General features: G+C 42.2%; 4 non-coding genes across 4 annotated transcripts; 3 read left to right on the top strand and 1 right to left on the bottom strand.

Moving 5' to 3' along the window:
- Positions 1-22,691: 22,691 nt before the first annotated feature.
- Trnat-ugu (transfer RNA threonine (anticodon UGU)) lies at positions 22,692-22,766 on the bottom strand. The gene has a single exon. It is a non-coding gene; the product is annotated as a tRNA-Thr (tRNA).
- A 357-nt stretch (positions 22,767-23,123) lies between these two features.
- On the top strand, positions 23,124-23,198 carry Trnat-ugu (transfer RNA threonine (anticodon UGU)). The gene has a single exon. It is a non-coding gene; the product is annotated as a tRNA-Thr (tRNA).
- Positions 23,199-23,566: 368 nt separating this feature from the next.
- On the top strand, positions 23,567-23,641 carry Trnat-ugu (transfer RNA threonine (anticodon UGU)). The gene has a single exon. It is a non-coding gene; the product is annotated as a tRNA-Thr (tRNA).
- Positions 23,642-24,009: 368 nt separating this feature from the next.
- Trnat-ugu (transfer RNA threonine (anticodon UGU)) lies at positions 24,010-24,084 on the top strand. Its single transcript has one exon. It is a non-coding gene; the product is annotated as a tRNA-Thr (tRNA).
- The last annotated feature ends 48,005 nt before the right edge of the window (positions 24,085-72,089 follow it).

Here is a 72,089-nt window from a genome sequence, read left to right on the forward strand (position 1 = left end):
GTATGGAAGTTGCAAAACTCGTGATAATAAGCGGTTAGCAATTACACTTTGTTATATCGCATTGTACCTGCCTGAAGCGATGCAAAAATTATTAGCAGAAAATAAAAAAAAGGTATGAGCGTATAGGAAATTAAATTTCAAATAGAATTTCTTTTTCATGAAACTCGATCAAAGATGGCAAACATAGCCAAAAAATACACATCGTTGCAAGAATAAGTAAAAAAAACTAAAGCTCTGAGAGAAAATTATTGAAAGAGGAAGTTGTTGGTCGCAAAAATATCTACCGTCGGCTGTTTTACAAGTACGGATTTCTTTGTTATGTTTCAAGGTATATCTGAAACTGTTAGAAACAGATTCTCTATAATTCGTGTTCCTACATTTGCTGTATACTTCAAGTAAATCCAGCTGTAACTCAAAACAGAACCTGTTGGAAAAATTATAAATCATTAAATATTTTTCGACATCGGCGGGGTCAGGGATTTTTCTCTGCCTCGTGATGACTGGGTGTTGTGTGCTGTCCTTAGGTTAGTTAGGTTTAAGTAGTTCTACGTTCTAGGCGACTGATGACCATAGATGTTAAGTCCCGTAGTGCTCACAGCCATTTGAACCATATTTCGACATATGCCCCTTTCTCGTTAAAAAAAGGATACTCCTGATAAGTGCCTATATCATCTCAGAGGATGGCCCACAGTAACGGTTCTAGGCTAATTGTCTTCGCAATGCGTTGTGCTACCATGCAATCAAATAATTTTTATCATTTTATTCATTGTAAAGTTAAAAAAAGACCTCAAAAAACTAGCACATTTGTTGGGCGTATTTCTTTGATTAACTATATCAATTTTCATTTTATGAAACTAACTTTTAAAGAAAGAAATGGTCGACATTCGTTAAAGAATAATATATATATAAGAATTTTTCCTACGACCATGTGGAGCTGACACAAATTTCTATAAATATCTAATGTATGTAGTGAACCTTTTACAGTGATAGGCTTGATAGAGGTAAATATTTAATACTTATATTGTCAGGAAATTAATACTATGATTTGTTTCATTATTTTTCAGTATGAGTAACTGAGTAACAAAGTGAAGTGTGTTAGCGCCGATTGAGTCAATTGGTGGAGGACGGGGAGGGGGGGGGGGAGGGGTGGAACAGGCGGGCGGTCGCTCTGAAAACTGATTCCAAAAGAACGGCCTGCGCTTGCATACACAGTGATATCTCGGCTTCAGGGCGACGTAAAAAAATGTTTTTGTGCTTATTATGGCGTAGCTTGACGAGATAAACACGAATGTTAATCATTTTCGCATTGAAAGCTAAATATCACCGGAAATATTTTTTATTTTATTCCCATTTGGTTTGTTGTTATCGTCATTTCAATAATAATACTAATAATACTGTTATAAAAGTATTTTTCATGTAATATCCTAAGCACCGAGCGAGGTGACGCAGTGGTTAGCACACTGGGCTCGCATTCGGGAGAACGACGGTTCAATCCCGCGTCCGGTCATCCTGATTCAGGTTTTCCGTGATTTCCCTAAATCGCTCCAGGCAAATGTCGTAATGGTTCCTTTGAAAGGGCACGGCCGACTTCCTTCCTTCCCTAATTCGATGAGACCGATGACCTCGCAGTTTGGTCTCTTCCCCCAAACAAACCCCCCCCCCCAACTCCCAAAACGTTTTGCACTATTAACTATATGTTATACGTATTTCCGAAAGCCTTGTCTATTGTAAATTGTGTGTATTAAACTGAGGATTTAGAACGAAGGGAGAGGATTCGTCCCGCTGTAGCCCTCATTGGGTCACAACTGCACAACAGGCCACAGCAGTTCACCCACCCCACCGCAGCCCCATACCGAACCCAGGGTTATTGTGCGGTTCGGCCCCCAGTGGAGCCCCCCGCGAACGACTCATACCAGACGGTTGTAAATGTTTGCGTGGTAGAGTAATTATGGTATACGCGTACGTGGAGACATTGATTGCGCAACAATCGGCGAAATAGTTTATCTGAGGCGCAATAAGGGGAACCTGAGCGCATTCGCCGAGGCAGATGGGGAAACGCCATAAAAACCATCCACAGGCTGGCCGACACACCGGACCTCGACACTACTCTGCCAGGCGGATTCGTGTCGGGGACCGGAGCGCCTTCCCGCTCGGGAAGGAACGAGTTAGACCGCGTGGTCTGCAAGTCTTACTCCGCACGTAATATTTTTGGAACAAAATTGAATAAATTCAACATGCCAGGATAACTTTAAAGAAACTTACTTACTTACTTACACAAAAATTTAATTATACAACTGTCTATAAAAATGTATAAAATATGTTGTACACGTTTCCTATATTGATAAGTTCTTCGATGTCGTTTTATTGTCCTTACTATTAATAAAACATTAAAAACTACCGCTCTTTGCGAAGAAAATAACTCTACAACCGTTACCATAGGTCCATCCGGTGAGAAGATCTAGCCAATAATCCTGAGCACCCTTTTTTTTTAAGAAAAGTTATTTGTTGAAAAATAATTAATATTTTATAATTTTACAAACAAATCCTTTCTTCACTTTGCACCAGCTATACTTAGGGTAATTAGCAATTATGAGAAAACGATGTAAACCAGTTGTACAGAACTCGATTTTTAACTTTTTTCGAGACATCGCCAAGCGTAACAAAGGAAACGATATTAATAAAGAAATTTAAAAAAGGCAACCGATCGGTCTTTTTAAATCCTACATCTTTCTTATTTAACGTTTTCCGATCGGATCTATAATTACTTATTTATTGAAGAGAAACCGTTTGTTTCATATATGCAAATATTTTAGGCCGTGTCTGCAATCTTGAACCGAGTTTCATGAACAAGAAAGTGTGTTAAAGTTAAATTTCTTATAAGTTCATAGTTTCTGGAACCTTAGCAGTAGTCCATCACAGAATACTCGGACTAAGCATGTCTGAACGCATGCATAGCACTCCGTGATCCACTACATACGGCGAGTATGCACTTCCAGGTTACTGTGAGAACCCAAAGATGGCGCAGTATTACATACTCAGCATATGGGGAAACTAACAGCGCTTTGTGTTAAGACGTCAAAGAGTTCAAAATATCGATGCGAATTCTGTAAAGGTGCGCAATAACATGCGGGAGTTACATTCGTCGGCGGAATAAGGTTCTCTGCACGACTTTTAAAGCAGCTGCTTCATGCTTTTTTCTTCCAAATGAATCCTTGATTACTGTATAAAACTCCATTACTGCGGCAGTGCCAACTGAAATTCGTTTAACTTCTTGGGAGAATTGGGAAGCTGAGATTAAACTTGATTGTACCCCATATTTAACATAATCCATCTGATGAAAGACTGCTACTTACAACGAAAGCTCCACGAAGTGCACAATATACTATCGGAAAATCAGTGATGGAATGTATATGAAACCCAGTATCATATCAGAAAACAAGAGAATTACCAGTGAGAAAACTTCGTATGAGATGGTCGATACATTTTTTGCACTCTGACTAAAACGTACGTAAAAGCGGATTTGTCAGGCACGTCAGGATGTTTTTTTTTTTTTTTTTTAAATCCATTTGTGCTGCTGTATGTAAATGCGAGTGAAAAATAGATCTCCGCGTGGGATTAGCCGAGGGGTCTAAGGCGCTGCAGTCATGGACTGTGCGGCTTGTCCCGGCGGAGGTTCGAGTCCTCCCTCGGGCATGGTTGTGTGTGTTTGTCCTTAGGATAATTTAGGTTAAGTAGTGTGTAAGCTTAGGGACTGATAACCTTAGCAGTTAAGTCCCATAAGATTTCACACACATTTGAACAAAAATAGATGTGTTACTTCACGTCAAAACTTAATAGAATTAAAGTGGAGTCTAGAAGACAGTGGTCGAGCATAGCGAAAAGTCAGGTATATTGCATCAGTACGGTATGTTATCCTGAATTTTGCAGAATATAGAAGCATTATTTCTTGTTGATCATCTAGGAATGTGGGAATAATAAATGGTGAGTACTGTCTTTTTCCTGGACCTACATCAAGGAAAATAAACAGGCGAGGAGGCACAGGCTGCAAAAATAAAGAATTGTCGTTTTTCAGGACAGTACATCAACCAACAGATACTGACGTAATCTGAGAATTAGGGCGGCAACAGCGATGTATACAACGAAATTATGTTGTTTCTGTACTTCTGCCACTGAATGGGAAGATGATTTCGTTCTACAAGACCGGACAAAGTGAAGCTACAGGGTGACAACTATTGAACTATATGAAATAAAATTGTAATAACTTGTGAACGGTTTGCGTTAGGACTTTAAAACTGCACGATTGGCCGCAGGGCATGATGGGAATTAGTATGCGCTGTATGGCTTGGTTTGTCGACGAAGTCCACTTTCATTTGAATGGTTTCGTCAGTAAGCAAAATTAGCGTATTTCGCAATCAAGAAGTCTCTTCACCCTCAACGGCTGATTGTGGTGTGCAATATCCAGGTACGAAATAATCGGTGTGATGTTCGTCGATGGCTCGGTGACTACCTAACGTTACCTCTTGGAAGATAATTTCATCCCATCATTCAAAGTGGCCCGGATTTCGACGAAATGTAGTTCATGCAAGACGGTGCTCTGTCCCATCGAAGCAGGAGAGTGTCCGATGTCCTGTAGGAGCACTCTGAGGACCGCATTCTGACTCCGCGGTACTCAGTGGCCACTGGCATGGGTTTCGACTGACCGCCATATTCTCTGGATCTGAACACTTGTGACTCCTTTTTGTGGAGCTATATTAAGGTCAAGGTGTACAGCAATGACGCCAAAATCATTTACGAGCTGAAAACAGCCACTCAGGAGATCATCGGCAGCATCGATGTTCCGACACGTCAGCGAATCATGCAGAATTTCTTTTTTCGTCTGCGCCACATCATCGCCAATGATGGCAGGCATATCAAACATGTCACAATCTAAATCCGAATACATGTAGTGACGTTTACATGTTGAACAAACTCTGTGCACGCAGTAGTTAGAAACTAATTTAGGTTTTTTTCATATAGCACAGTAATTGTAACCCTTTAAGTGCTGTAATCTACAGAAATAAAGAAACACTACTAGCATACACTTCACCACTCACTAGTCTTTAAGAAACCGTACAAAGTAAATCACCCCGTCCTTGCCGCGCGGAGTCACCCCATGGTTTGAGGCGCAATGTCACGGATTGTTCGTAGCATAAGTTAGTTTAAGTAGTGTGTAATTCTAGGGACCGATGACCTCAACAGTTTGGTCCCTTAGGAATTCACACACACTTGAACCCCGTCCTTTTATCAAGGTGAATTAAAGTCCACATAAATAATAAATGAAAAGGAGAAACTGACATTGTTCCAAGAGTTCAGTGTCTGTCAGAGAATCAAGAAGTAACATTTAACGGTAGTATGAGGAAGTTTATAGGTCGCGGTAGCACTGACGTGCAATAACCACTCACAGACAACAGGCGGCAGTACAAGCTGTGGAATGCATATAAAGCGGTTCACAAGGGGGGAGGGAGGGGGATGTGGATAAGCAGTGCAATCGTTGTCGTAATGCAGAAACAAAGAGATTCATCCGACGTCGGGGAGGGCATGATCAATAGCTTTTGAGTGGAAGGTGGAAGCATTTCCGAAGTGACTAAGTTTCTAAACCGTTATTGTCGCCGTTGTTAAACTGTTCCGTGCATGGCAAAACTACGCTATCAAAGCCGGCGCGGAAGCACCTGTGGTGCACTATCACCCTTAGAGGACATGGGTGAACGACGGTTTTGAACGTGTATACGGACGAATATACGAGCAACTGTTGAGAAGCTGACCTCAGAAATGAGCTCAAGGGCTACCGCCGGTATCTGTGCATTGTGCGCATGGATGTTCATCACTATAAGCATACCATACTCACCTGGCTACAGAAATGCCCGCGTTTAAACCCAATCGGGAATCTGTGGGTTTACCTCGATCGGGCTGTTTGCAGAGTGGATCCTCAATCGAGAAACCTAGTGCCGCTGGCCGTGGCTCTGGAGTCGGCATGGGTTCACATTAATGTCGATACCTTCCAGAACCTCATTGCCTCTCGTCCTTCACGTCTAACAGCGGTCAGGGCCGCAAAATGTCATACAGTCATTTGACAGTTGGACAAATTAATGTGACTGGTTGGTATAGTTCCTCAGACGACCGATGTTCGAGGCGAGCCTTACAAGGTGTAGTGATCATCGTCTATGGCGCAGCCATAGAGCCTGTCCACTGCACCTGCCATCTATGCGTCTTCGTCCATCGATGGCAAAGATATATGTTAGGCATTGGAGTGTTATTTGGCAGCAATCGCTTCAAAATCACCGTTTGACTATGTAGGTGCAGCTATTCCGTTGTTTTATTTATTAACTTGATGCCAAAGTGAGGATGGTTCCTTAAACATGTTCATAGCCCATTCCCTCCCGTATTCACGTAAATCTGAACTTCCTTCCTTCCTTTGAGAACACGATCTCGCCTGATCTCATTCACATCACCAGCAAAAAAAAAAAAAAAAAAAAACGGCTTATAGGTTCGCTTGCTACATATAACAAGTATGAGTCGTACAAGCATGTTTGAAAAGTTCTATAAGGTCTTGTTCAGTCATGTTCATTGGTAACTTGCTTCAATGGGACAGCAAAAGAGTAGTTAGAGGTGCATCGAGGCCATTGCAACTGTAATTAAAGGGATAATTTATCACTTAGGTTTAAGTAGTTCTAAGTTCTTGGAGACTGATGACCTCAGATGTTAAGTCCCATAGTGCTCAGAGCCATTTCAACCATTTTGAACGTTTCCGTTCTGGAATAGACTCTTTTTTTTCTTTATTTTTGTCACTTGTGTTCCAAGTTGTGTCTACATTGCATCTCCTTAGATACAGTCTACGGGGTCAAATAAGTAGTTCATAGTTCCTGACGTATTAGCTGAAGTTAGAATTGTTTATATATATATATATATATATATATATATATATTCAGTAATTTCGTTCAAGGTCTATTTGTTTTCATTGGGAGTAGGCAGATCCGAAATTTTATCTGCATCTTCTTCGGTGTATGAATCGCATCTAATGGCTGAAACACATTCTTGCCCAGCTACTTCATTTTTGGAATCTGTGTGGCTACCTTACTTATATTATGCGCTATTCAGGAATGAGATCGACGCAATAAAAGACATATATCTTTATTTATGAAGCTGCAAAAAGTACTTTTAAATGACAACAAGGACTCTTGCTACTTTATATTTCCGGTCATGTTTCGAAAATTGACCACATGAATATTCCCTGTACTATGTCAAAACGAGACGTGCTTGGTTCAGACAGTGTTACGAGCTGTAGGAGATGTTTTCATTAAAACTGCATTACTTGGTGGGTGCAGTACCTGCAGTCCCTTGACGATGTGTGTTTTTGTTCGTTTCGCTCCTCTCGTTAAATTGAAGGGTCGTTCCTCAACGCAGTTCTGATACCAATTGGCAGCTTGTTTTTCGTGCAAAGGTCAGATGTCGGTTCAGGATTCACACATACCACATTACTAACGTTCTCATACTGTCTGTTAGCCCCACTTTCTTTCTCCTTTCGAATGAATCAACATAAAATTCAGGTATTACCAAAACAAGTACTGATATTTTCGTAGCCTTTTTTGAATAGATATAAAAAAAGTTGAAAAGAAGCATTACAGAATATGCTGACAAGAGTAGAGAACAGCATAATGGTTAAGATTTGTTAGCATGGAAGTGACATGCTGGAGCTGATCATACTTTGGTGGCACATGCTACGAGAGAGGTGTTGTGAACCACAATGTATTTTATTGTTAAAATACCATTTCATTAAGAGCGAAAGAACCCTGAAGATAAAATTAGTGAGATATGTACTCTCATGGAGGCCTGCCGGCAGTCCAATTCATCTTTCATGAGTGGAGTAGAATGTGGGAAATGATAGTGATACATGAAATACCCTTGGAGATAGACTGTCAGGTGGTTTGTGGATTATAGATGTAGATAAGATCCTTGTAAGTGTGTGAGTGTAGGATCTCATCTCAAACTGCTGAGTTAATTTCACCCGAATTTGCCTGAGTAACAGTTGGCCTCACAAGTACCAGCATGGTGGTGTCTGTATCTTCCTAACTCCATGAAGAGCAGAAGTATGGGAAATATCTGTTTCTTCCAGTCCCTGGTGGATAGGCTGCCCGATACACAACATACATGTTGTGTGGGAATTGTATAGGGCTGGCAATCAGCCTGTTTTTGCAGGGCTGCTTTCACGTCAGGGGAAAGATATGGTTTTTCAGGCAAAGACATGTAGGGTGCCTTGCTTGATGGGAGTGTTTTGTTGGAGTAATGTCAGCCTACTTTATCGATCTGCTTCGTATGCAGCCTGTATTCTAGGGGCAAATAAATTATTTTCAATCCCTTGAGGAGTAGCCTGCCCTGCAGGACAGTTGTGTTATGATTGTAATATTGGCCTTATTTATCAAACTGTATTGCAGGGGCTATACATGCTGATGCGCTTGGTTGAGTGCAAGTTGAGATGGCTAGAGGAGGGGATGGACACAAAGAGAAGGAAGAGGAAATGGACAGAGATGGGAGGAGAGGAACGTGCATGAAGCAGATGGAAGGTGTAGAGAAGCAGTGCACAGGTGGAAAAGGGTCAAGGGAGAGGGAGGGGGGCAGCGATGGAAAGAGATGGGGGGGGGAGGAATGATATGGCCAGAGGTTTGGAAGTATAGTCAAAGAGGGCTAGTGGAGGATGTGGAAGGGGGAGATGAAGAGAAAGAGAGAGTGGGGAGGAGGAGTTGCACAGATAAAAGTGGAACGTTGAGGTGTACAGACAGATCGAGGAGAGGTGGACGTAGAGAGGGGGAAGAAGAATTGTGTTGAATATGTGTGATCAAAATATATGAAGGCCAACATATCGGGAAAGGCAAGGTATGTAATACAAGCCATTGAAAAATTACTTGAGCAGGAATATTTGCATTAAATTAAGATGAGCAAAGTTCACTGAAGATGTACAACTTCAAGTCAAGGGAACCATTGAGCTGTTAGTTCGGCCATGGTAGGTGCAGCTTATCCCCATATACCAAAGTGACTGCGCGACTATAAGTATAATTCGGTTGGAAGTGTATATTCATTCTGGGAACTAGATGTGGTTGACACTGAGATCCCTTTCAAACAAAATAAAAAAAAAATAAAACAAATCGCTTGACTACTATCACAAATACAAGAAGCAAGGAGGTGCTTAAAACATCAATGAAGGCCTGTGCTGTGATAGTGCCACGCAAATCAATAAGGGGTGCAAGCCCCCTCCATGAAAAACACGATCACACCATGACACCACCGCCTCCGGGTTTTATTGTTGGCACTATGCACGCTGGTAGATGACGTTCACCGGGCGTTCGCCATACCTACACCGTGCCATCGGATCGCAACATAATGGGCCGTGATTCGCACTCCATACAATGTTTTTCTACTGTTCAGTTGTCCAATGATTACGCTCCTTACACCAAGCGAGGCGTCGTTTTGCATTTACCGGCGTGATGTGTGATTTATGAGCAGCCACTCGACCATGAAATCCAAGTTTTCTCACCTCCCGCCTAACTGTCAAAGTAACTGCAGTAGATCATGATGCAGTTTGGAATTTCTGTGTGATGGTGTGGATAGATGTCTGCCTATTACACATTACGACTGTTTTCAACTGTCGGTGGTCTCTGTCAGTCAGAGACGGGGTCGGCGTGTACACATTTGTGCTGTACGTGTCCCTTCACATTTCCACTTCACCATCACATCGGAAACAGTGGACCTAGCGATGGTTAGGAGTGTGGAAATCTCGAATACAGACCAACGACACAAGTGACACCCAATCACCTGACCACGTTCGAAGTCCGTGAGTTCCGCAGAGCGCCCCATTCTGCTCTCTCATGATGTCGCTGGTATGGAGTACCTGGCAGTAGATGGCCGCACAATGCACCTAATATGAAAAACGTATGTTTTTGGAGGTGTCCGGATATTTTTGATCACCTAGTGTATCTATACCAAGCTGTTTTTCAGTATGGGTCAGTAAAACTAAGCCAGTTACTTTCTCACCGTGTCAGAGCGAAGACTGGGCTCGAAAAAATTGCTGGATTACAGATGACAAACTCAGAGATTTACGATCATTTCACTAAAGCGCACATATTGATATTAAAATCTCATCTGTGGTACATATTACAACATTTTTACGGTTGATACACTGCCAACATTAATAATCCCTAGTTATCCTGACAGATTAGTACTGTTTGCCAGACGAAGACTCTAAGTTAGCCGGCCGCGGTGGGCGAGCGGTTCTAGGCGCTTCAGTCCGGAACCGCGCGACCGCTACGGTCGCAGGTTCGAATCCTGTCTCGTGCATGGATGTGTGTCATGTCCTTAGGTTGGTTACGTTTAAATAGTTCTAAGGTCAAGGGGACTGATGACCTCAGATGTTAAGTCCCATAGTGCTCAGAGCCATTTGAGCCATTTGAACTCTAAGTTGTCACATTTGCCCTTCACGGGGAAGTGCTCTACCGACTGAGCGTTTCTTTAGTGTGTGCTACAGATTAAAAATTCGCGTTGGACTGGCACTGGAGCCCAGATTGCGGTCTTTCGTGGGTTGTGTATAAAAAATGCTGAACAGACACTTGCTGTTGCACTGTTCCACTGTAGTCATTACATGAAATTAAGGACCGCTCCTCTAAAAGCAAAATAAAGAATCACATACATCACGCACCAGGCCATTGCGTTGTTTGACACTGTACAACGCTATGACCCTGCTAATTTTCGGCCCGAACTACCCGCGGCTGTGTGTGTCTTACCAGGCTTGTGCATGACTCCATACTCGAACGCTCTTCGTCCATTTAGTAAGCCTGCTAGAGGAGTCCGTAAGTCCCAACAATCACATAAGAGCTGCATGTTCAGATACCAGAGTAAACTTCTACTCATACAAATATCATAATAAATGATTCCATATATTACACTAAGCATCTCTTTTTCTTTTGGTGACTCGTTCTTCTCTGCTCTGTTTTAACGCCTAGAGGCCTACGCTACCGGATACTCCTCTATGTATGTTTACTGCTTGCCTGAGAACGCTCCCTATAGCTTGTTAGTTGGCAAGATAAACTCTTTTTCGTAGTCCAGAAAAATTAATACTTCACTCGAAAACGGCTCGAATGGCTTTGAGCACTGTGGGACTTGACATCTGAGGCCATCAGTCCCCTAGAACTTAGAACTACTTAAACCTAACTAACCTAAGGACATCACACACAGCCATGCACGAGGCAGGATTCGAACCTGCGACCGTAGCGTTCGCGCGGTTCCAGACTGAAGAGCCTAGAACCGCTGTGCCACAACCGCCGGCGCTTGGCTCTACGTCAGTGCTGTCCTTAACTCTTAGAATATGTTGTGGCATTCCACTGTTCATTCGAACTTTACCTCTTTTTTCAACAGTTGCGTTAGTTCCTCTACGTATACCAACCCCCTTTAGGAATTTTCTGTAGTAACTGCCTAGCCGCCCGCATCTCGTGGTCGTGCGGTAGCGTTCTCGCTTCCCACGCCCGGGTTCCCGGGTTCGATTCCCGGCGGGGTCAGGGATTTTCTCTGCCTCGTGGTGGCTGGGTGTTGTGTGCAGTCCTTAGGTTAGTTAGGTTTAAGTAGTTCTAAGTTCTAGGGGACTGATGACCATAGCTGTTAAGTCCCATAGTGCTCAGAGCCATTTGAACCATTTTTTGAACTGCCTAGCCCTAAAAAAGAAACTGTAGCTCCTTGGTATTGCTAGGATTCATAAATTCCCATACTGCCTGTATCAACGTCGACTCTATCTTGCCCTAAATACGTGACTTCCTCTGATGCAAAGCTACACTTTAAATTTACAGATTGTAAGTTTCTAACAATCTCCCACGAGAATTACGTATGTTCCGCATATCCTTGACAGAAATAGTTACATCATCTAAATATACTATGCAGTGTCAATGTTTGTCCTTTCGGTGCTCCGTGCAGCGAACGCTGAGATCCTGACGGAGCATTTTGTAACCCAAGCAGCATATTGCTGTACTGAAAATGGACCAAGAGAACCAAGAATGCTGTCTTTGTATGGTCCTCCAGGTATGCCGCTGTCAGATGATACCCACTTTTCTCATCTAATGCAGTTCATTGCCCCAGACTGTCAATATTTTCAGTGATATTAGGGTTGGATATGAGTCGGTTATGATTTTGCTATTAATATGTCAGGAGTCACAAGAGAATCTTTGTCTTTTGGTCCCCGTGGCAACGTCTTGCGTACAACTACCATTGCTGCATTCATGGAGTAGTGCCTTCATCTGTCTCCCCATCAGCTAGCCATTGAGAAATGAATTATTCTGATATTGGTTGCAAACATTGGGGTATATGGTAAGATCTGGAGTGTACTGGTGATTACTCTCCTGTAAGAATACAGGGCTGTATTTTAGGTGTTACTGTAATGGTAAGACAGAGATTTAGGAACCAGGTTTTAAATTGTAGGACATTTCCAGGGGCAGATGTGGACTCTGACCACAATCTATTGGTTATGAACTGTAGATTAAAACTGAAGAAATTGCAAAATGGTGGGAATTTGAGGAGATGCGACCTGGATAAACTGACTAAACCAGAGGTTGTACAGAGTTTCAGGTAGAGCATAAGGGAACAATTGACAGGAATGGGGGAAATAAATACAGTGGAAGACTATTGGGTAGCTCTGAGGGATGAAGTAGTGAAGGCAGCAGAGGATCAAGAGGGTAAAAAGACGAGGGCTACTAGCAATCCTTGGGTAACAGAAGCAATATTGAATTTAATTGATAAGAGAATATAAAAAGGCAGTAAATGAAGCAAGCAAAAAGGAAGACAAACGTCTCAAAAATGAGATAGACAGGAAGTGCAAATTGGCTAATCAAGGCTGGCTAGAGGACAAATGTAAGGATGTACAGGCTTATTTCACTAGGGGTAAGACAGATACTGCCTACAGGAAAATTAAAGAGACCTTTGGAGAAAAGAGAGCCACTTGTATGAATATCAACAGCTCAGATGGAAACCCAGTTCCAAGCAAAGAGAGGAAAGCAGAAAGGTGGAAGGAGTATATAGAGGATCTACACAAGGGCGATGCACTTGAGGACAATATTATGGAAATGGAAGAGGATGTAGATGAAGATGAAATGGGAGATACGATACTGCGTGAAGAGTTTGACAGAGCACTGAAAGACCTGAGTCGAAACAAGGCCCCGGGAGTAGATAACATTCCATTAGAACTACTGACGGCCTTGGGAGAGCCAGTCCTGACAAAACTCTACCATCTGGTGAGAAAGATGTACGACACAGGCGAAATACCCTCAGACTTCAATAATAATATAATAATTCCAATCCCAAAGAAAACAGGTGTTGACAGATGTGAAACTTACGGAACTATCATTTTAATAAGACACGGCTGCAAAATACTAACACGAATTATCTACAGACGAATGGAAAAACTGGTAGAAGCCGACCTCGGGGAAGATCAGTTTGGATTCCGTGGAAATGTTGGAACACGTGAAGCAATACTGACCTTACGACTTATCTTAGAAGAAAGATTAAGGAAGGCAAACCTACGTTTCTAGCATTTGTAGACTTAGAGAAAGCTTTTCACAATGTTGATTGGAATACTCTCTTTCAAATTCTAAAGGTGGCATGGGTAAAATAAAGGAAGCGAAAGGCTATTTACAATTGGTACAGAATCCAGATGGCAGTTATAAGAGTCGAGGGGCATGAAAGGGAAGCAGTGGTTGGGAAGGGAGTGAGACAGGGTTGTAGCCTCTCCCCGATGTTTTTCAATCTGTATATTGAGCAAGCAGTAAAGGAAACAAAAGAAAAATTCGGAGTAGGTATTAAAATCTAGGGAGAAGAAATAAAAACTTTGAGGTTCGCCGATGACATTGTAATTCTGTCAGAGACAGCAAAGAACTTGAAAGAGAAGTTGAATGGAATGGACAGTGTCTTGAAAGGAGGATATAAGATGAACATCAACAAAAGCAAAACTAGGATACTGGAATGTAGTCGAATAAAGTCGAATGATGCTGAGGGAATTAGATTAGGAAATGAGACACTTAAAGTAGTAAAGGAGTTTTGCTATTTGGGGAGCAAAATAACTGATGATGGTCGAAGTAGAGAGGATATAAAATGTATACTGGCAATGGCAAGGAAAGCGTTTCTGAAGAAGAGAAATTTGTTAACTTCGAGTATAGATTTAAGTGTCAGGAAGTCGTTTCTTAAAGTATTTGTATGGAGTGTAGCCATGTATGGAAGTGAAACATGGACAATAAATAGTTTGGACAAGAAGAAAATAGAAGCTTTCGAAATGTGGTGCTACAGAAGAATGTTGAAGATTAGATGGGTAGTTCACGTAACTAATGAGGAGGTATTGAATAGGATTGGGGAGAAGAGAAGTTTATGGCACAACTTGACTAGAAGAAGGGATCGGCTGGTAGGAAATGTCCTGAGGCATCAAGGGATCACAAATTTAGCATTGTAGGGCAGCGTGGAGGGTAAAAATCGTAGAGGGAGACCAAGAGATGAATACACTAAGCAGATTCAAAAGGATGTGGGTTGCAGTAGGTACTGGGAGATGTAGGAGCTTGCACAGGATAGATTAGCATAGAGAGCTGCATCAAACGAGTCTCAGGATTGAAGACCACAACAACAACAACTGTAAAGGCCCTTGAGGAAAAAACAGATCCTCAAATTCGGACAAATGTTGTCCATTGCCGATCTATCTGCACGTCTAAGACTCTCCATTCTCTATGCAAAGTAGTTTCACCTGTGGTTTGCACAGTATCCTGGTGCATACTTACTGTGCGCGTACCCACGTCATCCAGGACTTCCAAAGTAGCTACCAACATTCGTGTAGTGAGCTGTACTCAATTGGCAACCGAATAATGTACGTTTATGGGCACTCCTTTCCCATCCAGTTCCCATGCCAGGCAAAGCATATTATACTTCTCCTTGCAAAGGAACGTGATGTGTCTAACACATCATTTTCTGCCAATGGGTCTACCAAAGACAGTGCATTAACTGGAGTTTCTGGTGGAACAAAAAAATGGCTCTGAGCACTATGGGACCTTTTTTTTTTTTTTTTTGGAGCAGTCGCGCGGTTCCGGACTGAGCGCCTAGAACCGCTTTTTTTTTAAGTTGGTCATCGTTAATCTGCTACTCTAAGCATGCAAGTGGCATTTCTATCGTCTCACCTAACGCCAGAAGATGAACAAGGCTTGAATTCAGAATCTTCCGATTAGCAGCCCAACACTTTTTTTTTTCTTCTCCGTCTTGGTGGCGAAGCAATCGTTTGGAACAAAAAAATTTCTCAAAGCCAAACTCAAATTGTGAGGAATAAATAAGGAAAAGTTTTTTTTTTTCCAAAAGAAAACAAAGACTCCAATTATACTGGTTTCTCCTTCCAGTAAACAAAAATAAGTCTCCTTCGTCTTGGTGGCGAAGAAGCAATCGTTTGGAACAAAAAAAGTTTCTCAAATCCAAAATCAAATTTCTTGTTCCTTTAAGAACAAACTATGAAGAATAAATAAGGAAAAGCTTTTTAAATCGTCGTGCGACTTGTAGTTAAAGTCCAGTTCTTACAGGAGCTCCTGGAGTGTATCCGCCTACAGCATGCCAGCTCGTCCAAACGTGTCTTCTCCTGGCGTAGGCGTGGGTTCTGGGTAGCAGATCTATTCAGGTCGGTTCGTTTTATACAGTTTTCAGCTTCTCATGGCGTGGACGTTCCAGCTACTAGGTGGGTCATCGAAAGTGCTCCGTAAGAAATTGGAAAAATACTGTTTGTAGCGTGGGTTGCGTATCAGGACGCAGTGTCGTTCGTTGAAATAAGTCCAATATCCTAGCGTAGACTTGTCGCCAGAAGTAAAAAGATAGCGGATCGTGTGGCCACAGATCCAATTCACAGAGTTAGTTTTGGCGGAGGGGTAGAAAGTCTTATCGGGGTACAAAAGCATGTGGACGTCGATCTGAGCCGGTGTCTGGCGAGTAAGAAACGCCAAAATTCGCCGCGCAAGTGTCCAGACGTCTAGCGCTGTCCCACAGTGGAACCGGACGACATCCGTGTCATCCACTCCACAGTGGGTGCAGAGGGATGAATCGGCGAGATGGATGCGGTGCAGACGTTCTCGGTTAACTTGTTTGCCATTCACGGTGATGTACCACGCTGATTGAACGTCTGATTCGAGAAAACGCGCATGGATCGCCTTCCATATGTGTCGCCACACGTACTGTGGATACTTACGTTCGATGGGTTTGGACGGGCGGCACTGTTGTAACAAGTCGGAGACTGTTTTCGTGAGGTACAAACGTGTAAGTGGTAAGGACCGGTAGATATAACTGAACTCCAGGAAAAATCGTTGGATGTAATAAAAGGGGGTTGGAATGGTCGATACCAGTACTGGGGCGGACAAGGAGGCCGGTGCAAAGTTGTGAAGCAGGAGGCTAGTAAGGCTCTGCGGGCAACGATGCCAAAGTTTTAGTTGGGAGCTGACGTATAGTGCCTTGACACGAGTCGGCACGTGGATGAGTCCCACCCCGCCACGATCTCGTGGCAGTGCAAGGGATTCATACTGCACCTTGAATAACATACCCGAGCTGACGAAGGAGCCGAAAGCCATCAACAGTCGTCGCGCCAGGAGATTTGGGACTGGTAGTACTTGAGCCACGTGTGGTATACGGGAAGCATGATACATGTTCACGTATTGCGCGCGTTGGATAACGTCGAGAGCTCGTAGCCGGTGATCTGCGAGATTTGCTCTGATTGTCTGTAGCAAGCGTCTACCATTGATAGTCGCTGAGCGGCGCAGGTCTGCTGTGAAATCAAGTCCAAGACACCGTATGGTGGCGGCGACACTAAGGGGGGCAGCGCATCTCTCCGGCAAGCCCTCACCAATGAGCAGGACCTTGGATTTTGACACGTTGACGCAGCTCCCCGACGCTTCGCCGTAAGTCGCCACCCATGCCAGTGCTGCTCGTACTTCATCTTCACTGGGCAGATATAGTACTATGTCGTCTGCGTAGGCCGTACAACAAAAACGGTGGCCTTGCACAGCCATGCTTTCCAAACGTTGGCGCATGCCCTGGAGCAGGGGTTCCAAGGCGAAAGCATACAAAATCGTGGAAAGAGGGCATCCTTGTCGTACAGATCGTGCGATGACCAGGGACGGTGTAAGACGACCATTGTACATGATTTTAGAGGTTGCACTACTCAACAGGCGCATAATCACCGTTACAGTACCGCCAGGAAAACCCATATGCTGAAGAACTGTCCGTAAATAGAAGTGGTCAACACAGTAGAAAGCCTGGCTAAAGTCCACTGAAGCCAGGGCGCCAGGGAGACGCTGATGATGCGCTAATGCTATCATGTCTCTGTAACGGCAAAGGGCCGTACGGATGTTGTTGTCGCCTCCTAGGGAAGTCTGGTCGCAGGATGTGACGTAACATGCGACCTTCTTGAGACGCGATGCCAGTAGCCGTGTGAATATTTTCATATCGCTGTTGAGCAAAGTAATTGGTCGATAGTCCTGGACCCTCGATAACCCGCGCGGTTTATGTACGGGGATAATAATTCCTTCTAGAAAGGCGCTCGGGACCACTGTCATCGGTGACATCAGCTCTTGTGCGATTGCCGTCCACGTGGAAGCCAACAAATAGTGAAAACTTTTATAAAATTCGATGGGGATACCGTCAGGTCCAGGAGATCTGTTATCGGAACCCGCCTTGATAGCGTCTAGCACTTCATCGGTGGTTACGTCGTCTTGGAGGTCGTGCACTGCATCCTCTGGAAGAGTGTTCGTAGTAAGCTGAGCGACTTCTGTGATCAGTGCTGCAGAATGCGGTACGGCTGCGTATAGCCCGGCAAAATGAGCATGGAGAGCACGACCGATGCTTTGTTGGGTGTCGTGCCGGCGCCCTTCCACATCAGTGAGGACTTGGATCAGAGCTCGTCGTCGTCGTTGTCTTTCCTGAAGGAGGTGGTACATCGACGGACGCTCTTGAGGGATTCGATTAGAAGCTCGAGAACGGACTACAGTGCCTTCCAATTTACGCCGCATGATCATGGAGATCTGCGCCTTCGTGCGATGGACCATCGACTGCCGGACTGGCGAGAAAGGCATCGTCGTACAGTCACGTAGAGTGGTGTAGTAGAAGTGCAGGGTATTAGTTTGCCACGCCTTTAATTCCTTTCCATAACTCATCAGAGTCTTTCTGAGGGTCGGCTTTGCACAGGAGAGCCACCATGATAAGGTGGAGGCATAGGCTTCTCGACGATGGTGGCAGCGTGCCCACGCTTCTTCGACCATACGGCGACAGTCTGAGGAGGTCAGGTGAGCGACATTGAGTTTCCACAGACCACGACTATGCCACACTTGCTGTCGGGCGAGAGTGACGCCACAGATGTACGCCTCATGGTCTGAAAAGGCCAAGGGCCAGACTTCCGCATGACGTGTGCCATCAGCAAGGGAGCGGGTAACGTAGATGCGATCTATGCGGCTTGACGAGTGAGAGGTGTAGAATGTATAGCCCGGTTGAATTCCGTGGAGCTTCTTCCATGTGTCAACAAGTCGGAGACGGTCGATGACCACTGAGAGAGATGCACAAGGGGAATGTCGCGGGAGTTGGTCCGCGGGCTCCTGTGTCGAGTTAAAATCCCCACCGAGTACCAAATCGTCCTGCCGACCGGTGAAGAGGGGCGTGACGCTTTTGGCAAAAAAAGTTTGTCGGTCATGACGGCGGCCAGTGCCGGACGGAGCGTAGATATTAATAATACGCACGCCGAACAGTGTGAGGGCCATACCTTGCGCAGTGGGGAGGTAGATGACGTCCCCTGCAGGGAGTCCGTCGCGTAGCAGGATGGCGACGCCGCTACCGGTATCGGATGCGGGGGAAACACGGGCGTTGTATCCGGTGGGAACTAGGAAGTCAGCCACAAACACCTCTTGTAAGAGTGCTATATCCACATCCGCAGAGTAAATAGTGTCTCTGAACATGGCCAGTTTATGGGGGGCACGAATGGTGGCAAGATTCATCGTGGGATACGATATTGCTGTGTGCGGCCATCCTCAGTATTAGCAGAACGTGCGGTAGAAGTAGCCGGCAGGTGGAGACCCGCCGGTGGTCCCGCAGTGGTGATAATTACTGGCGGGGTGCCAGCCCCAGTGTCGCCGAGGTGGACTCCTGTGCAGACACGCTGGCAGTCTGTTCCGCTTCTTCTTCAACGTCATCGGCCCAGGAAGCTGATGACGTGGACATGTGACGGTCACGTACTTCCGGAACGGGTGTTGTGGATTCCGCAACATGAGTGGCAGGGGGACCGCCGTCATCATTCGTTGACAACGGCGAGGACACGTCCCTGGCTGGGAGAGTAGGCGTCACAGGAGGGGCGCCTGTTGCTGCCACACCGCGTGACTGGACGCAATGTGGGAGATCACCGTCAGACACCAGGTCGACATCTCTTGGGGCCGTCCGAGAGAGGGCGTCATCGGAAGGCGTTCGTCGTCGTTTCCTGTGTTTGCGAGGCGACCGCTGTTTTCTGATGTGGCCTTCTGAATCAGAATGTGGTCGCCCGTCGTCTGACGCCAAACCCGTCTGGACAAAGGCAGACGTCGGCACGACACTGAGGTCGACGTCCATGGTTCCAACAGGAACATCGGTTTCGGTCTGCAAACCGGACGGTCCTGAAGCGAGCACTGGAGGCGACGCCGTGCTTGTGTCCTCGGCGCGTTGTGCTGCGGCGGGTGGCGTTGACGAAGCTGCTGGCGCAATCGAGATTGGTACGACGGGGTCCTGTGCAACCTTGGCGTAGGTGAGGGGTAAGGACGTGACCGTCGAAGCCTGGGTCTCTTCACGTAACGGCGTCTGTATTAAACGGCGGTGGAAGCTTTCGGAACGTACATGTCCCTCCTGGCCACATCCTGCGCACGTTCGTGGCTGTCCATCACACATGACGATGGCCCTCACACCGCCAATCAGCAGGTACGATGGGACATGTTTCGTCAGCTCAATTTTTATTTGCCGGACGCCATTTAATACGGGGTAGGTCGTAAATGTTTGCCACTTCTCCGCGACGTGACCTAAGACGGTGCCATATGGTTGGAAAGCGGCAATGACCACATTCTGAGGCACCTCGAACGGGAGCTCAAACACCCGCAATGTCCGGAGACCGAATCCAGCATGGGCGACTGTCACAGCACCCATATGTCCATCAGAGTGTTTAAATTTCAGTCCGGTGGCATGACGGTAAATTATGTCATTGCAAATTTCCTCCGTCGACATCTTGATGTAGACAACACTTCCAGTGATGGAAAAATGTATGCCGATTACGTCCTGGGGGTTCAAACGTAGATCCTCACGTATAAACCGTTCGACTTCGAAAGCTCTGGGTCGTGGATGTTCGGCCTGAAACGTTACTTTGATGGTTGCACGGCGGTACGAGTGCGCCATGGTGTACGTTAGTACTGGACTCGATAGACACAAACACCGCGACGCGGAAGTAAACACCACCGAGAGCAGAGCGTCGGACGGCGCGCGGAGCAGCTCCGCACGCTAGCACGGCTGAGTGCCGACTGAGGAGGACTCAACTGCTGAGGTCATTAGTCCCCTAGAACTTACAACTAGTTAAACCTAACTAACCTAAGGACATCACAAACATCCATGCCCGAGGCAGGATTCGAACCGGCGACCGTAGCGGTCTTGCGGTTCCAGACTGCAGCGCCTTTAACCGCACGGCCACTTCGGCCGGCTCTGGTGGAACATTTACCCAGATCAACTTCCCGATTCCTTGTAGCAGAGTAACATGCAAATTAAATCTTACTTTTGTTGACTGCCGTTTAATATGTTCACTCCTTGACACTGATACATCTTGCTTCTTCACTTCACTGGTGATTGTTTCCCATTGCTGTAACGTTCTCCCTCTAAACTCAACTAGACATCAAATCAGGGTATCAGAAACTCTAATCTTCACACAATAACCATCACTTACTGGGAGCACGCCTCCTGCCCATTGCTTAAAACCCTGCACCCTCACCTGAAAATCAATCATTGCTGAATCCAAAGACTGCACGTCACTATCTTCATCTGCAAGTAAATTAGAACACGGAGGGTTTAATTGACTCTGACGCTCGAGGTTCGGACTAGCCACCAACACATTCGTCCCTATGTCCAACAAAAACTTGTGCTTTTTAACTCTTTACTGTTTCTACTACACTACATTCGCCCTCCGCACCCAAATTTGTTGGAAATTCTACGCTGCGGATATGGAGTTACCAATTCCGTTTAACACCTGCTTTTTCGCCCCGTGTTCCCCTTACCATTTCTACAATCACGATGGAGGTGTCGAACCACGCCACATCTACCACACTGTCGTTGGCGACATTTGTTCCGTCCTCTCCCTTCTATAACACCTTAGCGTAGAACATTCCTTCCTTATCCCGCATCTGCCTCCTTAAACTTCGTAGCTAATCTTACTGCGCAGTATAAGTCTCTTTGGGTACCACTTCTCAGCCTCAACATGTTTCATGTGGCAATGCGGCAGTGTTAAATGCTCCACTTCATGGAGTATAATCATTTGCCTCGTCACTTTCCCCTAATTCGTATGTCTGCTCACACACATCTATGCCCGAGGCAGGATTCGAACCTGCGACCGTAGCAGTCACCCGGTTCAGACTGAAGCGCCTAGAACCGCACGGCAACATCGGCCGGCTATGTTAGCTCATTCAGTTACTGTATCAAGTCAGCAAAATTTTCTACCGACACATTATGCTTCCTTGACAGACTATCTAAATGCTCGCCAGAAATCCTCACGCTGTTTTGATTCTTGTACCAGGCCTTTTTTCTTTTCATCAAGTACCTACGCGCCTATTGTTCCCTCTGATAATTTGACATGGGTCTTAGCTTCAGCATCTAGCCATAACTTTGACACCAGTAATAACTAATCCCGCGATCATCCTCTCCACCCACCCACCCCCAGTATTAGCTGCTCACTGCACGTCATCGAAAAAACACACGTTGTCGGTAGACTTTTCAGAGAAAGGCGTTGTCAATCAGGCTGTGGCTGCCGTATCTAGTAAAGAAAGGGTTGCTTGGGTAATTCCAATTCTTCCTCTTTATCTACAGTGCTAATACGCAAGTGTGCGTTATCTGCTTTCAATTGCGCGATTACTTTACTCAAAGCTTGAACTGCCTCCGGGCTAGTGACACTCTGTCATTTAGACTCAGCCATTCCACAACTTTACTCTCCAGTAAGCACTAAGAAACACAAAATACACTCACAAGTTGAATGACGATACACGGTTACTGTCACTATCAATGAAATTCACCAACAGCCTTGTAACTTACATTATCTTAAGTTACACGGCTGTTGGTGAATTTCATTGAATTTGGCAATTACTTAACCAGTCGATGTCCCCTGTCCATGATGGACCACAGAGATACACGATTATATATTTCGTCTTATCATTCATCTTCATTGTGTGCACTATGTCAATACTGAAGACAATAAACGCAAATTGCTGGTAATGACTCCATACATGGTGCAGAATGCCCTGTGAGGTTACACCGACTACATTTCGCTGGTCGTAAATAATACTGAAATGATATTTAAATAGACACCCTAGCTGCAAGCAGGCGTTGATATACGAGTACTTCATTGGGGACATGTTGAAAATGTGTGCCCCGACCAGGACTCGAACCCGGGATCTCCTGCTTACATGGCAGACGCTCTATCCATCTGAGCCACCGCGGGCACAGAGGATAGTGCGTCTGCAGGGACTTATCCCTTGCACGCTCCCCGTGAGATCCACATTCCCAACATGTCCACAACACTACATTCGTAGTGCGCCTAATAGATGTTTGCCCATCATACTCATTACTCGTGGCAGATTAATCTACCAAGTCCCGTACGAATTCAGGCATAGCGTGTTCGTTCGCACAAGAAGGTCAAAGTCCGGGAACCCATATTTTTAACTATATATATGACGGTAGTATCTGTTCCCGAAAATCTATTAGGCGCACTACGAATGTAGTGTTGTGGACATGTTGGGAATGTGGATCTCACGGGGAGCGTGCAAGGGATAAGTCCCTGCAGACGCACTATCCTCTGTGCCCGCGGTGGCTCAGATGGATAGAGCGTCTGCCATGTAAGCAGGAAATCCCGGGTTCGAGTCCCGGTCGGGGCACACATTTTCAACATGTCCCCAATGAAGTATATCAACGCCTGCTTGCAGCTAGGGTATCTATTTAAGTATCATTTCATTTCTAGCAAAGCTGCATGGTCATTGACGGTAACTGTTCTTTCGGGAACAGATACTACCGTCATATATATAGTTAAAAATATGGGTTCCCGGCCTTTGACCTTCTTGTGCGAACGAACACGCTATGCCCGAACTCGTACGGGACTTGGTAGATTATTCTGCCACGAGTAATGAGTATGATGGGCAAACATCTATTAGGCGCACTACGAATGTAGTGTTGTGGACATGTTGGGAATGTGGATCTCACGGGGAGCGTGCAAAGGATAAGTCCCTGCAGACGCACTATCCTCTGTGCCCGCGGTGGCTCAGATGGATAGAGCGTCTGCCATGTAAGCAGGAGATCCCGGGTTCGAGTCCCGGTCGGGGCACACATTTTCAACATGTCCCCAATGAAGTATATCAACGCCTGCATGCAGCTAGGGTGTCTATTTAAGTATCATTTCATTTCTAGCAAAGCTGCATGGTCATTGACGGTAACTGTTCTTTCGGGAACAGATACTACCGTCATATATATAGTTAAAAATATGGGTTCCCGGCCTTTGACCTTCTTGTGCGAACGAACACGCTATGCCCGAACTCGTACGGGACTTGGTAGATTATTCTGCCACGAGTAATGAGTATGATGGGCAAACATCTATTAGGCGCACTACGAATGTAGTGTTGTGGACATGTTGGGAATGTGGATCTCACGGGGAGCGTGCAAGGGATAAGTCCCTGCCGACGCACTATCCTCTGTGCCCGCGGTGGCTCAGATGGATAGAGCGTCTGCCATGTAAGCAGGAGATCCCGGGTTCGAGTCCTGGTCGGGGCACACATTTTCAACATGTCCCCAATGAAGTATATCAACGCCTGCTTGCAGCTAGGGTGTCTATTTAAATATCATATCATTTCTAGCAAAGCTGCATGGTCATTGACGGTAACTGTTCTTTCGGGAACAGATACTACCGTCATATATATAGTTGTAAATAATACTCCTTTGTATTACCATGGAACTGCGTAATATTATCCGGCTCCCATTGCTGTACAAACGTAGCCCTCGAATTCCTCTGCACCTCTGTGACTCCATGACTTCTACACATAAACTGGAAAAACAACCTTAAAATCGAAACTTTGTATTCCCATCTGTGTACATATGGTTGCGGATTCTCCCCTGTTCAGTAGAGAACGTCAAATTACAACACCTTTCAGCCGTCTAAATTTCCAAATTATTATATTGAGCAACAAGTTTCGTCGATGTATTACGCTATCTTCACACTCTCAGCCCGACGTGTAGGAAGAGTCCCTCCTCTGGTCCATTCAAAACAGGGGCCAGTATTGTTGACCATCGATCACTTATGTCACGACCAGCCAAAGCCTTTGGAACATAACAAGGTGAGTTATCTCCACTGGCTGTAATCCCGGTCAATACATAATTCATTTCTTTTCTGTTTGCTATTGCATGCATGGAATTTTCACTTTCAATACATAAACCGCAAAATTTTTACAATAGGTTTTCTTTCAAAACGTTATTATAGTATATAATTTGCAGTCTATAAGTAATACAAGTATAAAGAGTTCCGATAGTAACCTATTTGTCAGAGGGGATTCGAAATTAAAGATTAATTAAGATAATGTGCACTCCCATACACTTCGATGCTATTATTAATTACTTGTTTCAAAAATGACATAAGTTACTTAAAAGCCCTCATTTATCTCTATGGAAATTAAAAAAACGCTGAACTTGGTATTTCAAAAGGTATTCACTTTCAAAATTATCGTATTCAGGAATGTACCAATCTTCAAATGTAGAACTTTCAAGAACATAGCTTTCTAGCCTTAAATTTTCTGATCCCAAAACTATATAACTTTTCAATAAATTGTTAATTTACGAAATAATTAACTCAGAAATTTTAAGTTTTTAGAAATTCTTGACGGGTTTTTCTAGAATCAAGTGCACGAAAAATAAAATAGAAAAACTATTTATATCAATTTAAGAACGTCCAAGACATAGTTGAACTGTACACTGGAGACAGTTCGATGTCCTAATTCCGCAAAGGTAATACTGACGGTCATATTTTGTCCACTACATAATGCAGAATTTTGGAACCACCTGATACTTATATAATACGCCTACAAACTTCATCTTTTTCTGTGCTATAAAATGCATTACTCATAACATCATACTGGAACCAGAAATGTTCACTTTTTCTCATTGAGCCTTGTATCTACATTAATGGTACTCTGAGTAGCTGGCTTTCAAAAGGAAAAGCGAATTTAATGGTACACTCTCGCCCTGTTCTTTCCGCGGTCAATCAGAACAGACGCACACGCTGGACCACACTGAACTTTCTAAGCAGTCGAGCGGTGTACACCTTCGCCACAGCGGGCATAGTCGCACACGTCCCGCCTCAGCGGTGGTTGGAACAGAACTGCTGTCAGAGCACGGCTCGTGACCCACCCTCGCAGCTTTACTACCGCCAGCGCCTCTCTTACACCTTCCAAACTTCAATTTCCAGCCCCGGTCCAGCACACAGATTTAATCGACCTGGAAGTTTGAAACAACATCGCGCTCCATTGCAGAGTCAAAATTTCAACCTGTTTCGGTAATGCTATATATGTCCGTGACTTCTCTTGAGAAGGGATCGAGGAACCAACACAAAGATATACAGGGTGAGTCACCTAACATTACAACTGGAAACACCTCCCAAACCACAACGAACACAGAATAACCAGTCTCACATACCGAAGGTGAGGAGAGGGGCTGGAGTAATTGGTTAATACAAACCACTGGGAATTGCACGGAAGTATGATATTCAACACATACTTATTTTTTTTAATGGAAACTTGTTATTATTTTTAGCACAAAAAAAGGCTCTGAGCACTATGGGACTAAACTGCTAAGGTCATTAGTCCCCTAGAACTTAGAACTAGTTAAACCTAACTAACCTAAGGACATCACAAATATCCATGCCCGAGGCAGGATTCGAACCTGCGGCCGTAGCGGTCTTGCGGTTCCAGACTGCAGTGCCTTTAACCGCACGGCCACTTCGATTTTTAGCACAACTGAAAATAGAAACTAATACTTCATCAATACTATTTGTTATATTGTAAAATGTTAAGTACATCCGGAGTAATTTGTAACGTAAAGTTGACGCTTGAAACTTTTCCGGTTTTCCCACAATGCATGATTCACTACCGTGCTGTGCTCCTAACGTACATTATCAGAAATTCCTTCTTCAAGTTAAGGCCTATGTTTCATATTAGCACACTTCTCATGGCCAGGAATGCCCTTCTTTACAGTACTAGTCTACTTCTAATGTCCGTCATGGATTATTTTGGTGCCTAAGTAGAACAATTCCTTAACATCATCCACTTGTTGATCAACACTTCATGTTAAGTATCTCGCTGTTGTCATTTCTACTATTTCTTATTACTTCCGTCTTTCTTTCATGTACTCTCAGTCCATATTCTGTATTCATTAGAATGTTCATTACATATAGCAGATCCTGTAACTCTTGTTGACTTTCACTGATGGCGGCAACATCAGCGAATCATCTCATTCATATCCCTTCTTTGATTTTAATTCCACTCTTGAAGCTATCTTTTATTTCCATCATTGCTTCTTCAATGTATAGACTTAACAACAGAGGCGAAAGGCTATGTCCCTGTGTTACACGCTTTTTAAGTCGAGAACTCTGTTCTTGGTCTTCCAGTCTTATTATTCCGTATTGGTTCCTTTCCCTATAGCTTAGTCCTATTTTTCTTAGAATTTCAATAAATCTTGCACCATTTTACTTTGACCAACGCTTTTTTCAGGTCGACAAATTCCATGTACGTGTCTTGATTTTTCCTTGGTCTTGTTTCCATTATCAATCGCCACGTCAGAACTGCTTCTCTGTCGCCATCATCTTTCCTAAAGCCAAACTGATCGTCATCTAACACATCCACAATTTTCTTTTCTATTCTTAAGTATTTTATTCTAGTCAGTAAGCTGCATTAGCTATTAAGCTGATTGTACGATAACGCTCGCACTTATCGTTTCTAGTAATCTTCGAAGTTGTGGGGATGATATTTTTCTGAAAGTCAGCTGGTATATCGCCAGACCCATACATTCTTCCCAGCGTGAACAGCCGTTTTCTTACCACATAAATGATTTTAAAAATTCCTAGTGTGTGTTATTTATCTCCTGCCTTATTCGATCATAAGTCTTCCAAACCTCTTTTAAAATCTGATTATAACACTTGCTCCCTTGTCTCTTCTACATCGACTCCTGTTTACTCTTCTATCACGTCATCAGAAAAATCTTCCCCCTCATGGAAGCCTTCTATGTACTCTTTCCACCTGTCCGCTCTCTGCTCAGCATTTAGCAGTGGAATTCCCATTGCATTCTTAATGTTAGTTACTGCGCAATACATAAATTCGTATTACGTATCGTTTAAGTATACGTCCAAATAGATGAATGTTTTTTGAGATTATATCGAGTAATTAGGTGTTAATTCTGTTTAAAGCAGTACAAGAGATAAGCAAATCACTGTGGAAGTCGTAATTAGAACGATTTCTAGTAAACTATGTCACTTAAATAAGTAAGTTAAGTAGAAAATGACGCTCGTAACTTTATCCATGTGCGAAACATGCTATAATTAGTTTTCTGTGCACTCAAGGGTCTATTTAAGTTAAACGCTGCCTCTCGAAACCCATAGTTGTCTGCGAAGCCCTTTCATTACAGCTATTCCTGCGACACACAAAAGTTGTCTCTGGCTATCGTTGATAGTGAAACAGTCTTCTAGATCTCAAATTTATAATATATGCTTGAAGACAGTTTTATTTATGACCATCAACCATATAATGAGGAAAATGTTCACGATAACGTAACCTATCATCATTTGAACAACGGAAATACAGGACGTTATTCCTGTGCAAGTAACTGTGTGTGGCTGTAGCAGCAAGGACGGTGAATTAGCACTGCTCTAAGACAGCAAGTTTTGTCAAGTAGCTATCACGGTATCTCCTAAATCGAGTTCGATAACTCACAGGCACCGAACATGGGTGGCTAGAACCCCACTCATCATACACGCGAGTGTAGTTGGGTAATTACTTCGCTATATTACATTGTAAAAGCAGATTGAGCCAATATAGGAAGAGGTTACTTGGAATACTGATATGTTCTGGAAAAGTAAATTACAATTCACTCGGCAACCAAATTACTCTTATTTACTGAGCGCGTTGAACACTAATGTCGCATATTCTACAGATATAAATCACTGAAAAGTAATTGAAGGAAACTTATTGAAATGTGTCACATGAAGACGAACAGATAGAGCTTAAGAATCAACAGACTTTTTTAAAAACTTAAATGAGTAGATCAGAGTACAAAGTAAGGCAAAGATTCGGCGACATAGTAACCTCAACAAGACACAGCGTACTCCACATAAATCTCATAAAACTGTCCCATGAAAATACGATGTGCACTGCTGTACAGTTAGTTCGGCGATTATTTTTTGGAGTCGCAGCTGCGGACCGCCAGTGATTTAGCTCAGACTTGTCAATAAACGCGAAATTCTCGTGCTCCTTACTTCGAACATTGAAGTGGAAGATTTCCTCAAGTGTGATATGCACCAACAACTATGTAAAAGAATAATGGGAACTTGCCTATGTCGAATTATGGCTTACATAAATGAGGTAACTAATGGCCACATTTTCTGTCTGTGAGAAAGTTATCGTCCCATCAACAGTATTGCAAAAACAACGGGCGCCTAAGAGGTATTGATGAAAAGGGGAAATCAATAGAAGCTCAAGAAGGTGACCAATAGTTCCAAAATTTCGGGAATCAATTAATCTACTACTTTTGACTTAAGGCTGCAAATTTAAATGCCGGTGTCGCGGATCGTTTCATGTTACTTCCTCATCTACGGAAATGCACAAGTTTCAATATCCGTATAATCAGATCATTATGATCAAAAACCCTCATACTATAAAGAATTGACTCGTTCTCTGATTTACGAGGGTTGGAACTTCAATAGCGGCACCTAGTTATTTACAGCTCGTACAATACAGATACGTGTTTCAAAGTCTTACGACCTTCAAAAGTAGTCACCAGCATTGTGTATAACCCGTTGCCAGCGATGTGGAAGTCGTAGGATACTCTTAGCAATGCTAGTTGTGTTGACCGTTCGAGGGGCGCGGTTTACTGCCCCACGAATTTGTAGCAGTTCTGAAGCGAGTGCCGCGAAGTGTTTCCTTCAGTTTAGAAATCTAGTTGCACTCACGAGTGCTTAAGTCAGGAGAGTGCAGTATGTGGTATTGCCCTTAGCAGCCCCATCAGTCAAAAAAACCAGTAAGAGGGTGCACTGTACGTGCTTGAGCATTGTCCTGCAAAATGATGGTCAGATCCTGCAGGAAGTGTCATCACATCCGTCTGTAAGCTGCTCATAGGTTGTGTATCAAAAATGAACAGCATAGAGACAGAAAGGATGACACTTTCTGCAGAATTTGACCATCATTTTGCAGGACACTGCTCAAGCACGTACAGTGCAACCTGTTACTGGTTTCTTTGAATGATGGGTCTGCTAAGTGCCATACCATATACTGCCCTCCCATGACTTAGGCCCTCATGAGTTCAAGTGGATTTCTAAACTGAAGGAAACCTTCACGGCATTCGCTTCAGAATTGCTACAAATTCGTCGGACAGTAGACCGCGCCGCTTGAACTGTCAACACATCTGGCACTGCTAAGAGTATCCTACGACTTCCACATCGCTGGCAACTGGTTATACAGAATGCTGTTGACTACTTTGGAGGTTGTAAAACTTTGAAACACGTATCTATTTTGTACGACCTGTAAACAAATAGTTGCCACTATTAAAGTTCCAACCGTCGTATTTGGGAATAACTTTTTTTCTATTTTTCTGGCACCGAGTTATGACTTCAGGAAATCTAGTTCTGACAACTTCAAGCTACATACGAAAAAATGTCACCTTAAACTTCGAGCGGTGTTTTACACCGACAAAATGTGCCTTAATTGTAGTGGTCACGTCGTCTCTATATGCGTCCGCGGCGGCGAACGACTATTTCAATTACAACATGACCATGGGATCAGCGTCCGACAAATACATCTTAGAGCATTAACGGTCATCTGAACGACGACTCCACGGTAACATCGTCCACCACATCTATCTCAAGTCGCCAGCTGTCGTTATACGGCGTCTCCATGGAAATGGCATCTTACAGCATAATTTTTAACTAGCAGTAATAACCATCCTTTCGGTATTTCCATGGAAACGGCGCCGCTAGATGTACCTAGAACCGTCATAGCAGGCATTCAAGGACCCTACACTTATTTATATTGGAGTTCTTTTTTAAAACTGTTTCATATATTTATATCAAGTATATTATATTATTTGTTTGAACAATTACATTTGTATTATGCTATGCATATAACATTCCTACTGATTTTACATTTTATTCACATGTTGTAATATTTTATACGTAAGTTCCCATTGGATCTTTACAGTGCTCACAATGTCAAGATGACCGTTTAAACGTGCCAAGACTGGTCATTTTAATAAATAAGATGTTCTGCGGTCTTCAACTTTTTTCTGATTGATCAGAAACGGTTCTGCTAAATACGCCATCCAGTTACGTTATTGCGATCATTCGTCACAAGCCTGAATAATCATCTTTTGCGGCGGGAACCGCTGAGAGACGTGCAGGAAGAGTTACAGTGAGGTTGTGGAAACTGCCGACATGGATGTGGGATAGAGCGAGGTGCCTCAGTGTTTGGCACCCTGGACTCGCATTCGGAAGAACGATGGTTCAGACCCAAGTCCGACCATCCTTATGTGGGTTCTCCGTGATTCCCTAAATTGCTTTAGGCAAATGCCGCGTGGTACCTTTGAAGGGTTACTGCCGACATCCTTCCACGTCCTTCCGTAATCCGATGGGACCGATGACCTGGCTGTTCGGTCCCCTAGCCCAAATCAGCCAACAACCATGGATGTGGAGACACGCAAACTCCACTACTGTCACCAGCTGCGCTAGGTTTCTCGGCTGAGGCTCCAAAGCCTTTTTGAAGTTTCTATTTTTATTTTCTCTATTATTTGATGAGCGTTTTATTAAAGTGATTGCGTATTGTTATTAATTGATTTTGATTTATGGTTTACTTTAGCGATTCCTTTCTACTGTTTGCTCCTTTTATTTGAGTCCTTTTAATTATGTTTGCGGTAGTTACGAGGTCTATGTTGTTTACTGTTCTCCGTGAGTTAAGGAACACATTAATACCAAATGCGTTCCGCAGCAGCGGATCTCGTGGGGTCTTCTTGCTGGAACTCCTCCACCTAAAATCGCTAAAGGTAATTTATCGCTCTATGTAAATCGATCGGTACAGCCAAGCGCTATGCTGTGTCATGTGCATGGAATGTGGCGTCCAACTTTTATTTCGTGAAACTATTAGGTCTTCGGAGAAATATTCTCGACGAATCCCAAAGTCGTGTAAAACTGCAGGTTCGCACCGCCTAACCGCACAACACTTGCGTCTTTATAATCACTGAATATTTCTTTTGAAATGATTAAGGCTCTGAGCACTATGGGACTTAACTTCTGTGGTTATCAGTCCCCTAGAACTTAGAACTACGTAAACCTAACTAACCTAAGGACATCACACACATCCATGCCCGAGGCAGGATTCGAACCTGCGACCGTGGCAGTCGCGCGGTTCCGGACTGAGCGCCTGAACCGCTAGACCACCGCGGCCGGCAAAAAATGATTAAGGGTTATGAACTCTACACACCTGAGACTCATTTTGTGCTTTTATATGTATTTATTTTCTTCAAAACCATAAGACATAGATTACTACCGTAATGACGGCTTCCAGCAATCTGATCTCAATCCAACATATAACATCTCTCATCCGATGTCCAACATGGAATAATTATCTCTTTGCCGTAGCTTAATACCGCTTGTGTATCTTTGTTATCGAGTTCGCACGGATATTTTGTATTTATCCTTGGCGCAGGTATTTTACATTTATCATCATATTAATATTCCGTCGCAGTATATTTGTAGGATTTTGCATCACTAAACGCCGCTGAAGCCACTTTTTGGGCGTGGATTTTCTGTATAAGGCCAAACGCGACCAAAACATTTACAACATGACTCTACCTTTCGCTGGCCTATTATTGGGCGGAATGTACTGGCGGCTGACAACAACATTTACCGCTTACTAACTGTGTAACTTTTATAATCTCTCGCTACTTGTCATAAGCCTATTTATTTGACATTCGCCGTTTGAATAACTTAACGGCTAACGTGGCCATGGACTTTCGATCAACAAAGCCTTCCATTTAGGGCGAGGGTTACCAAGTAAAACCCGGAGTAAGGTTCATGTAGGCTTATGTTTCCATCCAGTAATTTATAAAATTGGATTAAAGGGTTGAACAAACAATCTGAAAATTGTCTTTATCAAACGTTGTTCTTGTATTGGTCTGGTAATTGAGAGGATATCTTGGTAGTGGCGTCTGTGCGCCGTCTGGTGGAATTTGCAGGACAGGTGTGGTTTGAGATGTGGGATGGCCTCTTGTTAGCGTGGGTGAGACGGTATGCATGGACAGAAACAGGTTTTATCCTCAAGTAGTATCCCGGCTGGATCAGACCCTCATAACGTCGTATATACGGATGGTATGAACATGAAACGTAATTATAACCCGTATCAGAATGGGTCATATGGCTCTAAGCACTATGGGACCTAACATATGAGGTCATCAGTCCCCTAGAACTTAGAACTACTTAAACCTAACTAACCTAAGGACATGACACACACCCATGCCCGAGGCTGGATTCGAACCTGCGACCGTAGCAGTCCCGCAGTTCCGGACTGCAGCGCCAGAACCGCACGGCCACCGCGGCCGGCTGTCCGGTGCAGGATTCGAACCTGCGACCTTAGGAGCAGCGCGGTTTCGGACTGAAGTGCCTAGAAACGCTCGGTCGCAGCGGCTGGCTATAACCCGTATCAGTAGTCATAATCACTGATGGAAAAGGGCTGTGAGAGAACAGATTAGTACAAAATTCGGGAGAGGTGACGTACACTTTTAACACTTCATAGTTGGGTAGTCTCTTATTACAATCCTCTACTCTCTCTACTTTTGCAAAATCTTCCATCAATGTCAGAGTACCATATCTTCCTTAATTGTCTCTGGTAAACTGCTGTGATTATTCGCACTTAAGACTTCCCTGTTTCTTTGATTACTCACATCACTAGCTAAAACATGACGCACGAGAGTATATCTCTGCTTCTCAGCACCTAGGTAGTCAGTCACACGTGTGTCACCTCACTAGTATAACTTATGACACTGACCTGGCACGTGTTCATAATCTCATAAATACCTGAAAACACACAACACTTCACTGGACGTTCGTTGCTGTTCACAGGATCTCCTAAACCTAGTACTCAAGGAAGGCAGGATTCGGTTACGATTGTGGATGGGGCAGTAATCAGTTACTAGTGGTTGGCTTTTTTTTTTTAATTTGAAATCAACAACAAATTAAAATAACGGCAATAATTTAAGAATTGTTTCACGTCTGAAGGCCTTAATGGGAATAAATTAAGAATTGTTTCATGGCTGAAGGCCTTAAACGCCAAGAATGGCAATTGCTAAAAAGAATTAAACAACATACAATAAAACAACATATATAATAACAAAGGTTAATCCATAAGGACAAGCAACTGATCACCAAAGAGGTGAGACAAATGATGGTAACTTGCTAATGCAGTAATAAAATAATAACACAATAAAAAAACACAAGGACCAGTCACAGACAGTGCTCCTGGAATCGGCCTCTAAGTAGGTAATGATAACAACACTTTCACGAACAATTGAATTGAAATGCACTCATCTTAAAACCAGCAGGATCCGGTTTACGACGAGGTCGTGCACCCTCGTGACCACAGCCCTTCCATCCGGCAGTCCATGTGCGCCGACAGCGGTCCCCGCGTGTTCTCGCACTGTGCGGACGTGGCTCCTCCAGAGTCCCCAACCGAACTGCCACGCTCACACGACACGGAAAAACAACGATGTTGCCCCAAAGGTATGGCAACAGTTTGCCGCTACTGCTGCCACGACCGGTCAGGCAACGCTTGGAAACCAAGTGGCGTCAGTCAACAAAACAAGAAGACAAAACAACCACCACCATGTCAACTAAACGATACAGTCTGGCCTCCAACAGAGGACGGAAACCTAGAATAGCACCACCACAAGCCAGAGCATTTCACACTTATGCTATTTCACACTTCGTTGAGTCTTCAAGATAGTTTATACCATTTCTCACAATGTTTTTATAAATTTTCTGCACCCCGGAATCTACAGAAATTCAGCCCAGCAAATTTCCTTTCATCCTTCCACATCCTGCAAATAATTACATTTTACCATCAAAGACCACACAACGATCTCACGATGCTCTCCCAATCTAATCTGGCATTAACCTTCCAAATCATCTTACGAATAATCTATCTCAATTACTTCAAAATCTCCACCAAGTTGAATGCCCTTAATCATTGAAATCTTTAGTCAGCAATATCACTGTGTCGTTACTTCGAATAGCTACATTTCCATGTCTTTAGGATGAATGAGAATATTCTCCTAAAACTAATAATGTAATGAAAATTGAAATAAATTTCCCTTATTTTTAAATCTTTACTGAAATTGAAAATTCATTTTCCTAAAACTACATAATAACTTGCTGAAAGAAAACACACATACATATCTTATTATATACAACATGGTAACTCATTTTTCATGAATCTCTCTCGATCCATCATATTATCTGAAATTAGGAAAATATAACTTACACTACTTACAGCCGGGAGCGGTGGCCGTGCGGTTCTAGGCACTTCAGTCCGGTACCGCGTGACTGCTACGGTCTCAGGTTCGAATCCTGCCTCGGGCATGGATGTGTGTGATGTCCTTAGGTTGGTTAGGTTTAAGTAGTTCTAAGTTCTAGGGGACTGATGACCTCAGATGTTAAGTCCCATAGTACTCAGAGCCATTTGAACTATTTACAACATTATCACCTTTTCTCATAGTCCAACATTCTCATGAATGAAACCAATTCAAATTATAATGTGGGTATAGCCCCTTTACATTCCTGCTCTTACGATGACCCAATACACATGCTCCTGGGTGTGATATTCTCATGACTTCATATGACCCCTGATATATTAGTTGTGAATTTTTTTTGTTTTGTTTAACAAAGACGCACGTGGATGCGTGCGTAGCAACACTTTATCTCCAACTACGTAAGATTGTTAACGTAGAACATGATTGTCAAAATTTACTTTTCTCTTCCTAGCATTCTCTGTCGGATTTATGAGAGCTGTTCTCATTTTTTCTTGCCATTGTAGTTCGCCCTCTGATAACTAGGGGTATCTTATTTATCTACTCATTCCTCTCTCTTCTTTCAAACATCAGTTCAGCTGGTGTGAAGTTGGTTGGCATGTGAGGCAAATTATTCATTATCTCCTCAAACATATCCAAGTATTCAATCCATCTTGTCTGCTTATTATGGCAATACGTTTGCATAAATATATTAAGTTCGCGAAACTTCCGATGGGTTCTCGCTCGGATTATATGTGGATGTTAATATCTGCTTGATGTTAGCTCGAGCTAATGCATTTCTCCATGACCTGTAAAATTCATAGCATTGTCGGATAGTACCACGTCTGGCTTTCCAACACGTCGAACATAGTCATGAAACAAACGGTTAAGGATTGGCGCTCCTGCAGTAGTTTTCATTGGATAGAACTTCATGTACTTTGTAAATATATCCAGAAAAGCGACAATTTATTTACATTATCCTCTAGCTCTGGGTAGTGGTCCACATACATCTACTGATAAGAGATAGCGACGTCTCCAACAAAATTGAGTGTAACAGTTCTTCACTGCCTCTGTTATCTGATTTTGTTTCCTGGCAGATTAAACATATTCGTAAGACTCTCTACACTTTCCTTCTTAAATGCGGAAAATGACAGTACATTCTAAGTTTTCTTGCACATTTTGCAACACCAAAATGTCCCCAAGTATTGAGAGTACACCATATCAGTTTTTCTTCACATTACTTCAGTATACAAACGCGCCAGTTCTGACTTTGATCGTTCTGACGATGAAATAAAACATCATCTACTACTTTGTAATACTGGGTCACCTCCTCTTCTTACTGATCTTCCAGTCTTTGTCTAATCCTTCCCCATCGTGGATCATCTTGCTGAAGTTTCGCCATGTCACCACATAATTCAAAATAATATGTTCTGTTAACTTGTAGCATCAATAGTATTGGGAACTCGTATTCATTCTCATCAGCAACTATACCTTATTCTAAACCTTCAGGAAGACGTGATAACGCATCAGTATATGCTATTCTGCTTCACTTGTACATATACAAATCTGAATTGATACTTTTGGACAGTGAGAGTCCATATTCCTAATCTTGCATGTAAGATTTTGCAAGTTTGCAGAAAGCTGAGCGCTTTATGGTCGCAGTCTACTGTTGTCCTTGCACCATATAAATAATAATTGAATTTCATGAATGCCCACACTACAGCAAGAACTACCTGTTCTGTGGTTGTATATGATCTTTTACAGCTAGACAGGGTTCTACTGGCAAATGCTATTGGACGAAAGTGGGTTTGCCATCGGTTTCTCTAATGTGATACAATCAAACTCCAAGTCCCAGAGATGAGACATCCGTCATCATTCCAAACTTGAGTGACATATCCGGATTGTATAAAATCCTTGGATTTGACAATGCTTTCTAGATTGCATCAAATATGCATTGACATTCGTCAGTCCACTGCCAGTGCACGTTCTTCTTCAGTTAATGTAGCAACGGCTCAGAATTCATTAACTGATCCTCGATAAATCGGCGGCAAAACCGCGCGAGACCTAGAAATCCTTTCAATTGCTTCTTATTCCTAGGAATAGGAAAGTTTTTGATAGCACTTATTTTCTTCTCATCAGGTAATATGCCGTTTGCAGTAATCAGATGACCTAAAAATTTTATCCTTTCCAGGCAAAAATACGACTTTTGGAGACTGGCTGTTATTCCCACGCTCGCAAATATATCCAACACTCGTGTCACAATTCTTATTTGCTCTCCCCATGTGTTAGTAGCAATTAAGATGTCATCCACGAACAAAGTAAGTTGACTGCTTAGTTCCGGTCCTAATGCTGCATCTAGTGCTGATATAAATACTCCCGCCCTTACGTTCAGTCCAAATGGAATAACCTTAAAGTGATAACTTCTTCTGGCATACACAAATGCAGTATATTTCCTGGACTCTTCATCTAACTTAACTTGAGAATAGGATGCACGTAAATCAATCGTCGTGAAATATTTCTCTGTTGTGTTTCTGAATCATCAATGTTCTCAGAGTGAGTACACACTCGTTTTATGATTGTATTTTTCACACGAACGTCTAGTACCAGACGTACCTTTGCACCTGGTTTCGGTACAGTGAGAAACGGACTGCAGTACGGACTGGTTGAGGGTTCGATTAAATTCCACTCCAACATTCTCTGTATTTCCTGGCCGACTGCATTTCTTTGTTTCCATGGAATGGGATAAAAACCATGGCAGTATGTTTTGTGTGGCTTTACATTTAAATGACTGGTATAACCTTTAATTATACCAGGTTGTTCTTCGAATACCTTTATAAACTTAAGGTGACAGGCAAATTGTGTCCTCTGTTCGTTTTTAAAGAGCTCTAGCTCGCTCAACTTATGTTTTATTTGATCAAATATCTCAACTATTTGCATGACCTTGATTAAACTGCTTTGGTAATTCCGGCGGTCTGTCGTTATTAACTGCAATTTCGCCCCTCTACAACATCCTCCATGTTTGCCTTCCTTTCTCAGTAAATGTACTTGGGTTCGGGTTCCCTCGATCCAAAAATTCACACCACCTGTCAAGAAGTCAAATATTTGTCGTCTTTCTCCCGCAAAGTTTCAATTCCCAGAACACCGGTGACTATCAATTTCTCCACAACTAGGAACGCGCATATTATCGATGCATTTCCTAAATCGAACTTCACACCGTCTGTGTCTGCACAGGTTGTGATTGCATGCCAAACGCTCAGAGTGTCTTACAGTGGTGCATAGGAAATGTAGGCAACGGGGTCTTCCTCATTCCTTGGTTAAATAAACTCAGTGAAATTGCATTTACCAATGCGCCTGTGTCCAAAACCACATTAACTGGAGTACTCTCTATCTTCACTCTCGTGGCAGAAATAGGCGCAGATGAATATTTCTCTTTACACTTCATTGTATCCGTGCAAAGCTCCTCTTGCATGAACTGTCCATCATTATAGCGCAACATATTTACTTTCTGCAAATAGCCCCTATCCTTGTCCACGACCGCTCCTCCGGGGTATGATTTGGTCGGCGTTAATTTTCCAAAGGCGATTCGTTTCTATGAACCGCACGCTCTCTCATTTCGGTAAATATTGGTGATCTCTGTCGCCAATCATTCTCTACAGGTCTCGACTGTTGTCTGTCTGTTATGACTATTACTTGCATTTACATTGTACCCTGGGTTGTATCGTCTCTCTTGTCTGTTTTGTCGGTTACGGCTGTAACGAAAGCTATTTCCGTAGCCTTTCCGTGTATTTCTGTTCCGATTGTAGTTGTTATTCCGTGGCGAAGCACGACTGGCGTTTGTCTCGCCAGTCAGTTGATTACCAGCCCATCCGCTATAAGCATTATTTGACTGTCCGCCCCCGGTAGCTGAGTGGTCAGCGCGACACCAATCCTAAGGGTCCGGGTTCGATTCCCGGCTGGGTCGGAGATTTTCTCCGCTCAGGGACTGGGTGTTGTGTTGTCCTGATCATCATCATTTCATCCCCATCGACGCGCAAGTCGCCGAAGTGGCGTCAAATCGAAAGACTTGCACCAGGGGAGCGGTCTACCCGACGGGAGGCCCTTGTCACGCCATTTTTTTTTTAATTGTTTGACTGCGAGGAAGTGCTGTGCTTATCAGTTCTCGCCTAAATATTCTCTTGGATTAGATCTTTTGAATCTAATATCGACATAAATTCTTCAAGATTCTCTTCTGAAGCGTGAATTAATTTTTCCCTAGTTTCTGCGGGAAGTTTTGCCTCAGAATGCGTAAGATCTTTATGTGTGATGCGCTCGTCCCAGTATCTGGCTTTATTTAGATACTTCTCGAAGTAACTGCGTAGGCTGCCTATCTTTATACAGAACGGTTCAGGATTAAATGCTTTCCTCACGTGACCGTTCCTGTACGCCTCGCGACCAATACTTCGCCAAAATTGCCTTTTCAAATTCTTCGTAGGTCTCAATGTGTCTATCATGTCTGTAGCCCACAATGCACCGTCATCCTGAATGTATCCTGACACATAACTTATTTTCTGTGCTTTCGTCCATGCCCTGGGTAATATACCTCAAAACCCTCGTATAAACACAGGGTTTATTGACTTCCTCTCGGGTGAGAACGGTTGAAATTGTCTGTGTTTACGTAATTTCCCTTCCATCAACATCGCAGCGTAAACATTGTTGTTGGGCGGCGCTGCTTACATTCCGTTATAACTCAATTCCATAGGATGCGAAGCATGTCCATTCTCGTAACAAGATTCTTGTGCTGAATTCTGCGTACGTGCAACCTTACGCAGTTCATTCCGGCACCTTATACTGCCCCTTGCATTTGTTCGAGATCTTTGGAAATGTTTTCCACAGAATGAACTATTTCTTCTTTCCATTGCTTAAAGTTCGTTCCTAATTGATCGTTAACGTCCTTTAAGTCTTCTTTAATACTCTCAGCAATGGGCAAACTTTCCATCGGCAGTTTACTTACTGCTTACTAGCATCGACACATAGCATCACTTGATTGTCTTTCGCAGATGCCCATTTGTCTAGCTTACTGGAAAATTTCTGTTGTTGGTCGTTGAATTTTTCGCGTATGAGTTTATCACAATCAGAATCTATATTTGTAACCGTTTCTGTCAACTCGACTACGTCATTCTCCACTTCCTCCTGTTTCGACTTCATAGTATGCATTTCCAGTGTCACATTTTGTAACTCTAAAGGAAATCGCTTTTGGGCCTCGCGCAACTCTGTTATCTCATTTGAGATCTGTTGTTGTTGCGTCAGTAATTATTGAATAACCACTGACATCTGTCTGCTTCTGACATAAGTCAGAGTGCTTTTGTCCCATATCTGTTTGCTTTTGGAACATTGTTTGCACTATAGTTGACATGTCAATTTGCTTTTGTGACATATCCTCCTGCTTCTGGGATACAGCCTGTACCACTACAGACAAAAGTTTTACTTGCTCTACAATCTGAGCCATGGGGTGTGTCTCCTGCTAAGACGAAGCTGCAATTTCATCTACAGCAGAATTATCACTCATTTCATGAACGTCTGGAAATTTTCCCCTACCCATCTTTACTTGAGCTCTAGGTTTTACCGTGACAAATCAAAAAAACACACAAAATACCTAACAGGTTTCGCACTTAGATGCACTATAACATGACATTACACCTGACTAGAATGAACAAATACAGAGAAATATCTACTTCTCCAATACAGAAAAGAAATGAAAAATCTAACTATCTCGTCCTCTAAAGACACTGAATATTAATTTCTTTCTACGTATAGACCAGATTGAGTAAAGGTTGTGAAATTTTTGTGTTTGCCTGCTTTATTCAGCTTGCAGCGGTGTGAAGTTCTCCGGTGGAGATCGTGACTGCTCTGCTCACCGTGCCAAACTCTACCAAAGCTCTGACACAAGTAACATACATAATGAAACGTTTAGTACATACACACAATATACAACAACAATTCTTAATTGTTGGCCGTTTTGTACTCGGACGCCAATATAAATTTCACATTTTTATTTTCTCTATTATTTAATGAGCGTTTCATTATTGTGATTACGTATTGTTATTAATTGATTATTATATGTGGTTTGGTTTAGCGATTCCTTTTCACTATTTGTTCCTTTTATTTAAGTTCAGTCCTTTTAATTATGTTTGCGGTAGTAATGAATTCTGTATTGCTTACTGTTCTCCGTAAGTTAAAGAATACAGCAATACCACGTGCGTCTCGCACAGCAGATCTCGTAGAGTCTTGTTGCTGGAACTTCTCCACCGGAAATCGCTAAAGATAATTTATCGCTCTACGGAAATCGATCGATACAGTCAAGTGCTGTGTCATGTGTATGGAATGTGGCGTCCAGCTTTATTTCGTGAAATTGTTTACGTCTTCGGAGAAATATTCTCGACGAATCCCAAAACCGTTTAAAACTGCCGGTTCGCGCCATCAAATCACACAACACTTCGGAACGATTTGAGCCTTTATAATCACTGTATATTTCTTTTGAAATGATTAAGGGTTATGAACTCTACATACCTGATACTCCTTTTGTGCTCTTATATGTATTTATTTTCTTCAAAACCATAAAACATAGATTACTGCCTTAATGGCGGCTTCCAACGATCTCCTCACAATCGGACATAGAACATCTCTCTTCCAGTGTCCAACATGGACACTTTGCCGTAGCTTTACACCATCTGTATGTTATCGAGTTCGCACGGAGATGTTGTATTTATCTCTCGCGCAGCTATTTTACATTTATCCACATCTACATGACTACTCTGCAATTCACATTTAAGTGCTTGGCAGAGGGTTCATCGAACCACAATCATACTATCTCTCTACCATTCCACTCCCGAACAGCACGCGGGAAAAACGAACACCTAAACCTTTTTGTTCGAGCTCTGATTTCTCTTATTTTATTTTGATGATCATTCCTACCTATGTAGGTTGGGCTCAACAAAATATTTTCGCATTCGGTAGAGAAAGTTGGTGACTGAAATTTTGTAAATAGATCTCGCAGCGAAGAAAAACGTCTTTGCTTTAATGACTTCCATCCCAACTGGCGTATCAAATCTGCCACACTCTCCCCCCTATTACGTGATAATACAAAACGAGCTGCCATTTTTTGCACCCTTTCGATGTCCTCCGTCAATGCCACCTGGTAAGGATCCCACACCACGCAGCAATATTCTAACAGAGGACGAACGAGTGTACTGTAAGCTCTCTCTTTAGTGGACTTGTTGCACCTTCTAAGTGTCCTGCCAATGAAACGCAACCTTTGGCTCGCCTTCCCCACAATATTATCTATGTGGTCTTTCCAATTGACGTTGTTCATAATTTTAACACCCAGGTACTTAGTTGAATTGACAGTCTTGAGAACTGTACTATTTATCGAGTAATCGAATTCCAACGGATTTCTTTTGGAACTCATGTGGATCACCTCACACTTTTCGTTATTTAGCGTCAACTGCCACCTGCCACACCATACAGCAATCTTTTCTAGATCGCTTTGCAACTGGTACTGGTCTTCGGATGACCTTACTAGAAGGTAAATTACAGCATCATCTGCGAAAAACCTAACAGAACTGCTTAGATTGTTACCCAGGCCATTTATATAGATCACGAACAGCAGAGGCCCCAGGACGCTTCCCTGGGGAACACCCGATATCACTTCAGTTTTACTCTATGATCTGCCGTCTATTACTACGAACTGCGACCTTCCTGACAGGAAATCACGAATCCAGTCACACAACTGAGACGATACCCATAGACCCGCATCTTGATTAGAAGTCGCTTGTGAAGAACGGTGTCAAAAGCTTTCCGGAAATCTAGAAATACAGAATCAACTTGAGATCCCCTGTCGATAGCGGCCATTACTTCGTGCGAATAAAGAGCTAGCTGCGTTGCACAAGAACGATGTTTTCTGAAAGCATGCTGATTACGTATCAATAGATCGTTCCCTTCGATGTGATTCATGATGTTTGAATACAGTATATGCTCCATAACCCTACTGCAAACCGACGTCAATGATATAGGTCTGTAGTTCGATGGATTACTCCTACTACCCTTCTTAAAAACTGGTGCCACCTGCGCCATTTGCCAACCTGTAGGTACAGATCTATCGGTGAGCGAGCGTTTGTATATGATTGCTAAGTAGGGAGCTATTGTATCAGCGTAATCTGAAAGGAACCTAATGGGTATACAATCTGGACTTGAAGACTTGCCCATATCAAGCAATTTGTGTTGCTTCGCAACCCCTGAATTACAGCTGCCATTTACTTGACCATATGCTATTAACTTTTCACTGTTCATAAAAATATGATATTTATATTATATTACAAGATCAGATTTAAAGCCCTATAACAGGGTTATTAAAACAAGTGTCTCTACTAATGAGACTTTAATAATAATAATCACAGTAAACTATAATAATAATAATAATAATAATAATAATAATAATAATAATAAAGAAAAATATAGACAAAGACTAACAACAATACTGAAAACAGAACTGACAGGAAGAAACAAGACAAAAGCTATAAATACTTATGCTATACCAATACTGACCTACTCATTTGGAGTAGTGAAATGGAGTAACACAGACCTAGAAGCACTCAATACACTTACACGATCACAATGCCACAAATATAGAATACATCACATACATTCAGCAACAGAAAGAGTCACATTAAGCAGAAAGAAAGGAGGAAGGGGATTTATCGACATAAAAAACCTACATTATGGACAGGTAAACAATTTAAGGAAATTCTTTCTAGAACGCGCAGAAACTAGCAAAATACACAAACCAATCACTCATATAAATACATCGGCTACACCACTGCAATTTCATAACCACTTCTACAACCCTTTAGATCACATAACATCAACAGATACGAAGAAAGTAAATTGGAAAAAGAAAACACTACATGGCAAGCACCCATATCATCTAACACAGCCACACATCGATCAAGACGCATCCAGCACATGGCTAAGAAAAGGCAATATATACAGTGAGACGGAAGGATTCATGATTGCAATACAGGATCAAACAATAAACACCAGATATTACAGCAAGCATATTATTAAAGATCCCAATACCACAACAGATAAATGCAGACTTTGCAAACAACAAATAGAAACAGTAGATCACATCACAAGCTGATGTACAATACTAGCAAATACAGAATACTCCAGAAGACATGAAAATGTAGCAAAAATAATACATCAACAGCTTGCCTTACAACATAAACTTATAAAACAACACATTCCCACATACAAGTATGCACCACAAAATGTACTGGAGAATGATGAATACAAATTATAGTGGAACAGAACCATTATAACAGATAAAACAACACCACATAGCCAACCTGACATCATACTCACCAATAAAAAGAAGAAATTAACACAACTAATCGTAATATCCATACCCAATACAACAAATATACAAAAGAAAACAGGAGAGAGAAAATTGAAAAGTATATCCAACTGGCTGAGGAAGTCAAGGACATGTGACATCAGGATAAAGTTGACATTATACCAATTATACTATCAACTACAGGAGTCATACCACACAATATCCACCAGTACATCAATGCAATACAGCTACATCCAAACTTATATATACAACTACAGAAATCAGTAATTATTGATACATGTTCAATTACTCGAAAGTTCCTAAATGCAATATAACACATACCGTACAGTTAAAAGGAAGTGACTCTTGATCAATGTCCGCGTCACTTACCACTTTTAACCAGACTTGACGTCTGAGAAAGTAAAGAAATAATAATAATAATAATGTTAAAATTTGGGATCGGGCCTTTATTGATTGGAATAAAGTAGGATGCTGGGAGATAAACTTTTAGGAACATGAGAAATAGATGCCACCCTACGCAGCGAAGTACGCTGAACGGTCGTCGAGGAGATCCTGTTGGTAGCCCCTTGGTTTATCCTGGCCGTCAACTGCTCAACATTTGCACGTCAGCTCGTCCGTACACAACTCCGCAACCGTCGTTCACCCGTATCATCTATGGCCCGTAGTGTACAAGTGCACAACAGCAGCCTCAGGAAAGTGTTTCGGATTGCCCCATTTCGCCACACACCATGTACTTTAAAAACGACGTCTCGCGAACTATTTACAATCGTAGTCGTTTCGGAAATGCTTCCACCCTTGTTACGAGAGCCGTGTGTTAGTGTTTGTCGCCCGCTGACGTCGAACATAGGCGGTGGTCACATTACTCTGATTGGATGGTCTATAATCTCTTGATCACCTATTGTTCTGTTAAATAACTCGCGTCAGAGGCAGTCGTCTATACTGTGCTTACATGTGTTTAACACGCTCGGTATTGTCTGTGGCTACGTGTATTAACTGTTTACCGAACGCGATGCATTGTCAACAGTATTCTAAAACTCTTTGAGCGAGTGATAAGCAGATTTTCTCCTCAGAGCTTCTGGTTGAAACATTTATCCATCCATCAGCGTTTGGAGCACACTTCTTAATTTTTGCTCACACACACTATTTTCTAACGGCAGCAACAGAGCTTCCGCTTAACGTGTCAGGTTCTATGTTCAGTTTTCCTGCACGCCTCGCCCGGGTTCCCGGGTTCGATTCCCGGCGGGGTCAGGGACTTTCTCTGCCTCGTGATGACTGGGTGTTGTGTGATGTCCTTAGGTTAGTTAGGTTTAAGTAGTTCTAAGTTCTAGGGGACTGATGACCATCGATGTGAAGTCCCATAGGGCTCAGAGCCATTTGAACCTACAAGCCTATTCATTTGCATGCGGATGTGGATAGACATATTTTAATGCGTGCTGCGGTTTGGATTTCAGGAGATTAAAATCGTATACTAGATTCAGCTGGCATCTTCTTTTCTTCATATCTTTACTTCGCAAACATTCGCCTCGTCGCTTGCTACGGCGCGTCGCCCCATAATACGGAACAGATGACTGTAACCTGCCAGTGGCTGAGTTTCACGACATCTTCTTCATATGACGACTAGTGCGGCGAATACCGTCCTAATGGGATTGGCTACAATTCCTTCTCGACGAGTTGGCGCCTGGCTATTGGAATTCTGTCGATGCGGAACTGCCAGCGACCGACTAATTCCATGAAAATTGATGGATGAAATTTCTGGAATTTCGGCGGAACATATTCACTACATACGACTGCATTCGCAAAATTTCTCCAGTAATTAGTTATTCGGGAAAAGCTACTGCATTATTTTACTGGTGCAGCTGCGGTCGCACTCGACGTTAGATAGTTCAGACGGCTGACTCGACAAAAACTCATTTACGAAAACTGAGTTGTCTTTATGACCAACTGTAAATGCATCATGTTTAGCGTACTGTGTGTGTTAGTGCCAGTCTCGTCGGTATAATACGCTGGTTCGCAACCCCTCTCTGGCCAATGCTCCTCAGTGGAATCAGATATTAGCTGTTATCCACCACCCTCCAATATCATTAACTTTAATGCCTAACTAAGCTTTAGAATTAAAAAGAATTTTCTCTGAACGCTTTCATTTTTAAAATGTCGATAAATGATGCTTATTTTTATAGGTGATTTAGCAAACCACTAACTAATCGACACCTTTCACACACATTTAAAATCGACTATATTAAAAGTCGAGCAATGTACCTGGGACTATTGTTTCTAAATCACTTGATGCCTAGACTCTTTTCTTTTGAACAGCCATAAACTGATAGACTTGGGGTTGCCAATGCTTTGTGCCTAATCACTGTCACTAATAATAATAGTAATACAGTATAGGTTCTACAACAGCACGTCAGCCTTTTCATGGTTAAAATCGTATCGGGCTGTCATTATGATTAATGTTGCAAAGTGAATAATGAAACATATCTTGTCTACTGCGGAAACTATCTACAACTTAGAGAGGCATTTTCATAAGGTATTTAAATATACCTGATGCGTTAGTTACAAACGAAACTATAAAGTACCAGGGACGTTTACAAGTGTCACACATCTATGATGTACATATGCAGACTGAAGAGACGATTGAAATTTGTTCTAAGGCTGGGATTCGAATTCAGGTCTCCAATTCACTCGACAGATGCGCTAGCCTGTAAGCCACCTTGTTACACTGGTTTGCAGAACTGCACGAGCTTGCCTACCCCCTCATTCCAAATTCTCATTCACGCCTCAGTCGTGTTCGTATTCTCGCTAAACACGAACAGCATTTCAGCGGTTCTCCAACTGTAAAAAAAAAAAAAAAAAAAAAAAAAAAAGCAGCTCTGCTTCTTAATTTTGGTGCTATAGATGGTTGGTGCAAAGCATACGTCTAGTGGATGGACTATACGAAGGGATCTTGGTCATACATTCGTTTAACAAGCTGTAACCACAACCACACTGTGTCACACGTTAATATTAGTATTTCAAGAAATTGTAATTAGTAGCAATTGATAACTGAACTAACGAGTATTTCAGTCTTACGAAATAATGATGTTAGTTATGAACTTTCTGTTTTCGTCCCTAGGAAAATTACATTTTACCCCTCAGGGGGTAATAACCTCAAGGATAGGAGCCACTGGTGCAACATAATTGCTATTCCGGGAAGTCGCAATTAGTTTTCAAGAAAATATCCTAGGTGGCAGTAAGACTGCGGATTAACAACAAAAACGAAAAATGAGTTTCCACCTGTGCTTTCAAATATTTGAATACCATGAAATATAAGCTTCACTCCCTTTATAAAAAAGTGGACTTGTCGCTTTAATCTATCGTAGATGGTGCAGTAGTGCTTCAAGAGATCATCTGATTCTCCATCATTCTCGATGTAAGTGATGGGACTGAGGTCGTGTGTAATCGAGTGTATACAATCAGATAGGCCGACGCGGAAATTTGAGAGAATGGCAGAAAGGAGCTATCAATCTTGGATGTCGGTGAGCACACCATGATTGAGTTCGCTTGATTTATTGGCATGTGAAAGTTCACTGTGCAAAGTGCCTACAAGGAATGGTGTACATTTGTAGTTTTTAAATATTTTTAATAATGGATTGCAAAATATTTGTCTTTTTTGCTGTTACTCTGCAAGCGTAAGAACAGTGGTAGCAAAAGATGAAAAAAACCGACAGGGACCGACTACCAGTATCACTCCATGTCAAAACAATTGGCTTTGTAGCCGGTTAGAATTGCTGCTGGAGATGGTATACTCGTGCAATGGCTATGAAAAACTTTAACAACAGGCGTAGTCATGCGTGCGTCTCTTGTTGTACCGGTAGCAGCCGAATCGGCGAGTGTCGTGACAGCCAACAGAGAGTGTTTTGACAGCTGTGGGCGTCATGCTGGACCGCACAAGCCTTGCTACATCGACAGCATTGGAAAGATGATGAAATTTGTTTCCACATTCACGTGTAATATGTGTATATATAATTAAATTTATACTTTATGAAAGATTTCGGAAGTCGGGTGTGCGATTTTTTACTCACATCAGTGCCAACCTGTAAGAGATCATTTTCGCATTTTGGCATTGATTTCGTGGTCTGAGCGGAGACCGAGAACCGAAAGCTCGTATGTGGGGCTATAAATTGCACAGGAAAGCACTAACTGAAAAAAATGGCAACACCATAACATAATTAATATAGAGTAATGGAATTTTGGGTATAGATTTGTCTGGGTAATACATTCAGTTGATAAAATTGCAAGATCACAGGTTAATGCAAGCGCGAGGTAAGTTCTTTGCAAACTTGGAATGCTGGTATATTAATAACTGGTGTAAACCAAGACTGTTAAATGCAGGCATGCAAACATTCTTGAATTGTGTCGTACACTTGCCTGATGTCACTTTGTGGGATTGAGTTCCATGTCTGTTGCACTAGGACGGTCAACACAAGGGGGGGGGGGGAGGGGAATTAATGTTGTTTGTGTACGAAGAGCGTTTGAAAAGTCCATGCAAAATTAAAAACTACTTACGTGCTTGGGATAAACTTTTTTATTTTTTGACATAGTCTCCTTTTAGACTTGTAACTTAGTCCATCGCTGTTCTAATTTGTTGATCCCTACCGAATCATAGGACTTGTCCCAGTCTCCAAAATAGCTATTAGTTGCTGCAATCACCTCCTCGTTTGAATAAAATCTTTGTCCCGCCAGCCATTTCTTCAAATTGGGGAACAAGTAGTAGCCCGAAGGAGCCACATGTGGACAATATGGGGGATGTGAAACAAGTTGGAATCCTATTTCCATTGATTATGGGACCACAACTGCTGAGGTGTGTGTTGGTGCATTGTCGCGATGGAAAAGGACTTTTTTGCGGTGCAATCGCCAGTGTTTTTCTTGCAGATCGGTTTTCAAAGGGTCCACTTTTCCACATAGTCGATGAGGATTATCCCTTGCGAATCCCAAAAGAGAAACGCCATAACCTTTCCGCCCGAAGGAATGGTTTCGCCTTTTTTGGTGCAGTTTCTTCCTTGGTAACCCATTGTTTAGATGGTTGTTTGGTCTCAGGAGTATAGTTATGTACCCATGTTTCATGCACAGTGACGAAACGATGGTTAAAGTCCTGCCAATTCTTCCTAAACAGCTGCAAACCGTCCTTGCACACGATTCCGTTTTTGGTCAAGGGTGAACAATCGCGGAATCCATCTTGAGGGTGTTTATGCAAAATATTATGTAGCCTTTCATTCGAGATGCCCACAGCACTAGCAATCTCACGCACCTTAACTCTTCTGTCATCCATCACCATATCATGGATTTTATCAATGATTTCTGAAGGCATAACCTCCACAGGGCGCCCAGAATGTTCAGCATCACTTGTGCCCATATGGCCACTCCAAAAAATTTGAATCCACTTATAAAATGTTCCAATCGAAGGTGCAGAGTCACCGCAATGTTTATCAAGCTTCTCTTTAGTCTCCTGAGGCGTTTTTCCTTTCATAACCACACGAAATTCTCTTTCGTCCATTTTTTTGACAATCACTCCACTTCTTGATTCACACGAATGCCAAACACAAAGAAATAGGCCAATATGGCTGAAACGTGGTGTGCGTTCTTTCCAAAGATGCTACTAACTAAACATGACCTCCATTTGCGCCGGTGGTGCCATCTCTCGGACTTCATACGGACTTTTCAAACGTCCCTCGTATGTCACTGGAGTGGTCGTCCGATGATATCCCATATGTACACGTGTGGAGACAGATATGATGATGGAGGAGGCTAAGCCAAAATGTCGGCACTCTTATAGAAAATGTTGGGTTACTACAGTGATATGTGGGCGAGGATAATACTGTTGCAAAACACTCTATGGAATATTTTCAATGAATGGTAGCAAGACTTTTCGAAGCACCAGACTGACCTACACTTTTGTTGTCCGAGTGCGTGGGATAACCACGAGAATGGTCTGCTGTCATACGAAAGCACACTCCAGACCACAGCTCCAGCGGTAGTCCCAGTGCGTCTAACACACAAACAGGTTGGTTGCAGGTCCTCAACTGGCCTGCTTCCGAACAACCCATGACCATCACTGGCACCGAGGTAGAACGAGCTTCCAACAGAAAACACAACAGACCTCCATCCTACCCTCCAATGAGCTCTCGCTAGACACCAGTGAAGTCGCAGATGGCTGGGACCAGTGGAATTACGCTACACTGCGTCTGGCTCAGAGCTGTCCTCGAAGCAAGAGATTTGTAACAGTTCTTTGTGTGACTGTTGCACAAACTGTTGCTGCAGATGCAGTATGATGCCCTCACAGCCATACGCCGAATACCAAGGTCTTAACTCTCGGTAGTGTCGCTTGACAGTCCGGAGCCCGGTCTTCTTCCGACCGTACATTTTCCTGACGACCTGTGCCAGCAGTCACGTACAGTGTGTAATATTATTGGTATTTCCGTCCTATGAAAGCTTTCAGTACCCTTTGAAAGACATTTGTTTTGTATAATTTACATATCTGTAAAGATGCGCATCTAGCGCGGACGCTAATACATCGATTGCGCAGTCAAAGAGACATTTTAACAGAAGCTGAACTGACGTTCCGCTTCGATCTAAATAAAAGATGACGGTAACAAACTTTTGTAGATCTTCAGATTTTAATGTGCTTCTGCTTGTTATGTGAAAACGTAAAGGAGGTCGACTTTAAGTTAAAAAAGTGAGCGGTCTTGCTAGCGTGCAGATAACATTATTAATTAATAAAATTAAGGTAATTCATGTTCGAAACTGTAAATCAGCAAGTTATTGTTAGCGGAGGTGTTGAACAGTGCAAGAATTGTCTTCAACGAAAGGAGGAAAGTAGTGACTGTAATTTGTGGAAAAAAAAAACGTGAACCAAGGAGACAGCACAGGACAAGCTGAAATCTGATCGCACCATACTGTTAGAAAAGTACTTATGTAAGGTATATTGTTGATAAATAAGCCCTAATTTGCTAGTGAGAATTGTTTGAATATATTTAGTGTTTACCAGACTTCTTATTGCCGGCCGTGGTGGCCAAGCGGTTAAAGGCGCTACAGTCTCGAACCGCGCGGCCGCTAGGGTCGCAGGTTCGAATCCTGCCTCGGGCATGGATGTGTGTGATGTCCTTAGGTTAGTTAGATTTAAGTAGTTCTAAGTTCTAGGGGACTGATGACCTTAGAAGTTAAGTCCCATAGTGCTCTGAGCCATTTGAACCATTTGAACTTCTTATTCTGTTCTTTTCCTTTATACTTTTTTATCCTCCATGCCATATTATTTTTATAAATGTCAAACAGCCTTTACTACAGCAGAGAATACTGCGGCATCCTGGTCGTAGACAGAAGGCCGCTCCTTGTCTTCCATACAATTCATAGCTGCCCCATTTATTAATGATTTCATTTGCAAATGCAATTTTTTTACTATTCATTGTTAAAGGTCCCTTAGGTAATTATAAAATTCATACTGATTACGTAAAGAAATCCGGGTTGTTCTTTTCCAAATAATAGAAGTCTTTGCGTAATCAGAAACTAGCCTCCTTCTGACAACGATCAGGAGCCGACCAGAAGACGGACGTCTTCGACCGCTTTCGTGTCTCCTGTGGCAAAGCTGTGCCAGACTGGAAACACGACATTATAGTATGAAATGCAGATTTAAATTGATAGAATTGAAATATATTTAACATAATAATAATAATAATTTTTTATCATACTAGAAGTGGCTACATTCCTGCCAAGGCTTTCTGCAGTATCGCAGGAGGAAGATTCAGCTTCTCGTAGCCATATTACGACCTCGTTCAAATTCAGTGAGGTGTTGATAATGACGTAATTGTCGTCTTAACGGCATTCTTGACTAACATCAACTCGCCGTGTCCAATCTCAAAAGTAACCGACGCTCACGACTATTATATTTTGTATATTTAAAGCAAATCGAATCTGCATCCTCATACTAGGTGCTATTAGCGCCACTCTTACGTGATTGGTGTGAAACTTGAATGGACATCATCTTTCAGATATAGAATCACGCCTACAAACTTTTTTTTACATCGCAAATCTCCCGCTTGATACTGTGATTTTTAGCGTCGGTGCATTCCTAAGTGTTTGGTCGTGGACTTTTGAAATTTCATGCTTGTCGAACCCTTGGAATCTGAAACAGTTTGAGTGAACTTCACGTCGGGCGAAATAGTTGCCTTGAAAACTTCGTAATGTTTCGCATGTATCGATCACCACTACTCTGAAACATTTTCAAGATTAGAATTAAGTGTAGAATGAGTATTTCGGGATAGGCGACTAGGTCAAAATTTTTAAAACTTTTATGCAGTTAACTCTGACGGCGAACTGCACTAAGAATACCATTAGTTCGTAATAATGCATTTTTTACTTCAGAACTGTGCTGAAGCACCTTCAACTATTTTTCGTGGATTTTCTAAACTTTAACCGAACGCCTGATGCTGATCAGCGTACCTACACCAACGCACAGACAAGTGTTATTTCAATAATAAACGATTGTGAATTATAAAAAGTGGTACTTCGTTCCCTGCAAATAAACTCAGCTTATTGAAATTTGAAACACTGTGAGAAGTGAGAGTTATTTCAGCGCAATTTCCTTCCTGCGTTCACTAAACTCGTGACTAATTTTATTTAGCATTCCCGCGACAAATATTTGGTTCCCATCTGGGTGGAAACGTAGACGACATTTTGAAATCAAACCAGGCATTACGGAGGCTCCGCAAACAGTGGTTATCTTGCTTTTCGATTCGTAATTCGTGCTGCTGCACGCGGGGGCAGACGAATGAATATTTCATGGAAGTAATAGTGTTTAAATTTGCTATTAGTTATTTATCTGTCAGAGATAGCAAGAAGAACATATCGCCATTTAATTTTACAATATTATATGCCGATAATCACATGCTCTTATTGAAAACAGATCCATCTCAAGCACTTTCCAAACTAAGTTTGCGAAGGAAACTGCACAAAATGTGTGTCTAAAGTTTGATATCCCGAAAATGGCAACAATTCACATTGGAAATTAAAGCTTTTCGTTTTCAGTTTGCGAAACAACATAGAAACTGAACAGTAGCTGGGTGGAAGCATATAATTTAGTCCGACGTGCGGAGCTAGTTGGCATATAAAGTTGTACTGCTGTGGTAGGCGTGGGCTTCTTCTTGTCTATCGTGGCTACAATAATGCGTTCACTATGCTGTTCGTAGTAGTTTATCTGCGTTCCAATTGTTTTATTCATTATTGAACCTACTCCAGCATTACTCTTATTTGATTTTGTGTTTATAACCCTGTATTCACCTGACTAATTCCTGTTCCTCCCGCTACCGCCATGTTACACGTTGCAATTCGAAAATCACAAGCGGCTGAGAGCTGTAAACATGCAGACACGAAGAATGAAGATGCAGAATCTTAACAAAGTCCGTTTTAATTAAAAAAAACATTTAAGAGCTTTCGTGTTAAAAGTTCGGAGGCACTACTTTTCATCACGCCTTCGTACAGATTCGGACGAGTTAAGCGCTCTTCAGACCTGATACTGGAATAAACGGGGAACGGTTGCGTCCAATGCACTAACTGCCGCATGCCTCTCACGGCTTGCATATTAACAACGTTAACAAACGCAGCTGAAAAGTTACGTTTATCGAAAACTTTCATGTGCTTGAGGAGTGGCAGCTTCCTGACAAACTGTACACCAGGCATTCGGAACGTCTCGTCTGTATACTTAATGTGGTGTGTTTCCATGAAATGGACAAGTGAAGAGACGGTCCTGTGTATAATGCAGTTGGTAGCGGAGATACATAGTGGGCTGAACATTCGTAAAAATTTAATGTATTCTCTTCAGCTTGATTCTCGTCAGTCACTAACCAAATTTTGCCTGATGATGCAGTGCGTTGTCGATTGGAGTGCCCTGAACCGGCTGCCTCGCTTGTTTCATGACGGTCTCGTAAGTCGAACAGTCCGGTATGATGTGGTCAGTTGAACAACGGTCGTTCAGTAAGTAAGGTAACACTTTTATTTCTAAAAATAAGTTAATTTTATTCAGTATTCCAATACACAATTTTATTCCCCATACTTTTGGCTAAGTACAGTGCGAAAACCTTAAGCCACCTCTGTGGAGGGCCTGCATCCTGGCAGAATACTGCTCTTGTGGGCGACGTCTGAGCTAACGTCGTGCTTAATCAGTAACCTCCTCCTCATCCACGTACCGCTTTCTGCGGAGTGCATTTGTCACTGTGTCAAATACACTCCTGGAAATTGAAATAAGAACACCGTGAATTCATTGTCCCAGGAAGGGGAAACTTTATTGACACATTCCTGGGGTCAGATACATCACATGATCACACTGACAGAACCACAGGCACATAGACACACGCAACAGAGCATGCACAATGTCGGCACTAGTACAGTGTATATCCACCTTTCGCAGCAATGCAGGCTGCTATTCTCCCATGGAGACGATCGTAGAGATGCTGGATGTAGTCCTGTGGAACGGCTTGCCATGCCATTTCCACCTGGCGCCTCAGTTGGACCAGCGTTCGTGCTGGACGTGCAGACCGCGTGAGGCGACGCTTCATCCAGTCCCAAACATGCTCAATGGGGGACAGATCCGGAGATCTTGCTGGCCAGGGTAGTTGTCTTACACCTTCTTGAGCACGTTGGGTGGCACGGGATACATGCGGACGTGCATTGTCCTGTTGGAACAGCAAGTTCCCTTGCCGGTCTAGGAATGGTAGAACGAGGGGTTCGATGACGGTTTGGATGTACCGTGCACTATTCAGTGTCCCCTCGACGATCACCAGTGGTGTACGGCCAGTGTAGGAGATCGCTCCCCACACCATGATGCCGGGTGTTGGCCCTGTGTGCCTCGGTCGTATGCAGTCCTGATTGTGGCGCTCACCTGCACGGCGCCAAACACGCATACGACCATCATTGGCACCAAGGCAGAAGCGACTCTCATCGCTGAAGACGACACGTCTCCATTCATCCCTCCATTCACGCCTGTCGCGACACCACTGGAGGCGGGCTGCACGATGTTGGGGCGTGAGCGGAAGACGGCCTAACGGTGTGCGGGACCGTAGCCCAGCTTCATGGAGACGGTTGCGAATGGTCCTCGCCGATACCCCAGGAGCAACAGTGTCCCTAATTTGCTGGGAAGTGGCGGTGCGGTCCCCTACGGCACTGCGTAGGATCCTACGGTCTTGGCGTGCATCCCTGCGTCGCTGCGGTCCGGTCCCAGGTCGACGGGCACGTGCACCTTCCGCCGACCACTGGCGACAACATCGATGTACTGTGGAGACCTCACGCCCCACGTGTTGAGCAATTCTGCGGTACGTCCACCCGGCCTCCCGCATGCCCGCTATACGACCTCGCTCAAAGTCCGTCAACTGCACATACGGTTCACGTCCACGCTGTCGCGGCATGCTACCAGTGTTAAAGACTGCGATGGAGCTCCGTATGCCACGGCAAACTGGCTGACACTGACGGCGGCGGTGCACAAATGCTGCGCAGCTAGCGCCATTCGACGGCCAACACCGCGGTTCCTGGTGTGTCCGCTGTGCCGTGCGTGTGATCATTGCTTGTACAGCCCTCTCGCAGTGTCCGGAGCAAGTATGGTGGGTCTGACACACCGGTGTCAATGTGTTCTTTTTTCCATTTCCAGGAGTGTAGATGGAGGTCGGAAGGTGCGATATCTAGTTTATAGGGAGCATGAGGAAGAACACTCGAATGAAATTTTGTGAGCTCCTCTAAGCTGCGCGGACTTATATGAGGCAATGCCTTGTCATGCTGAAGGAGAAGTTAGTTTGCATCAGATCGAGTGAGGGTGCCCGCACGTTCCAGCGTTGCTGAAGCAACAGCTGTGTGCTGCTGGCCGGCCGGCCCCACAGGTGAGGAATCGGACGGGTTTGCTCGACCTTCTGACGATGGTTACAGACGCCTCAACCAACGACTCATCTTGCTTTTGTTCACTGCCAAGTCTCCATAGATACTCTGCAAGGACCTACGCATATCCGCAATGTCCTGGTTTCCCGCCAAAAGAGACTCAAAGACAGCTTTCTGCTTTAAACGCAACTCTGTCACGACGACATTTTTAGGGCTACGTATAGCGCCTTCACCTATCTGAACTTCGTGGCACTATAGGGGCTGAAGCGGGAATATTTCGAGATGTGTCGCTACAAATACCATATTTATTGAACCGAAACTGGCCAATAAAGGAAATTAATCGCGTTACTTATTGAACGCCCCGAGTATTGAGTGTTCCGCTGTTGCAGAAGGGTTGGACCATTCATCAGACGCAGTATACGTTGACACTAATGGCGGAAATGTCTCTTTGTGAGCTCTGTTTTCATAATCAATGGAAATGTTGATCTAGTTAGAAAAAATAGTTGCTGACAGCTACCTAGGATATCGCAAGGCTGAGCTAGCTGACTTTTACGAAATCCTCAATTATGCTAAAATTCCGGCAGTAGAGGAGAGTATGAGGTCTTACGGAATGATGCGTCATTTGCAGCTTGAAGAAAGGCACTTTCCCGTGCAGCAAGACTGTTTCGAAGAGACGAAATTCGGACGTCCGACTACAGTCAGTTTTTGTATATGTGAAATAAGCAGCCCTTCATTATTTTACAGGTGAAGCCAAACGGCTGGGTACCACCTCCAGAGGAAACATCGCTGAAAACTCCGGATGGCGCGGCGCGGCGCCGGTGAGGAGAGCTGGAGGCGGCGGGAGACGCCGCCCCCGCCTCCGCCCCCGCTAGCGGCAGCAGCAGCCGCCTCCAGGAGGAGCGGGATGCGACCGACCGGCGGGTGCCGCCCCTGCTCGGTGAGTAGCGAAGCCTCCAGAACTTGAAATGCTAACCACTAAACAGGGTGCTAACAAACACTCAAGCATAACAGTTTGATTCTTCATAATTTGGTCACCTACCATCTCTTATAATGCACATCTTGCTCTCTTGCAGTCACAATTTAATCTGTTCTTGTCCGCTGGCATAACGTCACCGTCTCTGTGGTAAAGTCTTATAAATCGTACCACCTTTCAAATTGTACTACTAACAGATCAGGCAGACCATCTGCATGGCAACTCTCTCCGCCACCCACCATACGGTGGGTTCCGGTGTGTGGAAGTAGATGTAGATGCTAAATGTTGGGTTAAATGTGCTTTAGAAGATATGATATTATGGTTTGGGCATTTGCACCTTAGATGGATAGTAGAAATATGTTTACAGTTTAAAAAAAAAAATACGCTATTAAAGTCTCCTGAAAAACTTGTGGTAGAGGCATTAGCTGTTAATAATTCCTTTATTACAGAATCACACACGGGCGGATTAGCGATGATTTGATCATATCCATGGGTGTATAATCTATGAAAACCATAATGAGAGTTGCCTGGTATTCAGTGGGGAAAAATAAGGCAGCTAAACCAGGAAGCTAATGGAGCAAATACTCACATAACTTATTTAACATTGGGTTATTAAAGCTGCACGCTCTCCCAAGGTTCGTATGGCGTTCGAACTGTCAGAACTGCTTCAACTAGATAGTTAAAAGTGAAACACCAAAATTCCAGTGGGTAGCAGATTCAGATGGTGCACATTAGTCCTCACGGATAGGGACTTAAAAAGGTATTCAAATAACACCACGCATGAAAACTGCACCGAATGTACCTGTATATGGAGAGAAAAACATGGATGACTCACTAGTGATGAAAAATCAACAGTTAACCTCAAAAGCCACATGATGGAGACGTGACTATGCTTGAGGTACGAAGGCCAAGCCATCAAGCAACCCCGTTAACTTCAGACATGGTCGTGTTTCAACGTTATTATTTTTCCGGTCATCTGCTGAGCCATTATATTTTTTCTGTCCAAATGTAGATTCATTCTGTATATGTTTTTTATAGGGTCCTATATGAACTCCTTTTTAAGCAACGTCACTCCTACGATAGTATGTAGAGGGCGGTCTAGACCTGGGGGTATTTTTAGTATTTTGGTAGGCAAATAGCGACTTGAAAGCAGCTTAAAAGAGATCTAATTCCGACCCTGTTAGAAACGTGCATAATATCGACTTCTAAATTATTTCCTTGAAAGAAAACGTCTGACAACACTACAGTTTTTTCCTCTCCCTGAGGGCTAGGGAGGGGTGAGGGCGTTCACATCTTACACCCTGGTATGGTGCCCAAGCATTTAGATCCATACCCACGGCTCCCAGTGCTCATGTACACTATCTGCGCCTTCTACTCATTGGAACTTGAATGTCTCATTTTGCAACCAACCGATATAAGTGAGAATTAGAGCGCCATCAGAACTCTTGGAGGCCATGTATCATTAATGACCCAATTTTGAATTAGTTGTGTGCCGCTCTATTGCCTTATTTTTTACCATTATTGTACTTTATTATTCTCATTGTATTTTTTATAAATGTATACATAAGAATGGGATTAAATCATCGCAAAACCGTTCGTGTAATAAAGGAATTATTAAAAAGAGTTTTCTTATAGGACTGTAATGGTTTGAAAATTTCCAAATGTTTTGTATGTATATTAGGTTGTATCTAGCTATTGTACGTGATCAGTTCGACAGATCGTTGATAATTTTGGTGAGAGGCAGTGCAAATCTTTTTGTGTATTCGGGAGGAAAATATTTGTTCGTGAAACTAAGCATATGTGCTCTTACAGTTACGTAAAGGCTATTCATGATTTATATGGCACATAATTATACCTATTCAACGCTAATATAAGGTAGAAACATTTAAACTCATCCTAGAGTCTGTGCGGAAAAAGTTTTTCTTAAAAAAGTGCGTTGTCCTATTGTAAATTATATCATCACTTTTCCTATATATTCTATCGGCGCATTTTAAAATAATTTTCATTATACGTGTCTAAGTGTTGATTCGATAGATTAATGGTACTAATATATGTCTTAACTGCAATGTCCTTAGCTAGCGGTAATGGTATAACAACGCTTTGCATGTCTCCATGCACGATTTATAGGCTTTAGCCACTAGAAACTTACATCTGCATCTGCAGCTTATTTCAAGAAAGCCGGTGAAAAACAGGTCCCACAAATTTTCACAGCAGTTTTAGTCAGTCAAGGTTTCATCATCGGTCAAGAGAATCATATGGCATGGCTGTGACCGTACTATATGCTATCAATGACTTCTCCATAACAGGAATCTGGCCATTGAATCCACGCACTTTTCGGGATTCGGATTTCGGGGGGACTAATTCCAACCAGTAATTAGAAACAAGAAACGAGGAAGAAGGAATGAGTGAACAGAGAAGTCAGCCACTCCCTGAAAAAAAAAAGATAAATAAATAGAAATTGCTCACTCCTCAATCCCTCATTTCAAATACAAAATAACCCTATAGTCAGTAGGCCCCATTAAATCACCCCGGTGCCAACAGTGCACAAAAAAGTAGCAGGGAATCACCACCTGTTGTTAAGGTCACTGATAGTTCTCCATAACAAAGAATCCAAGAAAAACACATATTTCAAGGAAACTAAAACTGACAAAACCGAAAGTGACACGTGCTGGTTTCGCCAAAAATGGCCAGGAGGAAGAAATGATTAAGTTCCTAAAACTTAGTGTACTTCTTCACACCTGGCGTGCTTAAATAATTTGCCAGGAAAGAAAACTACGTTATTTTATTGTGATGGTTGCAAACCTGAAAGAGCAGCTTATGTTGATACTGTTCAGTTAAGGCCAGAAATAGTCGAATATTTTAGATAATGAATCAGTTAAACACGCGATTCTTTAAAGAATCAAAGCTTCATTTTTGAAGCACCTTCAGACTTCTGATTAGTTTTCAGTTGAGTTTACCTGTGAAGTACTTTGGCGTCAAGCATGTCAGCGACGAAAAAGTTTAAAGAAGTTCTGCAATTATTTTTAAAGTTTGGTGGCAGTTGGCGAGTACTTACAGTATCAATCACTGGATGAGTATAATCTGGGTAATACGCGCTCCATTTTAAGCAAAAGCAAGTTTTTCACGCGTCTCATTGTTTATGACGCCATATTTCCCGAATTGCGTCCCGAACAATTATATAATTTTGCAGATACATTCAGTGGTTTATAGATGTACTGTCGGCAAAATGTGTTTCATATACAGTTAGTAGTAAAGTAACAATTTAAAACGACATGCTGAATGAGCCTGTTTTATTGCATAAACAGCGAAAATATGGTAATCGATGAAATGTTTCCCCTTCATTGTTTTGTTGGGAGTGTTAGCGAGAAAAAATGTTTCGTAAATGTTTGAAATTGTGCGTAACTTTGTTGCATGTCACTATGTGCTCTCATTTTCAAATACCGGATTAATGTAGTTTGCGTATCTGCACGTGTCGAGTTATGTTATCTCAAAACATGTACACAGTTCCCAACTACAATATTTGAGTTGTTCTGTCGAACATTTAACATAAGACTATACCTCTTATTGAGTAGTTAATGAGTGTTTTAAATTCGGTCTGCAGTTCTGAGAAATGTTAGAAATAAAATTTGAGTTTCCCCTGGAACTTGAGAGATAGGCAACTCAAAAGGAGGAATGTCAATCGTGAGCTTTCAACCGTGACAATCGTTCAATAATGTAGATACACTGGTGCGCTAAACTTAAGGACGAATGTATGATGTATCACTGTCAAGTAACATAACTCGGTGAAACTTGGACCATATATACGAGGGCGTGCTGAAAAGCAATAGTTCCGAAATTTTTGCTTGAAAACTTCAAGTAAAACAAAGCTTATAATTCTGCATCCTTATCCTTCGTGACTACATATTTATTTCTCAGCATAGCCTCCATGGCGACGAGAGGTCCTGGGTAACGTTGGAAATCGGATAGTGCCAAGTCGGGACTGCGTTGAGGATGATCGATGACAATTTACGTAAAACAATGGATTGTTGTAGCGCCGCAGCGCTCCTGTCTGGCCTGGAATTGTCATGCTGAATGAGAGGATGATCCATGTGTGGACTAACTCTTTGAATTCCAAACTCGATTACAGCACGGTCTTTCTCACGAAGCGATACTGCTACGTTACACACCGCCTTGTTACACGCTGCAATTCGTAGCCCTGTAGCGGCAGAGGGCTGCAAATACGTAGACATGAAAAACCAAAATGTACGATATTGAAAACGTTTTTTATTTTTATTTAAAGTAGTTCTAGGAATTTTTACCCAAGAAATTCTGATGTTTTAGTTTTCAGCACGTCCTCGTAGGAAGAATCGCTACACGGTAGTACATAATGGAAAGAAACACAAAATGAGACGAACAGAAATGATAGTTTTATTCAAAGAAAATACGCGTGCGGCTTATTTGTCAGGGAGACTCCTCTGGGGAGTTTCGCTGCCTGGCGCAATTCTTTCTGTTCGACGCCATTTCGGCGACTCTCATCTCGATGATGATGAAATAATGATGATAACACAAATACGCCTAGTTTGGAGCGGAGAAAATCCCCGACACGTCCGGCCCCGTGATCGAGAATTAGCGACGCTCACTACAAAAGCACCATCCGCTGGCAATGAAATACAGTAATTGCACTGAAGTCACCGCGATTCATAGTGGTCTCTTGACCAGTACTAACAGCCTGTCGTTGATCTTAAAATGGTTTGAGATAACCAAGACGGCAAGGAATTCTCTGCAATGTGCTCCCATGCTGGTCATGAGGTTGATAAGCAGCTCTTATGGTGGAGGATTCCGTTCCTCGACCAGCTCGGTTGACAACTGCTGGAGTTGTTGTTGTTGTTGTTGTTACTGTTGTTGTTGTTGCTTTTGCTGCTGCTGCTGCTGCTGCTGCTGCTACTACTACTACTACTGCATGTAGACATTCTGCAACACGCCACCCCAACTCATGCCGCACGTGCTAGATGGGATTTGTGTAGGGGAAATGGGCAGGCCAGTGCATTTGCAGAATAGCCCGTCTTACAAATAGCTCTTGCACCTGCTCTGTTCGCCGGCCGTTGTGGCCGAGTGGTTCTAGGCGCTTCAGTCTGGAACCACGCGACCGCTACGGTCGCAGGTTCGAATCCTGCCTCGGGCATGGATGTGTGTGATGTCCTTAGGTTAGTTATGCTTAAGTAGTTCTAGGTTCTAGGGGACTGTTGACCTCAGATGTAAAGTCCCATAGCGCTCAGAGCAATTTTTACCATTTGAACCACCTCTGTTCGTTCTCGTTTCGCATTGTCAAATGAAGTAAGAGTCGAATGCATGCCTGAAAAGTCGACATGTGGAAGGAGTACGGCGTTACAACAACGTTGACCGCTGAGTACACCATTTACAACGATTTGGAGCTCTGTACGCCCGGGACCACCAAGTCGATCTTGTTCGACAACGCCGGATGTGAATTCATACAGCGCAAGGTCGTAACGCCTAATGCACCCACGAACTTTATCCGTCACTATTGATTCCAAAGGCATGGTCTTGAATCCTCACTGGGTCCTGGTATATTAGTCTCACTTATTGCTTGTTTCATTTCTTAGAATAACCTGTACATGTAAACAGACTAGTTAGTACAGAATCACAGGATGTGTTGCATAAAAAAGAACGGGACACCAGAAAGTGACGACATAAACACCGAACTGATAAAGTATCCATCTCCTTATATGAGATGTGAACTCCGTTCTTCCAGCAACAACAACTGAACAACGAAATTCCGAAAAGTCAGAAAGCAGCCATGAGTCACCTATATTTAAGGAAGAAGAGGAGAAACACTGATAATTATATAGCTATTTCTTTTTTCAACAGTGGATGCAAAATAATTTTAAATATGGTAATACAAAGACTTGCAGTAATATTAGGAAGTGTCTTGTTGGACAGGCAGATTGGGTTCATGAAAGGTAGGTCCTGTTGAGAAAAGATTAATTGTTGTCGGCTCAATTATTGAAAACCGTGTGGAATTTAATAGAGAAAAAGATCTGATGTTTACAGACCACTTGAAAGCCTTTGACTACGTTGACACGATAGACAGGAGAGGCATACCACAGCTCTCACTAAGAGATGTACCAAGACTCTCTAATTTCCACTGCCTGAAAAGAGAATTTTAAAGTAGCCAAAAATCTACGGTTACGACATTGATACACTGTCTAGTAACTTTTAATAACTGTGTTGGTGATTTGTGGAAATAATGACTGAAATAAGTAGAGCTCTGCAACAACCATATTGATCAATAAAATTAACTAATGGAAATATTCTTTGCTGACGACCAACTTCTTACAATTAAAACTAAGAACAACCTTCAAAAAATCATTACTAAATCGAATACAGCTTCCAAGAGCTATAACTCAACAATCCCAAATCAAAAAGAACAAAAGTCATGTGTTTTAAAGGTTAAGACAGGGTGAACGATCAGAAAATAGAGAGAATGAATCGACTCAACTTCTTGCAAAACACCATGTCCAATACAAACGAACAAGAAGTACCAGAATTACTGAAAAAGTCAGTTATATTAATCAGACGGTATACATAGTACTAAATAAAATGGTAAGGACTGAAATACTAACGATGTTCGACAAAACAATGGCTATACGATGAATATTTTACATCATTGTGACTTAGACAATGACAGATATGGATGAAGCAGAGAGCTGAGGCTTTCAAGAACAGCAGTAGGGAATACTGCACTCAGAAAATAGCTAGGATTTAAAGGCACATATAAACAGATCAGGGAGTATTTAAAGGAACAGAGTAATCAAATTACGAAACTCAATAAAAATGAAAAGTGTAAATTAATGAATTATCGATCAACACGGAAAAGACCAAAGCGTCGATTAAAACAGAGGTGGAGAGATCAAAGGCAAACTTACTGCAGAAAACAGAGCATGCAAAAACAGATGCCTTTTAAGAAAGAAAAAGAATATCAAGAGGAAAAGTTCCCAAATTCCATCGAGTTACGGGGATAAATATAATTTACAGGTTCTCTCTAAATAAGGCCTATCAAGGCACCAGATAGGCAAAGGCATGCCACCTTCACTAGGACCGTGCCTAGTTATGAACTGAGCTATTCAAAGCTGATGGATTGCGTTGCATAGAGAAGCAACAAATGATACCCTGAAACTAACCTTTAGGAAATGTCAACTGAACTAGGCGAATAGAGACGGGTGATTCATAAGCAACGTGTATACAGAGTGCTAAAAAATGTGTCGAATATTTTGACTGGTGGTAATAACCATGACAGCAAGAAAAAGGTCTGATTAATGTGGGCTATAAAATGCGTATATTACGAGCTATTAGCACTTGTTTATCTTCAGTTCTTTCAAAAACGTCTCTTCTCTTACAGGCTCCTTGCTTTCAATAGTGTTAGTATGGATGAAAATAAGAAAGAGAATGTCTAGTTAACACAGCTTCTAAAAAGCATGCCCTAAGAGCTATGAACAATTCCTTAATTGAACAGATGTTTCACAGTAGCGAAGATGAAGCTCTTAAGATATGCAGTTTACAGCACATGTGTATCGGACTTTTTTGTTGTTTTCATTGTTGCTGCCTCCTCTCACAATGCTTGACACTTTTTTTAGCACTTTGTATGTTGTTAAAACTTCTAAATTTAATGGGCAGCGTGTACAGCAGTCAATTTAGATTAAGGATAAAAAAAGCTAAGAAAAATAGAAATATTATTACAATATGGAACACAGTTTAGAATATAGTAAAGAAAAGATGAAGGATATCTCTAATTAACAAAGAAAAGGATCGCCATACGAAGGGAAAACAAATGATCAGCCTGGGATTGCCAAAACAGTATTCTCTTGAAGAGACATATTATTGATGTATAAGTTAGTGACACTGAACGCCCAGAGCACGCCGTTGTAATGAAATACCAGCCATAGGAAGTAGGTACAAGCAATTTCTTTTATTCCATATGTTGTTAAATGTAAAAATTTAAGTGGATTGACGGAGTATGAAATCAGCAAGAAATAAAATAGACGATAGGAGTCTCTGGACTTTATCTAACAGAAGAAAGGCCGAATTAGTGGGACACATGTCACGGCACGCAAGAAGAGCTGTCATACGACGGGATGAAGCAGATAAGGGAAAATAAGAAAAGGTTGACAGTGGTATGTAATCCTCATCAACAAAGTTACGAGGAGTAGCAGATATGCAGAGGTAAAAAAGTTAACCATACGAGGATGACATCGAACCAGGTGGAACACCTAGGAATAAAAGGATAAATGTGCCCGTTAATGCCTTAAAACACAGCTTCCAAATTGGTAGATTTTGAACTGTAAATCTCCTTTGAACCTGAGCTGCACTGTGACACTCTTACCACGATTGTAAAGCGTTTGAAGGTAAAAGTGTTGACTTTATAAGTGGCGGTAGTTTTTCCTTCATTTTTCTTTTACTTCACTAAACTACTTTATTTTTACCTAATTGAAACTTTACAGTACAGTACCATATTATAAATGGTACTGTCTTACTTATATCAAGTGCTCCCTTCAAAATTGTCCATTTCTATTACGGATCTTCATCGAATCAGAATATTTCATTCCTTAATAATTATGTTATGGTAAATGTAGGAAGACGTATGCCTTCTATAAATTCACAGCTGTATGCATTCGGGCAGTACCTAAGATCCTATTCCAAAAATGGCATCTCTCTGTACCTCAACTATCACTCGAGCCACTTAAGTCACCTAAGTGTAACATCTTTTCAGCCACACTTACATAGTTCAATATGTGCAGGTGCTTGTAAGAAATCTGCAATAGAATGTGTAAGAATAATGATCAATTTTAACAAAGTTTCGTTGCATATTGTCCTGATGAATGTGGTTGCCTTTTGTTAGAGACGCTTATTCGAAACTTCCTGTGAAAGTGAAATGTGCTCCCCTGCTATGAAATGTAACAATAATTCTAGAAAAAATACTTATCTAACGATTACTTCGGTAAGGATAATTATGCTACAAATTATTAATAGTAGCAACAATAGGATTCAGTACTGAAGAACCGAGTTACAACTGCAGTTTTAGTAGTTATTATGGTTGAGAAATTTTCTGCAAGAGTCTGCCACGCAGCTTCATTGGGATGTTGACAAATACATCTTAGAAGTCAGTTAAAATTTTGTTTCCCAAATGAAACTTATTCTACTGTGATATAATAGTTACACATTCTGATAGCTGAGGAAATGCTTTTATGGACTGAGTGATTCGGATATTTCTTCCATAAACCTCAGTGTTAACCACGCCGCTGTCTGCGTCATTTAAAGGAAATTACCAACACAGACTCCGCCACTCAGCACACTGATTTATTAAGCGTTTCAGTGAGACGCGTCATTCTCATTCTTGAACTAGTTTGAGACAATCATTGTCAACAACGACGACGACTTTTATCGAAGTAATCTGCTTTAAAGGAAATGTATTATTCAGAGCAATCGTTTGAAGTCCCTTGTAAGGTTTCCCTCTGAATTTTATAGCGGAGGATTTACAAAGATAACATTTTTGTAGCTGTAACAATCATACGAAATGAAAGTCGAGCCTATTTCTGAAAATATATATATATATATATATATATATATATATATATATATATATATATATATATATATATACACACTTTGGTATTTCTATGTATCAGAGTCACGTTTTTCATTATAATTAAAGCTGTTTCTTTCAAGCGAGTGATCGGTATTACTCTTCAATCGAAAAAGCACTGCAAGTAGCTGTGATTAATAGAAAAGTATTTCGGCATTAACAAGTAGTTAATTTTTAAGCTCAGTACGAAAACACTTACAGCAAACAATTCGGCAGTTTTATACAATGCACCCCGATTCTGTGTTCCATTACAATGTTCGACGGTCAGCCTCTTCAGATGAACTAGGCAGGTGGTATTTTAAAACTGCATGAACAATGCTATATACATGCATTGTAAAAATTCAACTCATTTGCAATTAATCTGCGAATTTTAACTAGATTAAATGTTATTACAGCTTTTGTCACAATGCGTGCGTGTTGAGAGACGCTAGACTTTATACAGATCCTGACAGTTATCCTGTTACGTTGTTTAGCTAAAATGGGGATCTTTTAATTATTCATCCACCATGCTTTTAGTGATTTCCCTACAAAATAAATGTGAAAGAACAAACAAATGATTAAAATATCAAGATCAAATCTTTAGCTATAGAAATCTAGTGATTAGGACTGGAATTAGCGACAAAGAGCATTATGAAACTGCTCTCAATCGCTTATCCGAAAAGGAACTTGAAGAGTGAATCAGAGATCAGACTCGTTACGGTAACATCTTAGATATCCTGGCTAGAAAGATGGAGGTCCATTTAGTTTCTGTCAACGTACAGCAGATCATCCAACATCACAATTACGTTGTAGCACTACTGAGAATATGAATGCAAAGGAAGGTAGGAAGGTTCATTTAATTAGTAAATGCGACTAGAAACAGATTTCAGATTACCGGAGCCGGAAACTTCAAAAATTCGTCTCTGAGACTGAAAGTATTCATAGTAAATGGAGGAAGTTTTAATATTATATTAGAAAAGGTACCACCATAGCTGTGTCTTGAGAGTGTCTTTATTATGTCACATGACTGGTTTCGGCGGCACAGTACCGCCACCCTTCAGCCCCACCATCAAGAGTATTTGATATCCTTGACGCATTTACTGTCACTAGCACGCGTGGGCTAGATTTCAGCATGAGTCTACACTGGACGACGTGTTGTCTACAAAGCTCTAGGGCACTGGAGACAACGCGGTGTCGAGTATAGAATCCTAACGAGAGCTAGCTCATGAGCTTCCTACATGAGAAGCGTAAACGTAGCTTAGGGCGTGCCTTAATGGAGTGTTATAGGGCCATTACTCTCATTATATTCATAAATGACCTAATGGATAACGTCGGAATCCCCATAGGGCTGTTCATAAATGATGCTGTTTTCACAGAAAAGTCTCCACACCAGACATGTGTAGTTTAGATTAGATTAGATTAGATTAGATTAGTTTTTCGTTCCATAGATCCGAGTTGAGGAGATCCTCGTGTATATGGAACATGTCTCTTTTTTTTAAAGCTGAAATAACAATACTAACACTATGAATATATACAATACATCATGTGTTTCTATTAAAAAATTCGTCAATGGAGTAGAAGGAGTTGGCCACTAGTAAGTCTTTCAGGCTCCTTTTAAACTGATCTTTATTTGTAACTAAATTTTTTATGTTTGCTGTCAAATTATTGAAGATGAGTGTTCCTGAGTAGTGGACCCCTTTTTGAACTAAAGTAAGTGCTTTGAGCAGATCATTTTTGTTCCTGGTATTGTATGTATGAACTGAGCTGTTTGTTGGAAAAAGAGATATATTATTTAGGACAAATTTCATTACGGAGTAAATATACGGAGAGGCAGTAGTTAGTATACCCAGTTCTTTGAAGAGGTTTCTACAGGGCGTCCGTGAATTTACTCTACAAATAATACGTATTACACGCTTTTGGACTCTGAAAACTTTTGTTTGACTTGAAGAGTTACCCCAAAATATTATACCATATAACATTATGGAATGAAAGTAGGCAAAGTATGCTAGCTTTTTCATTTTTATGTCGCCTATGTCTGCTAACACTCGAATTGCAAATACAGATTTGTTAAGGCGTTTCTGCAGTCCTGTGGTGTGCTCCTCCCAACTGAATTTATTATCCAGTTGTAATCCCAGGAATTTAAGACTGTCAACCTCTTCTATCTGCTCTTCTTCATACTTTATGCATATGCTGGGTGGAAACCTTTTACAGGTTCTAAATTGCATATAGTGAGTCTTTTCGAAGTTTAATGTCAGTGAGTTGGCTTTAAACCATTTATTAATATCCATGAAAATATCATTAGCAGATCTTTCTAGAACTACACTCGACATACTATTTATTGCAATACTTGTGCCATCTGCAAACAAAACGAACTCTGCTTCTGGCGGTGTAACTGATGAGAGAGCAGTAATGTAAACAAGAAAAAGCAATGACCCTAAGATGGATCCGTGTGGGACACCACATGTAATTTCTTCCCATTCTGATGATGACTGATGACTTAATTCACTAGTCCCTTGCACTGACACCCTTTGTTTCCTGTTAGCGAGGTATGACGTGAACCATTTTGCAGCACTGCCCGTGACACTAGAATTCTAATTTATTTAGAAGGATGTTGTGGTTTACACAATCGAATGCGTTTGACAAATCACAGAAAATACCTGCTGCTTCTAACTTGTTATTTAATGAATTGAGTACATTTTCACTGTAGGTGTAAATAGCCTTTTCGATATCAGAACCCTTCAGAAATCCAAACTGTGTTCTTGATAATATGCTATTTGTGGTCAGATGGTTGAGAAGCTGCCTGTACATTACTTTTTCTAAAATTTTTGAAAATGATGGCAAAAGGGAATCGGTCTGTAGTTTGATGGTATCTCTTTATCCCCTTTCTTGAATAGAGGCTTAACATTGCATATTTTAGCCAGTTCAGGAATGTCCCTGTTATAATTAACTGGTTACACAAGTATCTTAGAATTGTACTAAACTCACAAGAACATGCCTTAATTAACTTTGTTGATATTTCAACGTAATCACTAGAATGCTTTGTTTTTAAAGGTTTTATTATGGAAGTTATTTCTTTTGGTGAAGTGAGTGACATATTCATGTACCTGAAGCTATTTGTAAAGGCTAGTTTCAGATATTCAAGGGCATTATTTACTGATCCTGACAATCCCATTCTATCAGTAACGATTATAAAGTATTTGTTAAATAGATTTGCCACACTATGCCCATCGGTTACTAATGTGTCATCTACCCTTAGTGCTATTTGATCCTGTTCCTTTCCGGTTCTACCAGTCTCATCTTTCACTATAACCCATATTGTTTTTATTTTGTTCCCTGACATTGCTATCTTCTTCTCGTAGTGCATTTATTTAGATGTCTGAATTACTTTTTTTAATATTTTACAGTATTCCTTGTATTTAGCTAAATCATCAGCATTGGAGCTATTCTTGGTCGACAGATACATTTTCCTTTTTGTCTTACAGGAAATCTTTATTCCTTGTGTGATCCATGGTTTTATTATAGACTTCTGTTTAATTTGAGTAACTTTTAGAGGAAAACAGTATTCAAACATGGTACTGACATTGTTCGTGAATGTGTAGTGAACAGCATGAAGGCCTGCAGAGGATTAACGCATGAGTTAGCGATCGACAGTTTCTTTCAACATAAACAAATGTATCGTGTTGCGCACAGATAGGTCGAAAGACTATTGTGTTGATTGTACAGTGTTGACAAGGAGTAGGTCCACGGCCTTATTATAATGACTGAATGTCGTCTTTCCGCTTGTTAAGTATGCATACGGGTGATTTACATTGCTATGACACAAAAGTAATCGTGGAAAATGTAGCTGCCAAAACGAGATGCGTAAGAACTACTCTTTCAAATTTTTGTCCGGCTGACACTTGAGTGTTACTCGTCAGTCTGAGGCTGGTACCACAAACAATTTATTGAATACAGAAGCTCGAGAGAAGAGCACATTTCGTTGCAGGTACTACGTTTCGTAAGCGCAAAAGCATTACGTGTATCACTATAGTCGATATATTCAGCTCTTTATAATGAACAGCTTTATTGTTATTTAAGATAATTATCATTAATTATTAAGTCCTAGTTGCACATTTTTAATTGTATGACATGTTTCGATCACTCAGGATCATCTTCAGATCTAAAACTAGGTAGAATTACATATGTACTGTCTAATATTTTTCAATATGTAGAGAAAACAGAAATGATCTTTCATAAATACAAAATTTATCTCACTGGCTGGGTAATGAATCTTCTGCAGAATACTGTAGGTCTACTCTAAGCGATATTTTATTATGTTCCTGTCTTATAAACCAAAATAGATACCAGTGTGTTACACAGACTGTGGTTATGTTTCCTACAAGTACAAAAATGACTCTAAGCACTATGGGACAACATCTGAGATCATCAGTCCCCTTGACATAGAACCACTTAAACCTAACTAACCTAAAGTCATCACATACATCCATGCCCGAGGCAGGATTCGAACCTGCGACCGTAGCGGCAGCTCGGCTCCGTACTGAAGCGCCTAGAACAGCTCGGTCACATCGGCTGGCTTCCTACAAGTGTTCCGCTGGTGCTGCCAGGTCTCTACAGTTTTCTCTCTGAAATTTTCTTCTTAAGGAAGGAAAGAAACTAAAGGTAGATTGGGTGAAACTTAGCGATATCAAGTGAGTCACAGTGGCTTGTACCAACGGTTCAACGAATTTCCTGCTCGTCAACTTCACGAGAAGATAGCGATCAGGATACTCGTTGAAAATTTTGCAAAAGGCGCTACCGCTCAACTGATAACTCGTGGAGATGTCATCAAAGTATATCCCACAATAAACCTTCCCTCCGATATAGGAGGATTAGGATTTGAGGTCCCACCGAAAACGAGACGATGAATGATAGAGCGCCTGCTCGGATTCTAAAAAGATCGGAAATGATGGAAATCATGTCATTTTCTAAGGAAGTACTCCATTTTTTGCCTACGATTGAAGGAATGTACGTAATACTCATATCTCGACACCTGAAGGAAAGTTTTAATCATTCGAGGCCGGTAAGTTAACACCTGCTACACCTACGTTTATATTCATACATAGCAG

The sequence above is a fragment of the Schistocerca cancellata genome, chromosome 9 (genome assembly GCF_023864275.1).
Source record: "Schistocerca cancellata isolate TAMUIC-IGC-003103 chromosome 9, iqSchCanc2.1, whole genome shotgun sequence".
Classification (NCBI taxonomy): Eukaryota; Metazoa; Arthropoda; class Insecta; order Orthoptera; family Acrididae; genus Schistocerca; species Schistocerca cancellata.